Source organism: Pinus tabuliformis, chromosome 3_2 (assembly GCF_031772625.1).
Source record: "Pinus tabuliformis cultivar Carrire ecotype Pingquan chromosome 3_2, CPIR1, whole genome shotgun sequence".
Classification (NCBI taxonomy): Eukaryota; Viridiplantae; Streptophyta; class Pinopsida; order Pinales; family Pinaceae; genus Pinus; species Pinus tabuliformis.
In genome coordinates this window covers 1,041,769,555-1,041,841,643 of record NC_142302.1, presented here as the reverse complement: position 1 = coordinate 1,041,841,643, position 72,089 = coordinate 1,041,769,555, and the positions used below count along the sequence as shown (strand labels likewise).

At 38.1% G+C, this 72,089-nt stretch overlaps 1 pseudogene; it reads right to left on the bottom strand.

Annotated features, from left to right (window-relative positions):
* Positions 1 to 17,098: 17,098 nt before the first annotated feature.
* Positions 17,099 to 53,583, bottom strand: LOC149184155 (glutamate synthase 1 [NADH], chloroplastic-like; annotated as a pseudogene).
* Positions 53,584 to 72,089: the final 18,506 nt, after the last annotated feature.

Genomic DNA, 72,089 nt, shown 5'->3' with positions numbered 1-72,089 from the left:
ATCAAAAGTGCATCATCAACAAATTCAGAGTGATTGATGCTCTTGCTAGCTATGACAGACTTGATTCCTGGGAGGTGCTCACATCTTCTTTAAAAATCCAATATGTGACTAAGGGAATCTTCCATAATGATATGCAAGGATGGAGATGAGGGGAAACCTTGGTGAAGGCCTCGCAAGGCACGAAAAAACCCAACCACTCTCCCACTAACAAGGGGGAAATTTAGTGCAATTTTATTCAAAGAGAAACCCAATGAATCAATTTAGCATCAAGACAAATTTTGTCATCACCTTATATAGGAATTCATGACTCACTCTATTAAAGTCAGTTTCCAAGTTTGACAATCATGCCTTTGTCTCCCTGATTTTAACTAGAATTGATAGCCTTTTGAACAAGAATGATTTATCATTTTCCTCTCATCCACAAAAGCTCCTTGATTTTTCGATATTATTTCTGGAAGAAAGGGCTTAAGTCTTCTGGAAAAACTATTAGAAATCACTTTATATGAAACATTACAAAGCAAAAATGGGTCTGAATATTGAAAAAAAGCAGGGCTTAATTATTTTGGATTCAAGAAAGAAAGAGTTAATTTCAACACCTATGTAATTATTCTTAAAAGTGTAACCCACCATTCTGAAAAAAATCAAGTCTTATTATCTCCCAAAACTAATGTTTGTAGTGGGTAAAAAATGCTTTGGTCTTGGAGCTTTATCTGAATTGAAAGGAGAATACTTCTTGATATATTTCCTCTTCTGTGGGCTCTTTTATCAAAGCAAGGTTATTCTCCTAAGAAACAGATTCTAGATTTTTTTCCAACATTGATAATCCTACTCTAGAGTTGCCTAGGGATTTGGTGCTATACAAATCACTAAAGTGATGGACCACCTCCTCCTTGATTTGAGAAAAGTCTAATATTTTAGTATCTATTTTTGTTATCTCTTTGATGTTATTTTTCTAGACTAGGTTCTTTGCCTGTTAATGAAAGTATTTTGTATTTATATCTCCTTACTTTAACTAAATACTTTGGGACTTTAAAGACCAAATTTCCTCTTCCTCTTTTACTGCTTTATGATAATTTGGAATTTCTTCCCTTTCTTCCTTAGGCAGGTCATTTGTCAGAGGGCCATCCTCTATATTGGATTGTATAATTTCCATTCTCTTTTCATGTGCATATATCTCTTATTGTTTATCTATCTAGTTTTCTTGATCCTTCTTTTTTAATGTGATTTTTAATCACTTGATCTTTTGTTCCTGAGACATCACTCGGTTTCCCATGATCCATTCACTTCGGAGTTTCTTTACCAGATTGTTGAAACCCATTGTTCATCCCCATACTAGATAATAACATAAGGGAAGGGGCCTAAAATCAATATTTTCACTGATTTCAAGAAAAAGTGGTATGTGATTTGAAATATTTCAAGGAAGGATTAAAAAACAGAGCAATATATTTTGAAACAAGATTGAGTGTGCTATTAAGAATCTATATAAACGAGTAGCAATATAACACAGTCCATAATTTTTTTTCTCAAAGTAAATTTGTTGGAGGAATGTTTTATGTCCAACCATCTTTAGCAACCATCTTTAGCAACATGTATTGCTCTATCAAGTACATAGGCTTCAACCAAGTTTTAGTGGCCTAAGAGCCTGTGCATGTCAACTTGTTTGTCTCCCACCCGCAGACTGCCATTTCAGACTTAGGCATTTTTCTAGATGAGATGCTCCCCTTGAAAATTGCACAATTCTGTAGGGGTACCAGCTTTCCCTCCAAAAATTGCGCAATCCTATTGGGCTCCATAAATGCGCAATCCAGCCAAGCAAGTCCCCCTCCAAAAATTGCGCAATCCATCCCAACACTCGACTTTAGCTTAGAAATTGCACAACTCTAGGAGGCCACTCCCTGCTTACCCTAGAAATTGCGCAATGCATGAGGGAAAACCAGTCTTGCTCAGCCCAAAAATTGCACAAATTTCATCCCCAGGCTTGCAGACTGCTGCATGTGCTGTTAGGTTGACCACATCCCTCCAGGACTGAGAAATACTGATTTGCATGCATGGCCTATTTTTCCTGACAAAGCAAAAATTAAAGGCATCCCTAGATTTTAGGGATCTATTTTTAGCAACTAGAGGTTACATTCAAAGATCATTTTAGAAACCTCGCACCAAGTGTTGCTTTTTCCTAGATTTGTGGCATGCACGTCATAACCTCGATCTTATAAAAACTCATTTTCCGGACGCTGCAGAGCTCATTCCTCACATCGATCTTGTAACTCTGACATCCCACATCGCATCTAGGTGTCTTCATCACATTTAGCTCAGCTGCATTACATGTCTTTTGCTATGTTTCTGTCGCTTTTTGCATTTCACTTTATGTAAGTGTTGTATGTTTGGTTTCGATGAACGTTTGCTATTGTTTTGATGCATGTTAGTTTGTAGAAGCACTATTTCAGTTTTTCATTGCATCTCATTGTTGTCGCATGCATGAGACTGTTTTTGCACTCATGGTTTTTGTTGTGGTGACTCGCTTCACACACATGCTTGTTTTCCCATTTTCTGAATCATGCACTCACTGTTTGCATGCATGATCATTCGCTCTTGTTTGCATTCAGCTTCGCCATGCATTTAGACTTCTCATGTTTTAGGCGCCCATCGGCAAGTCCAGGCTGCCTTGGCCCATACCCTGCCTTACCCAATGTTATCACCAAAAAATTGATCATCTAGCCTAATTTACTAGATGGATCGAAGTACACCATGTAAATCCAATTTTACCATAGTAAAATTTCTTTCACTGTCAGAAATTACTTAATAACCACCTTTGTTAAGTAATTTATAGTTAAACCCATGAAGACTAATTAAATAAATCACTATTTATTTGATTTTCTTATAGGAATAATTAATTAAACCATTGTTCAATTATTATTCCTTGTCATATTTGACCCAATCACGAAAAATACATAGATAAATTATTAATTATCTTATTTTTCTCTAAGAATAATTAATCAATCACTAATCAATTATTATTATTTGTCAAATTTGACTAAATCCCTTAGGAATAATTAAATAAATCCTTATTTATTTATTATTCCTTAACCAATCCCTTCAGATGATAAATAAATAAATTATTTATTTATTATTTCTAAATAAAAGTTTAACTACTTTTTCCCTTCTAACCAAATATAATAAAATATTCCAAGTGGTTATTCCAAGAATGGGGTTAATAATATTTTATTATTACTCATTATTCGAGGATAACTCAATATTTTGTTATAAATAGAAGGGTTTTCCATTCATTATTCACTTTTGATTATTTTCATTGCTGCAGTCACTATTGTAACTCAGATTATTTTCATTGTCACACATCATTTTTGTTGGGTTTACACATTATGGAGGAGAGAGACTCTACACAAGCTGAAGACATTTGAGGATAGCCAAGAACCATCCCATAGAGGGGGACTGGTAACATCTATTTGTTCCCTTCAAAGGTTTTATAATAAAATCTATTCTTTATTTATCTGGTTTCCATTGGATGATTGGAGTTATTACTCTTTCTTTTTGTTGTTTAACTATGATTGTAGCATGAGAACGCTTCCGATAGTATGAATTTGTGGGTATAGCCCAAGGTAATAAGATTTTTATGAGGGTTTTTCGAACTGGAGCTCCCGCGCGCCCTAGCTCAGCCTCAGTTCCCGCTGCCTTCTGCAGGCCCTTCGCCTGGCAGCCCCTGCTGCTGGGCCCCCTGGTTGCGCCCCTGGTATCCCCGCATCTGGGCTCTGCCTTCCCTTCAGTGCCAGATCCATTGCTGGCCTCCTTCTTCGTCCCTCGCCCCTCATGGCAGGGTGCGACTCCCCCCACCTGCACGACACTGATGAACAAGCCGCGATTTTTGCTTCATTAATCTCTGAAAATGGTGCCCCAAGAATCAAGCCTATAGCAACCAAGTTTGTTAAAAAACTGGCTGATATCCCAGAAATTTCTTTACCTCCTAGTCTTCCAAGGAAAGCAGCTATTTCTCTAGCTGAAAGAGGATTGGTTGGTCAATTTACTGGACTGTGGCCCTCCCCCAGAGCTGTTCAGAAATGGGTGGAGTGCAACTGGAGCGCTAATATCCAAGGGAAAATAGCAATAAGATTTTGTGGTAGGGGATACTATACGTTCCTCTTTGAAACCAAAGAAGATCAGAACCTTATTTTCAGAAGCGGCCCTTACTTCATGGATTCAAGAGGCCTTTACTTGAACAGATGGTCCCCAGATTTCGATCCAGAAATGGATGTCCCTAATGCAGTTCCGGTCTGGGTTCATTTGCCTCACCTCCCTCTCCATTGTTGGGGAGACGAATCGGTCAAAGCAATAGGAAATGCTGTTGGAAAATACATTGACAGATGCGAACCAAAGGACAATATGCATGCCTGCGCCAGGATTTGTGTAGAAGTAGACTTGGGGAAGGGCCTTCTGGAAGCAATCAAGATCAAAGTGGACTAGTGGACTCACATTCAACAACTGGACTACGAGCAAATCCCGTTCAAATGTAAGGTATGCCATGAATACGGTCATTTTGCTAATAGATGTAGCAAATTAAAAGAAACTGAAACAATTGAGAATGTAGAAGCAAATGAAGGCACATGGGAACAAGTCAAGAGAAAGAAAACAAACACCAAACAGTTAGGTCCAAACCCCAAACAACCCCTAGAAAACCCGTATGCTACCTCCACTCCTCCTCTCATCATGGCCCAGCCAATACCTTCATCATCAAACCCTTTCGAATCCTTGGAAGAAGAAGAACCTTCATCCCCTCGTTATCCTTCTCAAGACAAATCTCTAGTAGTCATACACTCTCCCATTCAGGACTTTCCATCCCCTCCTCCCACTATAGACTGAATCCTCACAAGAAACAAAGTCGAAGAATCAAACAACACCTCAGAGCAACCAAAAAAAGCAGGGAAGAAGTCGAATAAAGAAATAAGAGATGAAACAACAACTAAAGAAATGGCCACAGGTACTCAACAACCAATGGATTCCTTTTTGGCCAAACAAAGAGGAAGTGGGGAAAGCAGAAAGAGAAGAGCGGGACCTACCAAAAATCAAGTAATGATTTTGGTCTCTTGGAACAACAGGGGTTTTGGCTCCTCTCTAAAATCCAATGCAGCCCGAGATATCATCAGACAAGAAAAGCCAGATATCTTTTTGATCCAAGAGACCAAAATGTCTAATCAAGATTTCCAAAAATTAATGAAAAAACAAAAAAGTTTTGAAGGAACAGCGACAGATTCAATTGGTGCTTCAAGAGGCATAGGCTCAATATGGAATAAAAGGAAATGGGAGCTCACTAGTCAAAAATTAAATAACTGGTGGGTCAGAACATATCACAAAAATAAAATTACAAATGAAGAATTTACAGTGTTAAATATTTATGCTCCAAACCATTACAGGGACAAAGCATTATTTTTGGACTCCGTCAAAACAAAGGTGCGAGAGTGCCAAAGAAGTAAGCTGGTCTTGGGAGGTGATTTGAATTTAATAAGGAACATTGAAGAAAAGATGGGAGGAAAATATCACAATGACCCATCAAGAGCTGCTCTAGAAGAAATTATAGAAGCCCATAAACTCATTGACATCCCTCCATGTAATGGGAAATTTACTTGGAGCAATAAAAGACAGAACTCAAAATATCAAAGAAAGATTGGATAGGATCTTAATCCATGAGAGTATAGCTGCAGGATTCTCATCCATGAAAAGCAAGATTGTTCATGCCACAACCTCTGACCACAAGCCAGTGGTTCTGATTTTAGACAGACTCGAAAACTTTGGGTCAATCCCCTTTAAATACAATAAAAATTGGGACAACAAGGAGGATTTTAGCAAGCTCATAAAGGACAGCTGGGAAATCGAAGTTTTTTGTTCTCCTCATTTTGTATGGGAATTCAAATTAAAAAATCTAAGAATAGCAATTAAAAAGTGGGCAAGAGAGAATGCACTAACAGAGAAAAACAAAAAAACTGAGTTGCATAGAAAGCTGGAAAACTGGAGCCAGGAAAAGGAAAACCAACAAATAACAGAGGAAGAACAAGTCCATGAAAAACAAATTTTAATGGAATTGTACAGGCAGAACAGACAAGAGGAGGAGGAGCTGAGACAAAAATCTAGGTGCCTCTGGCTGAAAGCTGGAGATAAAAATACTTCCTTCTTCCATAACAATCTCAAGCTTAGAAGAGCTGGCAACCAAATAGATAGAATTCTTGCTTAAGGGAAAGAAATAAATGAGCGAGAGGAAATCAAAGAAGTAGCTCACAATCATTTTAAATCCCTCTTATCAGCTGATGTTCATCCTCTGGACAACGCTGATTTCCTTAAACTTCTTGACAGTAAAATCAGTGGACAGCAGTACAGTGAGCTGGAGAAGGAGGTGACTAAGGAATAAATTAGAGAAGCAATGTGGAGCATGCATCCGGACCAAGCTCCCGGTCTAGATGGCTTCACCATAGCTTTCTACAAGACACATTAGGACATAATAAAGAAATATTTTGTCAGAATGATTAAAAATGTTTAAAAAAAAAACAAGATGGGAGAAACCACAAAAACTTCTCATTTGGCGCTCATCCCCAAGGAGCCAAACCCCCTCTCTTTTGATCATTTTAGACCCATCTCTCTTTGTAACGCTTCCTATAAAATTGTTACAAAAATCTTGGCAAATAGGCTGAAAAAGATCTTGCCCAGTCTCATTTCAGAGAACCAAGGAGGGTTCATCACAAAAAGATAGATAACAGATAATGTAATTCTTGTACAGGAAGCCATACATAGCAGTATACAAAGAAAAAAAAAAGGCATGGTCATCAAATTAGATATGGCTAATGCTTTTGACAGGGTCAGTCATCAATTTCTAGTGCCAGTACTTCAAAAGTTTGGAATCTCTAACAAGTTCATCAACATTATAATGGAATGTATTTCAAATTCATGGACAACCCCCCTGATCAATGGAAGGCCCAGCCGCTACTTTACAGTACCAGAGGTTTGAGACAAGGTTGTCCTCTCTCCCCTTTCCTATTTATCATTATGGCAGAAACTTTAAGTATACATCTTGAAAATCAAAGGAAAAAAAGGGAGATAACTCGCATCAACATGGTGCGAGGGATAAAATAAATCAGTCATTCTCTCTTTGCCGATGATACACTCCTAATTGGAGGAGCCTCAAGTATAATAGCTAGGAGATTCAATAAAATTTTAGAAGCCTTTCTGGTTGTCTCAGGGGGTTTGTTCAACAATAAGAAGTGCAGAATCTATACTTGGAATGTCTCGCCCAAAGTAATGCAAAGGATTTCCCAAATTATGGACATCCCGGTCCAAAGGAACTGGAGCCATTTTTCCTACCTCGGTTTACCTCTAGCAAAGGAAGGGGTCAAATCTGAGACATGGAACAAACAAATAGAAAAGATGAGAGGGAAACTTCAAAGCTGGGGGCTGATGTGGTTAAATTTAGCGGGCATAACCATCCTCATAAAAGCTCTTCTATCAGTTCTACCCATCTATCAGTATGTTGTAATATTGGCTCCTGCCAGCATCCATAAACAAATGGAGCTAATGATGAGAGGATTCCTCTGGCAAGGAGGGAAGCAAGACACAAAAAAATTCAGTTTGGTTTGCTGGGAACAGGTGACCCTTCCCTTTGAAAAAGGAGGCATCTCCATTAGGATTCTCAGTCTAACAAACAAAGCCATGGGCTTTAAGCTTGTTTGGCGTATGTTAATCGAGAAAGGTAGTTGTTGGGTCGAGGCTCTTCTAAAGAAATATCTCAATGGACAGAACTCAAAGATTCTCTCTGATCTGATCTCGGAAATACCATGCACTCAAGCGTGGAAACTCATTAAAAATGTCATCCCTCAAATTAAAAATTACATTTCAAAGAGCCCTGGAAATGGAAAAGATACAGATATATGGATTGACAGAATAATGGGATCAGAGCCTCGAATTCAATGCTAGCAGTATAGATCCTTGAAAAATTAGATGGATGCAAAAAGTATAACTTCTCTCCATGACATTTTTGTCTGGGATCAAAACAGCTGGTCCGCATGGAAGGACCTTCCTCTCCCAAATAATTTAAAAATCAGTGGGCTGAACTGAAGACAACGCTCACTGGAGCTGCCCCAATAAATAAAACAACCCAAGACAACTTTGTTTGGGACCCAAGCGGAGGAAAGTTTACAGTGAAATGCAGGTATAAGTTCCCCCAACCTAGCAACAACCTTGAAAATTGGAACCTTAGAACAATAGTTTGGAAGAATGAGTGTCTTCCAAAAATAATTTTTTTTGCTTGGACCCTTTTGAAGGGTAAAATCCTCACTGCTGAAAATCTCAGGAAAAAAGGGATTCAAGGGCCATCTATGTGATGTTTATGTCGAAAGGAGGAAGAAAGTAGCCAACATCTCTTTTTAGATTGTGCCATTGCTTGGCATTGTTGGCAGCAAATTATAAGTCCTCTAAAGTTGGCCACGGAAAATTTTGACCAGCTCACAACTTTAAATAGGAATTGGGAGAAATGCTACCCATATACAAAACAAAGTAAATATGCTATTATTCAAATTTGGAAATGTCTACCATCTGCTCTCTACCTTCAAATATGGCTCTCTAGAAATAGTTGTATCTTCAAAAACCAAAAGCCAAACCCAAGACTTATTCTGGCTAAAACTTAGGGGTTAGTAGCATAAATGATCAGTGCTAACTCAGTGTTCAAAGTCAACCAAAATAACTGGTAGAAAGAAGAAAAGAAATGGTACAATAAATTTCCTTTGGTGTGTTCAGTGAATAAGCAAGTGTCAGCTAAGACAGGGGGAAGAAATAAAGGCTGGAAGCTCAGGGGAATCCAAAATGAAATTGAAAAATGGATCCAAAACCAAAAGACATACACTCTTCATTTCGATGGGGCCTCCAAAAACAACCCTAGTAAAGTAGGAGCTGGGGGAATTATCCTTGATCAGGAAGGAAAAGTCATCTCTACTTACGAGTGGGGGCTTGGTAATATGACAAACAATAAAGCGGAGGCATACAATTTGTTTCTTGGCACCTTCATTCTCAAAAATCTCCAAGCCAAAGACCCAGTGATAATCGGTGATTTAGTAATAATCATTGATGCTATGGAAACAGGGGGAGATTTTAAAAATCAAGCCCTTAATAGAATTAAACAAAGGATTTTGGAAAACACCAAGCAGTTGGGAAACATCAAGTATAAACATGTCCTGAGAATCTATAATCACGAGGCCGATTCCCTTGCCAACAATGCAGTGAATCAGTCGATTGGGCAGGTTAAAGACATCCATAATATTTATGAAAAATCAATCCCCTGATTTTCCATTCCCCTTGGATGGGTTTGAGTCACATAGTACCACCAGTCATTTCAGCCAAATGGATACAACTCCCCATAGTCAAAAGAATTGGAGGACCTATCATCTCAGGACTGACAAAATCTTTGATCATCCCCTTAGACCAGCGAGGAGAATCTGTAGATCAAGCAATGATCTGCATTGGATGTTGGAGTCAGAAAAATCCTGCTCAAAGGACATGCAAAAGTTTGGTTCCAGTCATTTAAAAATCAGTAGAGTCTATGCAGGAAAAATAAGAAATGATTCCCATGACAGGTGCAATCTCGAGAAGGGTGATCGGAATCATGAGAAAACGGTGATTGAGCTGGCTTATAAGCAGTTTGGGGCTCGCTGGATTCACCCGAGAATTAGTGGTTGTGATAACAAGTTCGGGGATCGCTCTCTGCTCGTCAAAGTTTTAGGAACAGTTTCTTGCTGCTTCCTTATCGAGCAACTCGCAGTGATCAGAAAGTGTTGCAGTGGTTTCGGTTAGAGGTGGAGCATCTTTTCTTCTCCTCCGCCAACCAAGAGAGGTATTGCCTTTGTCTGTAACTACCTTAAACATTTTTTCGCTAACTCTTGGCATGTAATTGTGGATCAGATTGCTTCAAGTTTCATGGTGATCATATTTCTCTGGCTGGTTCATTCTTTGCCCTGTCTCCATTATACCATTCACTCTGCCCCCTTCTTATTCACTGCAGTGCCTTCTGTCTTTGTCCCCTTTTTTTCTTGGTCTAATTCCTGCTATTTCTCCTCCCTCTTCGCCAACCTTCTCCCCTTCAGTTTCTTACTCTAGCCAGTTTTCGGTGCTCTTTAGTATTACAAGATTTCCCATGATTGCAATAGAGTCTTGAACAGTTGGAATCGCCTGATAACTACCCTCAGAATCTCTGCCTCCCACCCTTCTCCCTCCAGGAGACCGCAGATCAAGCTTCGAATCAAGCACAAGGAGTCAATCAATCTCGCTTCAACAATGTCTGATAATCCCTTGGACCGTATTGAGACCAATAGTAGCTACGCTCTCTGCAAGGCGCACTGCTTTATGATAGCACGATTCATAAAATACTTCAACGAACTCAAAGCTGAAGCCGAGTCCAAGAACAAGTCAAAGAAAGAGAAATTTGAGAAACAGAAAGCTGAAATAGAAGGGCTTAAAGAGAAGTGGCACCACTTAGAAGAAGCAGTCAGCTATATAAGGACACTGAACCAAAGTGTGCAAGGTGAAGCATCCACCAAGCATAGTGACAAGAAAGATAAGCCCCCAGATGACTCTGTTAACCAATTCTGGTGTTAACTCTCCATGCATTGTAAATATTGTTTTCTTTTAGGTCAGTTCCTTCGGCAATATAGCCGGTATGTCTTTCAAAATTCAAGAAACAAGAACAGTGATTTGGAAATCGGGACTGCGAGCCCATTTTGCACCAATTCTACTATGTTACCTCAGGCATATGTAATGGTACTTTGTCCCTCTTTTGATGTTTTTTAATATATAAGTACCCGATCTTGTTAAAAAAAAAAAAAAACTACGATTGTAGCATAGATGAGGACTTTGGCAGGTTTTGTTTCTATCAGTTGTTGCATATATACAATGTTTAGCAACCATTTATATTGTTCAGACTGTTTGTCATCCACAGTCTTAAGTGGGTTCTTTTTGTACATCTTTGAGAAGAAAACACTACAACAAAATTGGTGACTCCACTGGTTTTATACTTCAGATCCAGAAACGTGCATGACCTTCGGTTTTCAGCTTAGGGTTTCTTCTTTTTTTCAGTATCTTAATTTTTCCTAGATTTTTAACCCTTGATTTGTTAAATTTCTAACTTCCGTAAGTTTTTTGGTCTTTTCTGCAGGTCACAGGAACCAGCTGTGATAGAGATGATAGTTTTTTCTGAGATTTTCTGATCAAGAATCAAGGAGTAGAAATCACATTTTTTGGCCCAAAAAAGCACGATCTGGAGTCCAGAGCGCACCTTTCAGTCCAAAAAGTACGTTCTCACCTAAAAATGTCAGTACTTGTGATTTTAGGGTTTCCAGGTTTTTATCAGATTTGTTTCTGTGTTTTTCAGAGAGTTTTTTACTAGGTTTTTTAACCTCTCTCTCATCTCTCTTAGGCCTTGTTCTACTCTGATTTACTCGTCGAAGTGAAATTTAGCCCCCTAGGGCTTCTAGTACACTTTCACCTTTATAGGAGGATTTTAGTTGAGTGAGTAGTCTAAGTTTTTGCAACACTTTCAGCCATATTTTCCAGATCCGTACCCTTCTGTTTCAGATCTATGAAGATAGGTTGTCACCATCCATAGTTTCATATAAAACTTGTTTGGTCATTGACCTTAGGGTCCCATCGGTTTCCCTAGGTTTTTCACCCATCTCCCTATCTTTTCACAACGATCTTCCTCTCTGGTTTTTTGTTGTTGTTGCACCACTTTCTAACAACCTAGTGTCACTTGATCCCAGTCACACTGTTCACTAGATCTCTTGACATTTTTAGTGTGTTTTCCGTTGATTTAGCCACCAACCAACACAATGTTTGCAAACCCAGTTTGGGTGGGGTTTAGTGAATTGTTTTGATGTTCATTTTCTTTTGTTAATTTCAGTTTATTTTCAGCAAACTTTTTTCTTTTTTACAAACACGATCTTGGCTTAATCAATAAATACACTCACACACACAAGCACACCTTAAGTGAAGGGTGCTTGGTTTACACCGGCAAGCCAAGACTTAACATAATAAATTTATCTCCCCTCATCGAGACAAAGGCATATATTTGATCTCCCTTCACCATTTATGTGTCACGTTTGTCATACCACCATTGCGCTAGCAAGGCATTTGTCGCAGAGACTATTAGGCCTTCACCCTCAGTTTCTTCTTGGTCATATTACCCTCCCCGTCGGGTTCGAGTTCATAGACCTCCGAGTCCCCATAACAACTCTTCTCCTGGTTCATCCGATTCCTCATCTGATTCTGAGCCTCCTTCACCACATATCATCACCATGTCTGGACCCACAGCTGGTGCAAGAACCCAACCTGGTGTTGGCTCTGGTTCTATCCCCGTAGTCACATCAAGTGTAATAGTCTCAGGAACCGTTCCGACAGCCCCCATGCTCCCTTTTATGGCTGGGTTATGTCTACAAGATTTTAGCTAGTTGATAAACGACCCATACACCACGATGCTAGTTGGCCTTCTATGCCAACTAAGCTTCTCTCAGATTTCCCAAAGTTTGAGGGTAATGATGGAGAGTACCCTACCAATCACGTCCGCTCCTTCCACATGTGGTGTTCGTCCAACTCTGTTACCGATGACTCCATTCGTCTTCGGCTGCTCCAATGCACACTCATTGGAGACGTTACTAAATGGTATGTAGACCAGCCTACCACATCTCATTCCATTTTTGCAATGCTTGCTAAAGCGTTCCTTTCATATTTCCAGTTACCTCTCTAGTACAACACTGGTATGGAGTTATTGACCTCATTCTGTCAGTCGTCCGCCATTCACCTTCTCGACCATGTTCAAGAGTGGCGTAGAAGGAGGAGCACATGTCATGCGCCACCCTTTGAAGACCATGTCTATCTAGATTGGTTTCTTAGGAGCCTTTTAGCACCCTTGGAAAATATGTTGCGTCCCATTTTCCTCAGACCAAGGAAGAAGCTCTTCAAACCACTCTAAGATACACTAGTACAAAATGGCTAATTAATTACTAAACAAATGACTAAAATTTGAATATAAATGACCATTTTTTAGTCGATGACCAATAGTGGTTAATTTACAGTAACTTATAACCCGACCAAATTTTAGTCATATTTATCTTAGTCATTAATAGATCTTCTCAATTTTATCATCTAGTAGTATATTTAGATATAAATTTTGTCATTAATTTAGTCATTAATTGTCACAATTAATGACCAAATACACAACAAAATATACTACCACATGATTACCCAAGAAAACAAATTAATGACCAAAGAAATATGACCAAAATATTGGTCACGTTATAAGATACTGTAAATTAACTACTAATAGTGACATATATGCAAATTTTAGTCATTGTTTGAAACCAATTAATGACCAAAAAAATATGACTAAATTTCAGTTGTGTTATAAGATGTTGTAAATTAGCTACTAATAGTCGTATGTATGCAAAATTTAGTCGTCATTTGTAATCACAAATTTATTGTTTACAATAGTCATTTATCTTTTTTTGGTAGTTTTATATTCATTATATAAACAATTGATTTAGTAATTTATATTTATTTCATTTACCTTCATTAATAATCATTATAAACGACTAATTTAGTCATTGTATAATTTTATTTGTGTTCATCATTAATCAATATAAACTACTAATTTAGTAGTCTTAGTTCTATTTTATGTGTTCATTATTAATCAAAATAAATTAATTAGTATAATTTTGCTACTAAATTAAAAAAATGTCATATAATGTGCACGTTCATCTGATATGAAAACACAAAGTTACATATGTTAATTACAATGCTAAATAATATCAAGTACAACAATAAATAATTTCAACCACAATTTATATTATATGAAATGTCAAGTATTACAATATCAATTTCCAACTTAAAATTGGTTGGACTACAATTTACACATGAAATATTGTTTCATCACTTCAAAACATTATTATTGTATTTCCAAGGCATTGCAGGTGAATCCACCAAATCTAAAGACTTGACCATCAGTTTGTATGTGTGTGTTTCATGAAAGATATTGGCTTCAAGGGTATCACTAGACCAATTCTCTTCTCTCTCTCTTTCTGCATTTGTCGCTCCAGTGTTATTGTTCTCCTCTTTCTTGACTTCCTGCTTCTTACCATCAATACTGAGCTCTTCTTCTGAAAATGAAATAAGATACAAGGCATAGTATAAGACATGAAAGATGATGAACACTAGAATATAAACTAAAGTAGACTATACAAAAATTATGTAACATATACCTCAACATCAGCTATATCAATGTCATTTTTCCCCAGAAAAGCAAGAAACTCGAACAAGTTTTCTTCAATTTGGCAATAATGGTCATTATGTGGCTAGATGACCTGTATAAACAAAACAATTAAAACATCACCATAAAAAAGAACACCTTAAGAACTTAGTGTTCAACCTTCAGGAAAAGCTTAGGCACAATCATGCCAACTAAGTTACATGCTAAAAAGTTAAAACTATTGATAACTTGTGAAAACAAATGGAAAGAAAAAGACAACATATAATAAACCAGAGCAACGTGGTGGCAATGTCACTGCTTTTTTTTTGGCACATTTCCACCACCTGGATCTTGTTATAATAGGTTTAATAAAAATATAAAAACAATTAATATAATATCTTAGAAGAATAAAATATGAAGTAAGCAATTTAATTAATTAAATAAAAATATAAGTAACTTGAAAATCAATTGGTTCTACATAGATAATTTTGATAAAAATATTATTTTAAAAGTTGTATAACAATTTCTTTTTATTAATATATTGAAAAATATATATAAATACAAACAGAGTTTAAAGTGGAACCTGTTGCAATGATCAAAGTAGTGTATTTGAAAGTTGTACGTTTTAGTGGAAATTTCAATTTTCACTACCTCAATGCTAAGAATCATCTCTATACCTATAATGTCAAAATCCATAGGCAAACTATGTAGTCAATAATCTATTAATTAGACCAACTACAATGATGACTTCAAATGTACAAATACATTAAATTCATTTGCAAATATAATTGATTATAAGAGGACCCCGAACTACTACAAACTTAAAAGATCCAATCTTTTCCATTTTCACAAGGTAAGCATAACCTTGAAACTGATATGGCACAAAAATAATAGAAAAGGATTGAGATGCACACCTTTCTCAAAATATCACTCTGGGAGTTACCTCTCTCCTCCACTCCCAATGTAGACATGGAAGCTCGGTAGTCGTGCAGCTCCTGAAAGCAACAAATACCAAGGTCTCTCTCTCTCTCTCTCTCTCTCTCTCTCTCTCTCTCTCATATGCAATCAAACATACATAAGCATGCATGAATGCATCATAAATCCTTTGACAAAACTATCATGGAGGAGAAAGTTGATGATCACATGGGATCAATGCTTGTTTGCATCAAAGGTGAAAATAGAAAAAATCAATATAGGGTTGGAGAATGGAGAATGCCTCATATATTTTACATCTACAAGATACACACATACTGATAAGATGCAAATCATATGAGTCCATAAGGGATAAACATAATTTATACAAAGGAAGGTAATGGAGATATGATGTAGTGGACTCTTAAAAAAGGGTATGTTAGGATCACTTCCAAGCATAAGCACCAACTTCTAAGTAAATTCAACAATGAATGTAACCCTTGAGACATTAGAGTCTACTTGTGACTTCGCATGGTAGTGAAAAACCATATACATCTCCTTAGTACAACAAACCATTGTCACATTGACATAAGAAGAAAATCCAGATAGTGACATCTTTTTGTTATTTGTAATCATTTGTATAGTTAATTTACATCCATCGATCCTATGAAAATGGGTGACTTTCTATCTCTCCATTTTATGGATAGAAAGGAAAGGCCTTGTACGAGCAATATGTCACTAACTAGATTTTTTATCCACATCTTAAATATTTTCAACAATAAGTAGAGCATACATTCCCTCTAGTCTTTGTGCAAGCTTAGAAGCACCTATTTTACAAAGTTGTATCAATGGCTCCACCAAAGGTATCATCTGGTTGATAAATACAATGCAATTAATTCAATTAATACCATCTTCAAAAGAAATTTCAAGATGGGCATATTTCATTTAAAACAAAATATTTAAAGCTAATATAAGATCATTTATAACTTTGAACATTTGAACCATTAGAGCTAGGCAACAATATTTACCTGTATCAAAATATTTGAGTTATGGTGTGCTAATTTCAGACTACGAAGGTGTGCTCTTTGCAAATTTTCCTTCTCTTTAAATCCCATAGCAAAGAAAGAAGCAAAATCTTATACAAAGCCATCTGCTGAGTTTTCAATCCAAGAACCCAACGACAACAATATTGCAATATGTGCCTCCTCATCCCTGTGTTTTTTTTCCAAGAAATTTATTAAAAAACAAATCAAATAGTATACTAGAAAAGAACCTATCCAAAAAAAAAAAACCAAACTTGTGCAATGGTTGTAGGACCAGGAGTTATGTTCACATCTTGAGCCCTTCTTGGACCTGTCATTCAAACAGAGAAGTTGTACATTGTTTAAATATTTTTTTATAAATTTTTCCTATCAACGACCTTCATAGACTCAAAGATTAATTTCTCCTTCTGCACCACTAAACATCTATCACCGTGTAGAATCCTAAGAGAAAATAAGGTGCCATATCAAGAAAAAGGACTAGGAAACCACATTTGCACTCCTCCAAGGGAATAGTTATGGATTTCAAACATCAACATCATAGATAGTGTACACAGAAAAAACATAGAATATAAATGCAAATGATGAAATGTCCATTGGGTCTGAAATGTCTCGTATAGACCATTTTTCCATCTCAAATGCCTTGGACCAGGCAGTTAATTCTTCCAAAATTTCCTCCTTGTTAGTATTAATGAATAGCAATGTGAGACACTCAAAGCAAATAAATCAACCTTTGATTCCTTTCACAACTTCAATAAGAAGGCATGTGAGTGCCATGTTCAGCATGTTATTTCCATTTTTCCTAGGATTATGACTTTCTACAACAAGTATCCCAAGGGGCACTTATGTTTTGAAAGTGAACATTGGGTGTTTATCCTTGCCCTCCACTATCTTCACAAGTTTTGATCAACTGGTCTTCCTTCATCACAAATTTATTTATCTAGGTAGCTGTTGGTCTTGCTTCAGCAATGGCCCAAACACTAGTGAGTATCCACATCTACAATCACCAGCAACAAAATCACCATCGACACTCGTTACAAAATCACCAAAGTTGGCTTTGAAACTTGACCTGTTATCCCTTTCCATATCAAGCTTCTCTGCGATAATTTGTCAAACCAAATAAAAACTGAAATTAGAGTGAGGAGGTAAATGGAGAAATTCTAGAAAATATGGTGTGTACGTCAAGTATATTTTAGACACATAATATAAATGTTAAAAATATGTGTATTGAAGGTTATGGATTTGGAAAGTTGTAATATCACTGAATTACTCAATTTTCCAAAGAAAAAAACATAGTCCAACAATGAATGTTGTCAACTAGATTCAGATTGGACCTGAATCGTTACATTGTGCATATCATTAAAAAAATCAAATTTTTATATGACCTTAGCAGAAACTTTGATGCTTAAAAAAACATAGCTTACATGTTCTAGTCCAAGAAATCCTATTGCTAAGAAAACAAGTTTTTCTTCTATGATTTCCTTTGTGACCTCCATCTCTTTCGACTAGAACTTTCCACTCATTTTTTTTCCCATTTGACCTTAATCAATTCAAGCCCTTTATCATTTCCATTTTCATTATCTATAAACCTTTTTGTCAACACTTCACATGACATGGGATCTTTACCAAACTTGGGAATAACTTCATGGTGGACATAATCTACTTGGAAAACCTTATGTCACTACCAAAAAGTGAACAAAGACAGATAATCATGGAATTATTCTAGGATACAACATGTTAGAACTAATAGATAACTAATTTTTATTTAGATGAAAATGAATAAAGATAAACCTGAGCCCAAAGATTCTGAGGAGCACGAGAATTTGGGGTTGTGGAAGGATCTCCAAATTCACAACATTACTACATCAATGTCTTATGGTTTTTGATATACAATCAATTCCAATGTCTCCTCCTCTAATGACAACAAGCCTTTTCCTTTTTGTAGAAATAAACTTTTCATCTCGAAATCCATTGTCCCACAAAATCTTAGTATTTGAATGAAGAAACTCCATAGAAACATGTATTCTTGTTAATTCACGACCAGGCATAGGGAGACCCCTGGAATTTATATATATAAAATAATTTGACACTATACAGCAAGGGCCTCGACTCCTATGGGAAAAATGTGAATTGAAATCAAATATAGAAAGTGTAGCTTGGTTTTGTTGCACCATATGCCAAAAGAAAAACACTATTTTGAGTGTGAATCTTCTCCACAAAGAAAAGAGAGTCAACTCCAACATTTGCATTCATAACAAAATTAACACCTTCCTCTACCATCAGATCAACATGTCGTTGGATAACATCAAGTTTGTTTTTCATATTAGGAACTCCATACACCGTCAAACCTCCAAGTTGATTAGCACGTTCATAAACAATGACAGAGTGCCCATGAGCTTTATTAAGTTGATTATCAACAACCAAACTAGCTTGCCCAATGCCCACTATAACAAGTTTCTTCCTACATCCAATGACCCATCCATATCAGGATCTACTTCACCACATCATAGAAAACAGACAGATTACTTTCAAGATGATAAGCATCATAAGAATGACATTAAGAATTATAAAGGAAAGACACATACCTTGTCCTCTTCTTGGGTGGATTTGGAACCATATAACCTTCTTCGAAAGTTTTATCAATGATGGCACATTGAATACTTTTAATAGATACTATATTTTCAATTATTTCTAGTACACACAAACCTTCACAAGGGGTAGGGCAAGGCATACACATTCAGTGAATTCTTGAAAATTATTTGTTTCCAGCAGTTGGTCCAATGCTTCTCGCCAATGCCCTTGGTGCACTAATTATCCTGCATGGAGGAAAAAGTTTCACACATGTAGAATACAATCAATTGTACAATATAAGAAAACAAAAAATATACATGAACAAGGAATGTAATTAAGAAGCTTTGCAATATACAAAAAGGAAAACATTCAAACAATGAATATAAGTTATAACATATGAAGTTTGAATTGTATTACATTATGTTTCACTTGCTATTTTAGTAAATAATTAGGGGCAAATAAATGATGTATGGACTTTAACTTGATGACAAAAGCAGGGTCCACAATTCATACATCTACCTGATTGCGTCTTCAGTAGTGGCCCTGGCTTGTTTTCCTCAACCAATTCTTTCTAATCATTCATTTTTGTTGCAACATCTGTATATGTAAGACTCTCGCTCTCATACATAAGAAAACCATGGTGCTTGACAACATTATCTATTTTTTTAGGTCTCTGTGCCACCAATTTCTGTTCACTTTGTTGCAAACTAGATAGAAATGTTAGCCCCATGACGAAGCCATCACACTCAACATTTATACAACTTAATATTTGATGACATTGTCAAATCAATTGAATGAGTCAAGGATTTTATACTGTGGAGTTAATACTTTATGATGATAATATATATACATGTTATACAATTGAAATTAAAATAAGCAAAAAATGATTTGAACTACATGAAAATGTACCTTGTAAGCCCTATGATTTTTTTTATGTTGATTTGAAGCAATTTTTTCCATCCTCTTCAATTCCTTAAAGGAATTTTTCTTCATCTACTTAGCCTCCTCTGCTTCCTTCACAATATTCCTAACCTTAATTTCTTGGAACACTCTATTGCACTATTTTGGGATGACCCATTTTCTAGTTGACAAGTCTGGCTTTCTCACATAATTTCATCTGCTCACCCTTCACCTTATTGTCTCGTGAATTAGAAATAAAAGAAACATCCCCGTCATGATATAGAACTAATCATATCTCTTCAATTTGGTCTGCGACTCCAAAAACTAAATGAAAAATGTCACTTCTATTATTTTCACTTGCAAGTCCTTAAGCCTTATCTTCAAGAGAAACCAATGTCCCAAACTCATTTATCCTTCTGTCGTCTACATCCAAGTTTCACGTTTTGGGGGCAGCTACAGATTTGGTTTTCTTTGTCCTTATGCTCTTTTCTGCTCCTTGTTGTGACTGTAGTGGGTTCTTCACTATAGACTTAAGCACATAACATGGTTACAGTGAGTTTTCTTAACATTTAATGATCTCAACGCTCTCAATTCTACGGATAACTACATAATCACCTAGACTATTGATAATCCTCCTGCCTACTTATATGTAAACTATTCCTTCTTTTCATAACTCTAATGGACAAATAAAAGAATTGAATTGCAACATAAGATAAACAAGTAAAATTATGCTTTGATGAACACACTCAAATCAACTATTGTAATAAATAGTATTACCTGGGCTCTGTATTCTTATCATTTGCACGTGAAAGCCAACCTCTCTTCTGAAAACCAAGACCATTGACCAACAAGGGAAAGATAATCCAAACATAAATACATAAGATATAATTATTGGAAAATGTCAATTTCAATTCAAGTCAAAGTTCTTGGAATCTAATGTAAAATGTCTAAGAGAATTACCTAAAATGATAAAATCAATTTCAAAGTACAAGGGTTTTCAAAACCAACCATACGAGAACCAACCAATTCAACCAATTTAACCCTAAAAGAGGATGGTTTGGCCCTTGAACTGGTTCAGTGACTAGTTCCATATCAAATTGGATGGTTCGGTACATAACCAATTCGACAAGCCAATTCAATTGGTTTATATATATATAATCAATATTTCAAGTAGTTTCTGGTAAACTAGTTCATAAATTGATTCTGAGGCAGATGCTTGCCTGGACTTGAAGTAAGAGGTCGGTTAGTTGCACTATTATCGTTTTCTAACCCTAGTTGAGAAAACTCACTACCTTTTTTCCCTAATGAACAATTGATCTTTGTTCCATCCATGTAGGATTCCTATTGCTTTTTATAGATTCCCTCCCTCTTTGACTCACTTACCAACAATTTAACAATTCCCATGTGTTCAACTAGCTTTAGAATGTTCCATAAGTCTTGATTCCTTGTGGGTTTTTTCTCAAACACTTAGATATGGGTCCAGAATTGGGTGTTCCAGCCATGGGAAACCTCAAATTACCCACTGTGTTGTGCATCTATGTTCAGGTCATCCCAACAATTTGGATTCCATTCTACCCATTTTCTCTACGAAGATTAGGGACTCCATAATAGATTCAGTTTCTAGAGCCATGATTATGTTTGAAAATTTTGGGTTCACTCACACAGGGCATGTTGAAATCTTTGTAAAATATTTGGCATGGGTGAGCACACTGCAAGGCCCTGATTTGGATCTCTCCATGATGGGTATTTTCTTATTATTAGATGAGAATTTGGTGTAGGTTCTGGTAGAATTGGAGGAGAACCCCAATTATTGTGTCCTTGACAGTCATTACATCACACCATTGTTCAACTTCAAGGAGCTGCATGCAGACAATACATATAATAACTCATACCGTGTTGTAGATGTCAATGAGTATAGTCTTTTCTTTTTTTCAAATTGTCATACTTAGTATAGAGTTTTAACTAATGTCCACACCAAAATGTACAACTTGGAGGGCAATTTGAAGGATTTCCTTCCTGCAGGTCATACCCAATTTCCCTCACTTTAGTTTTGTTTCTTTGTTTTGTATGTAGTTTTCCTTGGGGTTTGGATTTATGTCTGTGGAAAACGGAAGCCCACGGTGCATAGAATACATGTTATTATGTGTACATTGCTCCTGTTCGAAGCACTGAATCTGACCTGTGTAGCTGAGGATAAATTGTATGTTAAGAGGACAAGGACTGCCCACGGATGGGATATTGACTTCTATGTCTTTGGGTTTTTTAGGGGCATCCTGCTCTTCACTGTAATATTTCTCATAGGTAGAGGGTGGTGAAGAAAGAAGAAAATGGGTTGCTGAAGAAAGAAGAAACAGACAACTAAATTTTGAGCATTAAGGTTGCAAAGTGGCATTCTATTCTTCCCATGAAACAAAAAGCTAACAATGTCTAAAATGAGAAATCATGTGATCTTCAAAATTAGATCACCAGCTAATTCCCATTTGTGTACCAATAAGATTGCTTTAAAAATAAAACAACAGTAAAAAAGCTAAAAGCACATGCACAATAGTAAAAAGATGTTGCAAATATTGTTTGGGGCATATATCACCAAAGGTTTGGAAAGATACCTTTTATAAATAAAATAAAAAAAGATCAAGAAAAAAATAAGAAATTATCACCAAACTTAAAAAGACAAAAATATTCCATTTTTTTCCTTTTTTAATCTAAAACACCAACAGTATAAAAAATTCACATTACCACATAAATATGAAAAGAAAACTCATATTGGCCAAAAACCAAATTGTATCCAAAAAAATAAGCAAAAGAATTAAAATTTTCACACTTTAACAGTATATTGTCTCACCCTCAGTAATATTTTTACTCAAGTCACGATATATTACAGATATATCACAATCTTTTCAAAATATCACAATATATTCAAATACCTCAAAAATCATGTATCTTTAAGCAGAGCATATCAGCAATGTGAAAAAATCATGAAAAATAACCAATTTCAGCAATTTTTTCAACACTGGAGGAAAAATAAAAAACAAAAAGGAACATGAAAAGCAATAGAAATTCCATGCCACATATAGATTGCTTAGTTTGTAGAGGCCAATATATTATAAGAAGATACTTTAAATTTTATCTGGAAGACTTCAAAGAAAATGTAATCTTTGAGTGCTCGTCTTCGACATTGATTTTTATATACATCCTATTAAGCACAAGAGACCATTGTTAAAGGAGACAATACCATGAAACTAACATTTCAAGATTTTCCATTATTTACCTTTAATATGTTATCTTAACTGAAAAGACAATGCATTTGCCAAGAAAATTGGAACATTTTGAGGAGGAACATCAACAAAAGTGGTGTTGGTTGTAACTTGTGATATTTATACCCATGACAGGGGATGCATTCATGTTCTATCATAGCATATATAGTCTCAAATTAGAATTTATTTGCAACATGACAAAAAGAGAAATGCATTTGGTTCATATGGTCATGTATATGATTTTAATTACATTATGTGAAATAATCATAAGGGATAAGAACCCATGATAGTTGTTGCACTCTTTGAACACCAGTTGATTTGGGACATGAGAATGTATTGTTGGAATTCCTTTTCATTCGAATTGAAGAAAATCATTGCCCAAAAGTATTTGATTGAAAATATGCTTGATGTAATGTCAGAGAAATTGTCAAAGTTAAAACCTATTAAAATGATAAATTGTGGACAAGATGGTAATGCTTCTTGGAAAAGACAAATATTACTACAGTAGAATTCTTTCAGTTGGTTAGGAGCTAAATGACTCTATTGAGGGGTTGTAGATACTCCTAGACATTCCAACACAAAAATTTTAAACATTAAATAAAATAATCTGACCCATAAAAAGGCTCTCCTACATGATCTGGCCAAAAATAAGATAAAGCAAGTCCTTGGTTGTATCAAAGTTGTTAGACTCAGATTTGAACTTGGAAAAGACTTGGCTCACCTGGAACTTGGGAAGAATCAGTGACCTAGAAAAACTCTGGTCAAGAATGGGCAAGCATCGGCAACTACCAAAAAACTCACATATTGGGAACAATACATAGTAATTGTGCACAAAAAATATGACATTCCTAATGCGTATAAAGTTATAAAAGAACATCTTGTGCAAAAATTCATAAGATCATCTCATATTATATGATAATACAACATTTGATACTTGATATTTATCTGCAAAGCGTGATTGACCCTCCAAAATGTGTTTAACCATTCGTACTTCCATAGAGGATCTTCATTTGCACACTTAGTTGGATCACAATTCTAGCCTCTAGACTCTCAAGTCTTGAGCCGGATCACAAGTCTAGCCTCTAAACTCTGAAGTCTTGAAAAGTGAGCCAAAGTTTAACAAGTTCAGACAAGTCTCAAGCTAAGTATGATCCAAGTAACATGGCTCAGCGGAGACTTGGGAAGACCCATGGGGACTCATGGGTTTCCCATGAGTCAAACCTATATAGATTTATTTGTACTCAATTGTAATATTGGAGAACTTGTCAAGGATAAAAGTTGAAACCTGTGAAAATGATGCAATAGGAAGAAATCATGGAGGTAGAGTTTCTCGGAGAAATCAAAGAACTCTTCCAATTGGATGAGAGACAAATCATTATGTTATAGGGGTTGCAAATATTCTAAGGTTTGTGAGCTTCAAGCAATTAATCATTAAATAGAAAAAGGTTACACAATGCAAAGGCACTATTGCAAGATTGGGCAAGAAACAAAATAAAATAAAATTATACTAATGTCCACAAATGAGCTAAATAAGTCAATTGAAATGAAGAATAGCAATTAACAACAAAATGGAATACCTAGAGCACCTACAAAAACAAGAAACCAAGAACTGTCCATGTTCTCTGTGCCCCAATTGTGTATGAAGGGTTAAACACATTTTGAAGGGACCTAAGAACCTTTAATGGTTTGATAGAGTTTGATAGAGGTTCCCTTCATGCTCCGCCTCTTATGGTCTTTGGATTCCAACCCTCCAGTCCTCTCACTACTGTATAGCCGTCCCGACACATCCAGAGTACTCACTAACCTATTGCAACAATCACCCTCTTCGACCTGTCAATTAACCCCCGCTCATTCCTTTGCGCAGCCTTCAACGGTTGTCACTACCCATTACCCTTGTAATCAGCTTGAACCTCTCTACCATCCATCAGAGCATCACTCTACCTCAGAAGTCGACTGCCTGAACCATGACTTAGTCTCCAACGTATCCAGCATCAATCGGTCAAACCTCATCTCTGCCTTATCAATCGAATTCCCCCCAAGATCCCCATCTGATCCTCTCGATTAAGATCTGATATTTATCACTTTCGCCTCCATTTTGACTTCTCACGACTCTCCCTCACCCAACTCAACATTCAGCCCTATCACCTCATGAAACGCCACTCTTCCTAATTATGTTCCTGATCCATTCAATTCTAATAAATAAAAAAATTATGCGTCTTCCTCCACTTCCTATTCTCCCTCCATTCATGTGATCAGCGTGGCAGCTAGCCCTAACCCTCGATCTCTATCAATCGACTCCCCCCCAAGCTCTCCATTTGATCCTCTTGATTCATATTTTTTATTTATTACTCCCGCCTCCATTTCGACTTCTCATGACTCTCCCTCGATCAACTCAGTAGTATAACCTCTCACCTTGTGAAATGCCACTCTCCCTAATTATGTTCCTGATCCATTTGATTCTAATAAAAGAAAAATTATGTGTCTTCCTCCAGTTCTTATTCTCCCTTCATTCTTGCGATCGGCACGGAAGACAACCCTAACTCTCCATCTCCTACCTAATCTTTACCTAACCCCTCTCCCTCTTACTTCAATCTAGCGCTGCCCAATTTGATTCACTCTTGGGTCTCTAAATACCCCCACACTTTTATATATATATATTTTTTTCCTTCCCCCACTATCCTCTCTCTTTATTACTAACTCAAACTACAATTTGCCTCACACTAATTCATCCTTCTCTATAAAGTCTGATTTCCCCCATGGTCCTGCTATCAACATCTCAAGTTTGAACTGTAATTCTAATTCGAACCATATTAATGCAGATTGATCTAATATCACCCATAATCCCTCTCTAAATCAATTAAATTTTAATTTGGATCATGCTAACTCAAATCATTCAAATTCTAAGTCGGTTAATAATTTAACCAATCTGATTTCTAAAAATTCATCTCCTCTTAATGTAGATATTTCTAGTTCAATCAATAATAATCTTAATAATTCTTTATTAATGGCTAATTCTTCTTCTACTCCCTTAGTCTCCTCTTCCCCCAATTCTAGACCTTCGTATGTGGTGAACCTCTCCTCACTCTTCATCGATCCCCATACCGTCAACCCCTAGAAAAAGGCTTCAAATTTTCTCTTGATCCTCACAAGATTCTCATTGAAGAGATCCTTTGTTCCATAGATATTATTGCCCAACACCTCCCTCCTCACATTGTGGAAGAAATTAAGTGGAATTGTGGTAGAATTTTGTGTCATGTTAAACCGCCTAGCCCTAACTTATATAAAGAAGAGTTCCAGGCCATCAAGTGCCTCAATGATAACCCTCATGTCCTTATCCTCAAGGTAGACAAAGGTAAGGCAGATAGATCAATGGAACCTTTATCTTTAAAAAATAAATTTCAAGAGTATTGCAAGGATTAGAAGCAGTTTCCAACCTGCAATATTGAATTTCTAGTAATTCAATAGGAGGAATAGAAAAATATGTCTAGATCTGAAAAAATTTCAGATCCCTTTTAACAATAGCATTTAAAGTATCATCCCCCTTCTAAGAGGACATTTGTTCACCTTTGAGAACCCAACAAAACTCACCATTTCATGAGTTTGAAGATCTTGCTCCTGACCAAGAAAGATGACTTTGAGTCACATATATTGGCATTTAAGTTAAGGGTGTTGTAAGGCTGTTACTTGTCTTAAAGGAGTTGTTGGAGATGAAATCAAGATATGATGCAAATCCCTTTGAAGACAGGAATTGGCAAAATTATCCCCATTCTAACAAGCGATTATTTCACCAGTTTGAGACCTTCAATATTTAACGTGTGATCATGATGAGTTAAAATATTTTTCCTGACAAGAAATTTATGCTTCCAGTAACATGGATTGACATTGAAGTGTGTCATAAGACTGTTATTGTCTCAACCTTGTTCATTTAGAGGTGTTGTTGGAGACAAGAAAAATAAATAATTAGAAACTACAAGACAATGGATGCTAGAAAGCTTAACTATGTGTTTTTGTGCCTTTAACTAGCCTACTTTTGCATCAATTGGCATTAAAAAACCAGAAATCCTGGGAGTTTAGAAATTTTTGTATCATTTCACATTTTTAATGAAATGTTGAAGTATGTTTAAGAATGAATAATGCCGAGTAGGTAAGTAAGTAAGTAAATTTATTAATATCTAGCTGATGACCAGAGAAGTCAATGGGACTAACGAAAGGTAGAGTCATTATGACTATAATGTGGGAGTGCAAGTGCGTCTCCAAAAAAAGGCTAAAAAAAACATATAGAGAGAAAGAAACTAGTGGTAGTGTTGTTGCAACACATATATAAGAGACCATGGTATAATACAAAATACTCAATAGTCTATGGCAAGATACAGAACAATAATATCCTTCTAGAAAATAATGAGTGAGTGAGATGGTAAGGTCTAGAAATGGAGCTAAAGATGTCAAGGGAAACTTCAAAATATATATACTAAATGTAGCACAAATTTTGGAATATAAGTTTGATCACTGAAAAAGGTATATAGAAAACCTATGTTAAATGTATTGAAAAACATATTTGAGAGCTTTATTAACGATGAGAAATGTCAAAAAGTGCAACTTCAAAACATCCATCTTAAGCCAGGTCAAATTTTTAAATAATCATTTAATCATTAAAAAAGGTATACGAAAAAGTTAAAAACTATCTAGTTTACTAAAAACAGATTTTAATTTCATATTTTGTAAGAGATTATGTAAATTTCAAAGTCAAATACCTCTCCTTCATTAGTTCTTCCTTTTAGACTATCTATATTTGTAGATATACTACACACACCCCACCCATGAGTTGGATGGTGGTATATCTATGAGACAAAATGAACAAATTTCCTCTCACATGGCTAGCAGACATGTGACTTCTAAAAAACCTCAAAACATTTCTGCTCACTACATCATATGACCACCTGATTCATCTCAAGCAAAAAATCACCATCCTGAGTTTCTTCACCTCAACCTAATGTTAGGAGAGACAAGTCTTCTTGCTCTTCTCCCTTCTCTTCTTGCTCCACAAATCCTCCGAGGATTGTACAGCCAGACCCCCTCAACCGTAGGTACTCTCCAAATGGCATCATTAAGATTTACATCAAGCCCTTCACAATGATTGATGAAGACAATTAGGAGGCCTATTCTCCCTCCTCTTCCTCTACTTTTATTTCCACTAATGGTGTCAAAATGGAGCTAGGGCCTTGCACCTCATAGTTTTTTACTAGCTCCAGTGGTTTGTCATGTGGTTTGACAACTCATGATCTGTATATATTATTCATTATGAAAATACAACACTTCAAGAGTAGGCTGGATGCATTGATATAAAATCTCACTAATCAGGAATAGGATTGAGTTGTGAAAAAAAATTAAAGAAAGTGAGAAGAATAATGAACTGAACACCCATTAGGTGGTTATTAGAAAACTAGAAAGAAATTAGTTTAGTCAGGACTATTGAAGATTAATGGGGGAATGGTAATCCCCATTTGCAACAACTCATTTGCTATGTTTTTATTCTAGCTAATATCTTATTTAGGACTAGGTATAGGCATTTAGTTCAAATTCGCAACACTAGAAACGAAGTATTTTTTAGCAGATCCAGATGACTAAGTGTTTACCATGTTTCCTCTAGTAGTCTCCATCTACTTTATATCTTCATTGCTTGTGCTCAATTCTGTCAAGATCGATGTTGTTATGCTAAGCTAATTTTTTTCTAGTCTACTCATTCCATTAAGTTATTAAACTATTTCATACTTCGTTAAGTGACTACTCCATCTCTTTATTGACCACCAATTACATAATGTACATAACATTGTGCTAGAAATGAAAAAGTAATACCTAGTACTTACTGGAAATTGTAGGAAACAAATGTTACAATTTTGAAATCATACAAGTCCATGACTAATGCTCATATAGATAGCCATTACTAGCAGTCGGCACAAGAACACAATCCATCCTTAGAATGATGAAACTGGTTTGCATCCCTTACAATAATTTATTGCTTCAAAATCTTGGAGATGAACTTCGTTGCATTGTGATAGTCATCACAAACAAGAAGGTTTTTTTGTTATTTGTATAGTGCTTCCAAGGATTATATTTGTTATGTTCCTATACAAATAGGTGTCATAATTTTTGAATGGCTGAGGTTAAATCTGTAATATGTACATACCTTTGCTTTCTGCAAATGTTTCCATATTTGTAAAAAAATAAAAAAAATAAAAAAATATAAAGAGGGTATGTCCTAAAAAAAAATCAAAGGACAAAAAGAATGAAAAAGGTCAAAAAAGATGAAAAATGAACCCTAAAGAAAAAGAAAAAGAAAAAGACCATGAAAGTGTGCAAGTCCAAATGCCACTGCTATTTTAATTTTTTGTATAATAATGATTGTGTGCAACTTGTTACTTATGCCACAATCCATTGTAACTAAATAGTTTAATCTTGGTTGTTCCATGTTTTGAATTTCACGCTTAGAGATAGAGAATAAAATCTGACCAAACTGTTTAATCTTAGTAGATAAGTAGATAGGTAGAGTAAATAAAAGGAGCTCAACTGTTTAATCTGAGCCCTTGGATGTAATAAGGTTAGACTTAGTTAGAATACCATTGTAAAAGAAAAGAAAAGGTTTTGATAAGGGTTTGCCAGCTTAAGTGCACCCTAATAAAGAGAAGTAAAAATGGTAGGATGAGTAGGTGGGTAAGTAGAAGAATGGTTGCAGAATTGTGATGATCATTAGATAAAAGCATGTCGATCACCTTCATCATCAAAGTTCCAAGTATGAATAATAATTGGGCATGTATCAAACCCATAAAGTCAAATTAATTAACCTCCCTTACTCATTACACTTTTCACTTAACTAATTTCCCATGAAAAATGTCAAAAGTACCTAAAACCTTAAGTTAAAGGGGCTCATAGCATTTCTCTGACTTCTGGAGGGACTGGACCCTCGGCCCAATAACTTATAGGGTCTAAGTATTAAAAACCCCCTTACCAACATTCACTCCCTCCATAATACATTCATTTCATCTAAAAATCCCTTTCCCTAAGGTGAAATCACCATTTACCTAGGGAAAGTAATTAACTTTACCTAAAACCCCTTTTTCTGCAAAAAACCCACAAAAAGAATTTAGCCTAGGTTATGATGTGTAGATGTGGATATAAAAATAAATATCAATACATTATACTTAGCGTGTTTTCTTTCCAGCTTTCACTTTATATTAACTTTAATTTTTATTATATTTATTTAACTCCCAAAAAGAAAACCCCCTTTCCCGTATGTTTTATTAAAATCCCATATGGTAATATCCCGCCTCGATGGTTTGAAATATAAAACTTATTAGTAAATTAATTAAATGGATTAATTAGTCGATCCGCAACTAATTAAGAGCCGTAATCCTCCTCCAAACAAAAAGGGGTTAATTAATCAATCAATGATTAATTAATAACATGTTCCTCCAATCATGTCGCCCCTGGCATCATTAAGCCTCCCTAATCTAAATTTAATTAACCTTTCCGCTCATTACTACCCCATCGGGCCCCTCCGTTAACCCTTCGATCAAATCATACCCCCGACCACCATGCGATCTGACCCCTTCATATCCAAAGGTTGACGCTCATATCGGGCAGCTTCCAAAGGCCGACATTTACCCGCTTGATGTGAGCGGTTTCACTGTTCACCCCACCGCACCGTGATGCCCGATGAATGGCATCCGGCGGCCTCCCCCCAAAACCACTTATCCCGAAAAGCAATGCGATGGATTCCGCTTACCGCCTTCCGCTACACGACAAAACATCACATCCTCTATTGGCACCAACTGTTGTTTTCCCATTATACCCGCCAAAATCATTGACTTTACACATAAAACCACAAAACTCATAGTTTTTCGTTTTTTATTGTGAAAAGGACATTCTGACTCCATGCAAAGCACATAGTGCATTCAACTACCAACCTGCTACCAACCGTCAACTTTCTGAAGCCACTAAACTCTAGACCACCTTCCAGACCCGTGCGCTTCCTGCAAATAGTGCACCAGCACCATTAATCAATTCAAATAGTCGAAACCAGGTATTTACCCCATTTCCACTAAGAAACCCTGTTTTCTTGCCAAACCTGAGCTAAATTTATTTAAATACTAAGTAATTTAGTGAATTAAGCCACCTGGTAGTCCTGAAATACTCTGAAATAGACCAATTGTTCCCAATTTCCCTAAAACCCTTTGCTTCGTCCTTGAATACACAAGAACCAAGGATGGACACCCCAATTGCACTAAATGTCATGTTATGACTCCCCACAGGGATTTGGACCACCTCCCACTTGCAGACAAAGACTTCCAGATTAAAGACACCTCTGTCAACAAATCCCCTTTAAAACTCTTTTGCAAGTATAGAGACCAATACCTAAACCAAGGTGACTCCATTGGACTTTGGGAATCAGGTTTGCCTAAGTACCAGTTCCCCAGAGTGCATGTATTCCCAGAGATTGTACATTACTGCCATATGAACTATGACCCTATCCAGAGGGCAGTAAGGACCCTAGACCAGTCTGTTCTATTTACTATCACTGCTGAATCCATTAACCAGATGCTTTAATTTCAACCAAGCCAAATCCTAACCCCTCTTTCCGTTGGAGATATGTTGAATAGATACCCTACCCTCACATTAATCAATATGGCTCAGTTATTCCAGATTTTCATCAGAGAAGAATAGTTTATCCCAAAGGACCCTCCTCCTTATCTATGGAATATATTCACCAGCCTTGGCCGAGACATTATAGATATGATATGCAGTGTGCTAGGCTACACCACAAGTGAATTTATGGATGAAATCTTAATATCCTTCATGTCAATCTACTCTCTTGGACAACCACTAGCTATCATATTTGATTATGCCAAGTTTGTTGCTGACAAAATGCATGATCAGTTCATGAGATTAGAAATTGAAAGAGTGTTCAAGTATTCTTCAGTCCTGTATCATTTATTCTTGTATTACCAAGCTGATAGGTTTCCAATTTCCCTCCAAAAGCTTGATACTAGAGGTAACCCCAAATCAGTGATCTTCTGGACTTCTTTAATTCACCAATATGATTCTCAATACTCCTATATAGATTTCATAGACCTCTTTGTTTATCCTGTGACAACAATGCTGCTAGGAAGCCCTCCACCCAGAATCAGTGCAGACATTAGGAGAGTCCTGCAGTTGTCCAAGCAATACAAAGTAGGGGATTGGTACTTGTACCAAAACTATACTGAAATCCGAATTTATGGATGTGAATTGCCACCTTACAAATTTCCTAGATACCTCCCCATGAGATTGTTTTCTCTGGAGTACTACAGGCAAATGATCAACTCAGATGAGGTGCACTTTGTAAAGCTAAGACGAAGGCCCAACTTAGAATAAAGGATCAGCTAGGCCCATTCATTTGTAATAGTAGGGAAGTAGGAAAGGAGGCAGAGGAAATCCTCCAAAGGTTGAAACTGAAATAGAGTTTCATGTGGACCTATGACCCCTACAAATTCATTTGTAATAGGAGACAAAAGAATAAGCTATGTCCTTACATCCACCACAGAATCCCTGAAATTGAACAATATGCTAATCAATCTGAATGGGTGGAAGGAACTTTGATAGATCGAGATAGTACATAAGTTGTTGTTAATAATGTATTAATGGACTTAGACAGAAGTCTTGATGAGGATTGTTTTGTATAGGTGCCAGGAGAGTCTCAGTCTCAGAGAGCATCACAGGGACAGAGTGGACATTCAACAGAGGCAGGACCATCAGGACAACTAGAGTCTTCAGAACAAGCAAGGCCATCAAAGCAACCAGAGCTTTCAGAATAGCCAGAATAGTCTGAACAACCTCAAATTTCAGAGGAACTTGCTCAACCTGAAAAAATCATGATCAATCCTCTTGTTTTGAAGACTCCTCTAAATGAGGTGAGGAACCTTAAGAGAGACAAAGAGGAGGCCACTCCTTCTAGTAGGCTTGTTGCTCAAACCTTTGCTAAGAGGCGGAGGTTAAACCCATATGCAGAGCCAGAATACTCTGAGGAAACAACAGGGATTTCAAGAGCAGAGAGAACAGAAAGTGGGCATACCATTCCTTCAGGAGGGACACAAGAACCTTCCACCTATCAAACTCAAATGTTAGAAAGACAACAGAGTGTGGAAGTATCATCCTTCAGGGCTCCCACAGGATAGAGCCAAGACATCAAAGAAAAATACAAGGAAATTAAAGCAAGGAATGAAAGGTTGAAGGTGAAAAACTATGCACATTACCTGAGGATGGCTCCAACGAACCAGACAAGGTTATTGTCAGCCTTTGACATAAAGGAAGGAAAAATGCAGATGAGCTTTCTGAAGCCAACCATACAACAACCAAAATCAATGGCAGACTACCTAAAAATATATTTTGAGGTATTGGCAAAGGATATCCATCCTATTGACCAAATTAAGTTGCACAAACAAATTGGAGAAATGGTATATTCCACCTTGACTAGCAAGGCCATAGTAGCCCACCAACTTCAAAATTCACTGAATAACATCTCGACACAATTCCAGTTGGAAAAGGCCTCTTCTCAGGCCAAAGACACTAGAATAAAGTCCCTAGAGGACTTAGTCATAGAGCTGGGACATGATCCCATGGATGTTAAAGCAACAGAACAGATAATAAAGAAGAAAAACGATGACATAGCTGCACTGAAGAAGCAACTCAAGATTCCTCCTCTTCATCATCCTTAAACAGTTGAAGTTTTAGAAACACAGAAGGAGGAAGAACTTATGGACCTAGTCCTTAAGTTAAATGACCAATTGAAGGAAACTAAGAAAGAATTGGATAATTTGATACAGTCCAAACAGAGTGAGATGGCCACCACTCATCATATTGTAATTCCTACAGTTTCCACAGTAGTACCCTCCACCTTGGCTACTGCATTAGCACCAACAATTCCATCAGCAACTGCTTTTCTAGTGACAGGTACTTCAGTGGGCACATCTACATCGACAGCCACAAAGACACCCACAGAGAAGACTGCAGAGTTGATCAAGGCCATGGAAGAAATGAGTATCCAGGTCACTGAGCTTAAGAAGCTCAGAGAACAAGTGTCAAGTTTAGAAACCAACTGTAAACTTACACAAATACAACATAAAGAGGAAACTCAGAGGAATCTAAGGATCGTCAAAAGGATAAAAGCCCTTGAAAAGGATTTAACACTGCAAGAACCATTAGGAGACATGAAAGAAATCCTTTGGGACAACATCATTGATTCCATCAATGATGTTTGGCCTTCTATTTAGATTATTTTTTAGCAAACAGAATTGGTTAAGACAGTTACAGAAGCAATCCACAAAACAATGGAGGAACTGGGAAATAAACCAGAAGAAGCTAATCAAATGATTACCTTTTTGAACAACAAAAACATATATGAACTTGATGAATTAGATATAGAGGATAGAACAACAACAATCATAGAGATCAAAAAAGTTCTCACTAAAAGGAATTTAATGCTAAATTTGGAGAAAATATGTCAGAGCATTCAAGTAGACATTGACAGCTTCATGCTATAGTATGGCATCTTAAGAGAAAAGGGACTTCCAAGTCCCCTGATAATAAATGACAAGTTGATGACCCAGGAAGATTATGTTGACAAGTTAAACAAGCTGGCCAAAAGCCAAGCTAGTACTTCAGGGGTGAAATCTTTACCCATTGGAAAAGTGCTTTATGATGGCCTCGAGAATCTGTTCTACATAGAACATGAAGTCAAGTACTTATTCACAAGCAAAATTTTTTTGCTAAGTATATAGAAGCCGATGAAATCTATAGGAAAATGATCAGGATGAAGTTACCTAACAGTGAATGGTGGACCAGTTTGACTGATTTACTATAAGTTATTATAGTAAATCTAAAAGGTAAAAATATCACTGCCAGGTTAAACAGGTGAGACAGAATTAAACAACATGGGTAAAGAGTATCAGTAGGTAGAAGATAAAAGTGGTTCCAGCACGTAATTACAAATAAACTGCAAGAGCCAAATCTGAGTTGCAACAACCAGCACAGTGACAATAAAAGGGATACCTAGAAGACAGTTCTCCATCTGTCTCTATCTTCATGTTGAAGATATTTTCTGTTTCCTAGAATAATTCTCATGTAGTTATGAGATATTTTGCATCAATTTTTGTATAAATACTTCACAAATTGAAGTAATTAGGGTGGATTAAAATACATTTCTATAGACATATTATTTTTGAGCCAAGGAGCTTTTGTACTCAAGATTGGACTGGTTTGTTGGGAATCAAATAAAGCTGAGGACATTTCACTGGATTCTTGTGCACAGATGGTGTTAGCTCTGCTACAATTTTGAACAGTTGTGGTCAATGATAGCTTGGCAGTATTGTTGGTGCTAAAGGGAGCTTGCAGCAGTCTTTTCTCCTTATCCTTCTTCAACTTTTCTTTAAGATCTTGGTTCTCGGTTTCTCTGATTCTTCTATAAAAACCTTCATTCACTGTTTTCTGCTATGTTCCTGCAAAACCCTTCGAAATCCCATGTTTCCCCTATTCCCGTGGTAAAGCTTTAGCCACCTTTTCATCTGCGCTCGTGTAGCCCTGTCTCTTAACTCCTAACCGTTTTCCCTATCATAACAGTGGGAAAACTGTGTAAATAACCCCCTCTTCGATCTCCACCATTAATCATATCCGATCTAACGGTCTCTGTTCCCAGCAAGTGCGATAATCCTCGCGCTTGTCCTCTTTCATCTGACCATCCGTCGTTAGATCTGACGGCAGTCACGCCGTCTCCCGCCGCAACTTTCCCGCTGATTAATGTGCGGGGAGCGTGGTTTCCCGCCGGTCGCAGAAGCCATGCGGTACCCTTTTGTTGCATCGCTGTCCGCTATACGGAAACCGCCCACAACCCAAAGGCGGTGCGGGGAAACCGCCCGCCCGCGAAACCGCCGTCCTCCCGCTTGTTAACTGTTGCGCATCTCTCGCCCCCGATCACCATCGGATCTGCCCGATGGTGCATATTCACTCCGCCCCATCTTCCCATTGCCTTTCACCAGCATATTTTGATTGTCCATGCAATCCATCCGACGGCCAGTATTTCATCTCGGCTCCTGTTCGTTTTCAAAGTGTTTTTACTGTATTCTTCAGTGTTTTTGGGCCCATTCTACGCACGTAAAGGAGAAAGCAAGCGATCAGCTACCCTGTACCTGCACAGTTAATGGCTTCAACAACTGCATTGAATAACAGAATGGCCCAAGGACAAAAAGGACACTCTCGAGTAGTTCAACCATTTATCAGGCGTGGAATTTCATCTATCATTCATTCTAGCTGCCAAAAAAGGACATCAGACAATCTAGACAGGCCGATTTGTCCATTAAAACAGTCAAAATGTATCAGCGATCCTTATCTAGATTGGAAATGTGGTTGGTGGTCAATTATGACCCCTCCACGCTTGGTAGCAGAGATATTTGGTAAACAGATTCTATATATACCCAGAACAACAATGTAACCAATTGATGAGTGTTAGATGAGAGTTAGTATGTTGTAAGGCTCAACTTCTGGAGACTGTAACTATTATGTAACTTGCAGCGTCTGGTCTTCATTTCTAACTAATACAAGCTTCTTTTGCTGTCAATTGCTCATTTTCCACTTCTTTTTCTTGTTCTAGGCTGTTCCTGTTTTGCAGTTGTTGATGCGCTGTTGATTTTTAGCAGTAGAGGGGCTGTCATCCCACCTCTATGTTAGAATTTAGCTGTTTCATTTAAATTGCTTGCAGGTTTCTATTGTTTTAATGCATAGAGAGCTGTCATCCTGTCTGTGTATTAACTAATAGATTTACAGACCTTTAGCTGGTTGCAGCCGGCCATCACAAGGTCCTGTGCATCTGCTGGTGTGGTCAGTCTTCTTCATCATCCCCTTATCCTCAAACTGTGAGTAATTGGTGGTTGAAAGCCTTGTAGTCTGGGGGTGTTCACCCATGTCTGGGGTCAATCATAGTAGGAGTGGTTATCTGGCTTGAGTATGCAGCATTTATTTCATTCATCCACCATTTATCCAACATTTTGTTGAGTTTGTAATGTTCCCAAGCATCACTGATATACAACCTAGGTGAGTTTCTTGGCGTGATAACATTAATTGGCACCGTTGCCGGGGAAAGGAGAATCGAAGCTCAGCTTCCCTGGGAGAATGACACAACTTCAAGCTTTGATGACAGACAAGGTTTGAACACAGTATCTGGTTGTAATCATCTGTCTGGCGACTCCATTGGTGGAAGACCATCTTTCTGCGGCTCCACATTGCAGTTCTGGCGCAGTTGGTGAGGCATCCTCGCAGAAATCTTTAGAAATCATCAGCTGAACCATTGCATGATCCTGAGAAGATCATTCAGCAGAAGAAAATATCGCAGTAAGGAGCACTAGGATCGGGTAAGCCTTAAAAGTTCCATGTATTTCTGTTAGTGAATGTCGCCTTCAGAGATTCATTCCGCTCCTTAGTCATTCATTTCCCTTTCAAACCTCAGTTGAAAGAAGCATCCATGCTGTCCATCATATTCCTCTGTTTCTGTCATCCTTTTCATTGATTCATTCCACTCAGTCCACCAGTATCCCTTTCGTATACGACAGTCATGGCAGGACAACAAGCACCTACAAGGATTGAGAGAATTGTTGCTGCTAAATATGAACCTTTAGTGTTGCCTGTCCCTCTAAATCCTATGCCTGTTGTTGGGTGTGGAGCGTGATTATCTTCTATATTCAAAGGTATCGCCACATTGGACCCCAGTTCGAAATGGGGGCAGCAACGCCGCTCGTAAAATATTCGCTGCAGTGGGGGTCCAAGGGGGGTGGCTGCGACCTTTGGGGAGCCCCCTCCTGGTGGGGGGATTTGGGGGCAGCGCCCCCGAAGCTAAAAACGATGTAAAATTGCCTTGTAAAAGTATAGTAATTTCTAGTCAATCTGGGCCGTTCATTAGGCGGATGATCTGACGGTAGAACTTATGTTTAGTTTAGGGTTTTTTGCCCTAGAAGGCAACCCCTCTCTTTTTATGAGGGCATTGTATTTTTTGAGGTGGTGTAATATGTGTGTATTCTCTGAGTGCGAACCAGAGAGGTGAGACTGTGAGAGAAAACAGAGGATATTACAGCGGATTTGCTGTAGGTTGTGTCTCTTCATTTTGTTGGATAATAGAAAGGAAGGACTGGCTGTTCGGGGTGGACGTAGCCCAAACTGGGTGAACCACGTATATCTGTGTCTCTCTTGTTTTATGTGTTTTCTATGTTTATATTTCTGCAATATTTTATGTGTTCCATTGCTCCATAATATATGCCTAAATTTACTGGTACAGAGGGAGTAACAACAGAAGAACACCTTGAAGCTTTTTACAGTTATGCTGATAACTTAGATATAAGTGAGAATGATGTGTGGATGAGGGCTTTTGTTTAAAGCCTAGACGGGGAAGCTAGAAAATGGTTTAGTAAATTAGCCCCTAAGTCTATAGCAGATATTGAGGTTTTAGATGATGTGTTCCTAAAGCACTGGGGGGACAAAGAAGTTTTGCTCTATGATTATACTGAGTCTGGGAACTCGCAGAGGGAAGGGCTTTCATCATCCTCAGATCAGAAGATCGACAAAATGGCCAGGATGATAGAGCTATTGGCCTTTGAATTTTCCAGGTTAAAAATGGAGCAACATGCAGGGATGGAGCAGTCGCAAATTTTGCAGAGAAATAGAACTGCAAACGATGATCAAAGGGTGAAGACCCTTTGTCAGAATATAGTCATGGAGGAAGTGTATCCTGAGGAGGAGGAGGTCTCTGGTTTGGAAGGTGCTCCTTTCCTAACCAGAGCTGCCTATGAAGAGGCATTAGCCAAGGGCGTTGCTCAACAATTTTTTGTAGCTGCAGAATAACAAGTTGGCCAGCAGTGGCAGCTTGCAGCAGGCACCTACCCCTTCTAGCAATCTGAGCCCGAAGTCAGCGCACCTCCCCATGGCTATGCAGACCTGCAAATTTTCTAGCCTGTTGTCATCCCCACCCCAATGATCAGTGAGGGAGAGGAAAGCTCCCCATAATCTTTCGTCCCTCTGTCTGCTCAAATGACAATCCCTCTAAGCTGCCCCCCGAACACTGAAGCAGAACAAAATTCAAGGCTCAAGGCTGAAACTGATCAACTCAGTCTTGATAGTATGAAACCTGCTCAATTGGACTCTATGCAGCTTGAAGCGGCAGCTTATCAGATGACAGAGGAAGAGGATGCATAGTTTTGGGACTCCTCCTTGGATGAGGATTGTTCAAAGGAAGATTTAGGGGCAGGCAAAGTTTCTGTGTCCCTTGCACATGAACATATTGGTACACCATTCATTGTGCAGGCCACAGAAGACAAAAGCAGGTACACGGCAGCCATGATTATCCAATAGGTGTACAAAAGCTCCTATAAAAGATATCCAAGGAGGAGAATTCACAGAGAGGGAATGAAGTTTGGTCCCTATCTACCTACTGAGCTCAAAAGGCCTAAACTGTTTGAGGTGGAGGATCAAATAAATCCAGTCCTGCTGATATATGATGAACCGATCAGGAGCGGGAGAAACAATTTTGGTGGCCCAGCTGATGGGAAATTTTTGAAGTTTTAAGTATTCAGGCCTTAATAATTTCTTTTTCAATTTTAGTGTAGACCTAGTTCGACTCCATGCCCAATGGATACTAGGCAAGTGTTTTGAGCTGAGTTTTGTATGAAGGCATTGGTCTGCAGTTCTTGAGACCTCGCAGGGAGGATCTCATCCCCAAAAGGAGCCAGTGTTAGCTCTGCTACAATTTTAAACAGTTGTGGGTCAATGATAGCTTGGCAGTATTGTTGGTGCTAAAGGGAGCTCGCAACAGTCTTTTCTCCTTATCCTTATGTTTCCCCTATTCCCATGGTAAAGCTTTAGCCACCTTTTCATCTGCGCCCGTGTAGTCCTGTCTCTTAACTCCTAACCGTTTTCCCTGTCATAACAGTGGGAAAACTGTGTAAATAACCCCCTCTTCGATCTCCACCATTGATCGTATCCAATCTAACGGTATTTTTTCCCAGCCCGCGCGATAATCCTCGCGCTTGTCCTCTTTCATCTGACTGTCCGTCGTTAGATCCGACGGCAGTCGCGTCGTCTCCCACCACAACCTGCCCACTGATTAATGCACGGGGAGCGTGGTTTCCCACCGGTCGTGGAAGCCACGCGGTGCCCTTTTGCTAGATCGCAGTCCGCTATACGGAAACCGCCCACAGCCCAAAGGCGGTGCGGGGAAACCGCCCGCCCGCGAAACTGCCGTCCTCCCGCTTGTTAACTGTTGCACATCTCTCGCCCACGATCACCGTCGGATCTGCCCAACAGTGATCCGACAATGCATATTCACTCCGCCCCATCTTCCCATTGCCTTCCGCCAGCATATTTTGATCGTCCATGCAATCCATCCGACGGCCAGTATTTCATCTCAGCTCTTGTTCGTTTTCAAAGTGTTTTTACTGTATTCTTAAGTGTTTTTGGGCCCGTTCTGCACGCGCAAAGGAGAAAGCAAGTGATCAGCTACCCTGTACCTACACAGTTAATGGCTTCAACAACTGCATTGAATAACAAAATGGCCCAAGGACAAAAAGGACACTCTCGAGCAGTTCAACCACTTATCAGGCGTGGAATTTCGTCTATCATTCATTCCAGCTGCCAGAAAAGGACATTAGACAATCTAGACAGGCCGATCTGTCCATTAAAACAGTCAGAATGTATCAGCGATCCTTATCTAGATTGTAAATGTGGTTGGTGGTCAGTTATGACCCCTCCACGCTTGGTAGCAGAGATATTTGGTAAACAGATTCTATATATACCTAGAACAACAATGTAACCAGTTGATGAGTGTTAGATGAGATTTAGTATGTTGTAAGGCTCAACTTCTGGAGATTGTAACTATTATGTAACCTGCAGCGTCTGGTCTTTATTTCCAACGAATACAAGCTTCTTTTGCTGTCAATTGCTCATTTTCCACTTCTTTTTCTTGTTCCAGGCTGTGCCTGTTTTGCAGTTGTTGATGCGCTGTTGATTTTTAGCAGTAGAGGGGCTGTCATCCCACCTCTATGTTAGAATTTAGCTGTTTCATTTAAATTGCTTGCAGGTTTCTATTGTTTTAATGAATATAGAACTATCATCCTGTTTGTGTATTAAATAATAGATTTACAGACCTTTAGCTGGTTGCAACCGGCCATCACAAGGTCTTGTGCATCTGCTGGTGTGGTCAGTCTTCTTCATCATCCCCTTATCCTCAAACTGTGAGTAATTGGTGGTTGAAAGCCTTGTAGTCTGGGGATGTTCACCCATGTCTGGGGTCAATCATAGTAGGAGTGGTTATTTGGCTTGAGTATGCATCATTTCTTTCATTCATCCACCATTTATCCAACAATTTGTTGAGTTTGTAATGTTCCCGAGCATTACTGATATACAACCTAGGTCAGTTTCTTGGGGTGATAACAGTTGGAACAAATAAGTATCATTTTTCATTTTTAAATACTGTTTTCTCTTCATGTTATGAATATTCATATGTGTTTCTTATAAAATCTTAAAAGAAAACAAGGAATGATATCATCATAATTAGCTTAAGTGCTCTCTGTTTTAACTGTTTGCTTACTTTATGTTTTCTACTAAACTGCCTTGGTTTGGGAATTCTTAGTTGCTCCCTTACTTTCGTAGTTTATCCCCCCTTTGGCCCATAGTAAAGGATTCTTCATTGCCCTTTGCTACTGGCCATCCTTCCTTTCTTCATCTTAATCCCGGTTAAGGATTCTTCATTGCCCTTGGCCCTGGTTAGGACTTTCATCCATTTAAACCTGCAAATTTGCTTTTGTTGTGCTAGCTTGCCCTATGGACTCTTACCTTAGTGATAGATCAAATCCATTTAAGCCTTTCTTGATTGAATCCATTGCCCAATGGCCTAAATAGTTGCTCTGCCCATCTGTTTATTTAATTCCACCACCCAATCAAAACAAAACAATCCTGAACACTAAGAACTAGCTTGAAATCTTATTCAAACAAAGTTAAATTATAAAGAGAGAGTCGTCTCTAGACTTAGGTTGGATAGAACCTGAGTCTAAAAGTAGGTTTGTGGTTACCTCAGACTATTCCTTCTTTGATAACCTCCAGGGAAAAAGTCCGAGTGATAACATAGTGGCGACCATACTCGGGATTCAAAACTCTCAGTCATAATAAACCTTTGAGAAATTCAAATTTTTATTTTTAAGCATCTTAAAGGGTTATTAGAAGTCATTTCAAAAAATTTCATAAAAAACTAAAATAATCATAAAAAACTCGAAATCTGGCTTCAGGGAGAACTCACTATACCAGGCATACCGTGATCCAAATCCTCCCCCTATATTTGAAAATCCAAACCTCATTCTGAGAATAATTAGAAGACAGGAAAGTTCAATAAGCCCTAGACCTGTTTTTAGATCCAATTCATGCCCTGTTGAGTGGTTATTCATTGAAGACATCCCTTTTGACAAGTATTTTGACCTCTCTCTGTTCAGAACCAAGTCTGATAGTGAACTTTTGAACACAGTCCTAGATCTAGAATTCACCAGAGAACTTGAATTCCAACGAGCCAACTTGTCAATTGATCAGTACCTTCTGAATTCCCCTCACTCATCCCTTACCACTGATAGACTCCCTGAACTTTCTGATACAGCTTCAACATCTTTTAGCTCACCATTGTTTCCTCACCCCTCTGAAAATCATCCCTCATCTCCATTCATACTTTCACTCCCCCATTAGCCTATCACTACCCTTCAAACACCCATAACCCCTGTTACCTCAACTCCCCTTGTTGTCCCAAACCTTCTAGTCACCCCAACTCCTATTCTCAATCCTGTTCAGCTTAGAGCCATGGCACTCAGGTATGCCCCCCTTGTGATGCCTACTCCTCAAGGTGTCTTACCAGTAGATTATCAGAGTAAAATTACCTCATTTGATGGCACTGGAACTTACATAGCACAACAACACACTAAGAAAATGACGGATTATTTTGAACTCCATGAGATTGACATAGGAGATGTCCAAATGAGGATCTTTGTCCAAAGTCTAGCTGGAGAAGTGAGAACATGGTTTAGATCTTTGCCTCCTTAGAGTATAGATGGTTTAGAAGTTCTTTATAAACAATTATTAAATAGATGGGAGAAGAAAAAGAACCCCCTTCAAATTCTATCTGAGTATGAAAACCTTAAAAGGGGAACAAACGAATCTATTCAGGACTATTGCACCTAGTTTAACAATGTGTATAATGCAATCCCACTTGACCTTAGGCCTCCTCTTGGCCTAGCCTTGATTAAGTTTCCAGACAGATTTGACACAGATATGGCTTTTCAACTTAGAGAAAGGAATCCACCTACCCTTGAAGATATGCAAAGTGTAGTAGTTAGTGTAGAAGCCAATCTACTATCCAAGAGAGCGAGGGTTAGAAATGAGAGAAGAACACCTCTAAAAGATGAAACTTCACCCTTTGACTAGAAAATGGATGCTTTAGCTAAGGGAATGGAAAGGTTGATGGATAGAATAGAAGTCATTGAAAGGAAACCTCACTGGGATAACCAACAGGCTAATCCAGTAAGGAATCCAAACTTTAGGAAAAACCAGAATCAAAACACTGGTAAAAATGGGCTTGATCAGAATATTAGACCACATTATGCCGAGACTTCCCACCAAGAAGACCTCGAGATAGACACCCTGATCAACCTTATGGGCTTAGATGATGAAGAAACTGTTTTCATAACTCAAAATGATCAAGAACTATACATGCTTCAATAATTACAGGCCCAAACTAAGGAATCCTTTGACTATAAGCAAGGGTATGACTTTGTTATTTTCGAAGTACATAAACAATACAACTTGAGAAGCAAAAAGAAACCTGATATTCCTAATCAGAATAAAATAGCAGTGCCTAACCAGCCTAAGAAGGTAAAAGCTACAAATCAGAATCCTCAAGTTATAAAAACCCTGCAAATCCTTTCTAGACCACATCAAAACCCTACCAGTCCCACCATTGAAGATGTAACCGATAACCAACCTTCTAATGAGCAACCTTCCACTTCAGTTCCCCTTAAGGGAACAATGGAACAACCTCTAGAAATCACATTAGAAAATCCCATTAAGGACACTCCAAACAATGAAAAAGAAGAATAGACTACTCAAAACCCTGGTGCTAAGATTACAAATGCTTCAATAGACAAATCCCCTCTGCCTTTCAATTTGGGAGCAGAGGTGGCCAAACTCAAAATCTCAGTGCCTCTGACAGAATTGGCCAAACATGAAACTTACGGATCTAAAATTAGTAAATCTTTAAACTTCGTTGAAAACGAAGATTCACTAAACTTATTCGATGATCAACCTGATTAATTTTCGGACCTTATGTTAATGGAAAGCTAGTTGAAGGAGGGATACCACCCTTCTACATTAGCCTTAACATCCATGATAAAATCCTACATAATTCCATGCTTGACTTTGGGGCTTCACATAATCTTATGCCTAAGTCTGTAATGGAAAAGCTTAACTTGGATATCACCAGGCCTTACAAGGATCTGTTTTCCTTTGATTCAAGCTAGGTTAAGTGCTTAGGACTCATAAAATATTTGTGTGTTTCCCTAGTTAAATACCCTACCAAGACCATACTTATGGACATAGTTGTTGCTGATATACCCCCTAAGTATGGTACGCTGTTGTCTAGATCTTGGGGTGCTAAACTCCAGGGATCTCTGCAACTGGACATGTCCTATGCAACCATATCAATATTTGGACATCCCAAGAAACTGTATAGAGAGACACTATTGAAGTATGTAGTGAGTACCCAGAAGAGGCATCAAAAAATTCCCATATATTCAGTACATTCTAATATTGATTCTTTCATACTTTACAATGTTGAAACTAATCAAGAAGACACTTCAAACAACATAACAAAAGATTTAGTTTCCATGTCCCAACCATCAATACATGCTGAGGTTATGGCACCAGACCTTCAATTCCTAAGCATGCTATGAAATAACACTAGTTAGGTTTGAAATTGGTTAAAAGGTTAGGAGCCATAAGAGTCTCTATAATGGGAGATTCTAAGTTGATAATTAAACAAATTAAATTTGTTTATATGACTAAAGGCCCTAGGTTAGGATTGTATAGAGGAATAGTTGTAGAAATACTGAATACCTTTTTAGAAACTAATCTTGTTGTTATCCCATAGAAACATAACATGCAAGCTCACAGCTTAGCCATGTTTGCTAGTACTTGCAAGTTGCCATTCCAGCCCAACCATCAATACACTGCTGAGGTTAGGCACCGACCTTCAATTCCTAACAGCTTGAATAACTAGCAGGTATTTGAGAATGATCAACAAATTAACAATTTCTTGACTTTAGATAATGAATTGTGAATAATAACATAGACACAGACATAGCAGTAGATTTGGATTGCTTTGATGAAGTAGAAATTAACAAACTAGAAGATGATCAGATAGATAGACTTCACCCCACAAAGTTTATAGAATCAAACATTTGAAACCTAAAACAAATGGAAATTAATGAAATGATTGATGAAGAAACCGAAGTTATTAACCTTAAAGACAATTTTTTTGCCCAAAGGATTAACACCTTTGGAGGACTTATTCGATTCAAACGATGTTCCTAAAAAGCCCAAAATGGAACCCCTAAAATCAAACATTGAGGAATGTAATATAGGATCTGAAGAGCATCCCAAACTGATAAAATTGTCAAAATCATTACCTCCCAATAAAAAACTGAAATATATGGAGCTGCTGAAAGAATTCCAAGATGTTTTTGCCTGGAATTATGAGGACCTGAAATCCTATGATACTAGCATAATACAACACACTATTCCATCAAAAGAAGATCAAAAGCCCTTTAGACATAAGCTTAGAAGAATCAACCCTGTGCTACTGCCTTCTATTGAGAAGGAGATCAAAAGAATGTATGAAGCTGGGATTATTGCACCAATTAGGTTCTTAGAATGGGTTTCCAATTTGGTACCCACTAGAAAGAAAACTGGCGAAATCAGGTTGTGTGTTGAGCTTAGGAATTTGAATAAAGTTTCTCCTAAGGATAACTATCCTCTTCCTAAAATGGATCACATATTACAGAGGGTAGTAGGCTCCACTAGAATATCACTGATAGATGGGTTCTCTGGTTATTACCAAATCCTTGTCCACCCAGATGATCAGGCCAAGACTGCATTTACTACCCCATGGGGCACTTTCATGTATTTGAAAATTCCATTTGGGTTAAAGAATGCAGGTGCCACCTTTCAAAGAGAAATGGACATAGCTTTGCTAAAGAAATCCATGATTTCCTGGTAATATACCTTGATGACCTTACAGTGTTCTCCAAATCAGATCAATAACACTTGGATCATCTTAGGCAGGTCTTTACTAAATACAAGAAATATGGAATTTCAATGAATCCTAAAAAATCATTATTTGGGTTGGAAGAGGGGAAATTATTAGGCCACATTATCTCCAAAGATGGTATCAGGATTGACCCAACTAGAATTGAAGCCATTTTGCAGATACCACACCCCAAGAATATCAAAGAACTTCAAGCATTTTTAGGCAAAATAAACTTTTTGAGGAGATTTATCTCTAACTTAGCTGAGTTAATTAGATTACTAAACAGCATGTTAAAAAAGGATTTGACCATTAAATGGAATCTAGAGGCTAAAAAGTCATTTGAAGATATAAAGTTAGTCTTAACACAGACTCTAGTCCTCATCAGTCCAATGTTTGATAGAGAGTTCATCATTTTTTCTTTTGCCTTAGAACACACAATTGCTACAGTCCTTTTGTAGAAAAATGATTAGAGTTTTGACAACCAATAGCTTTCATCAGTAAAGCCCTGAGAGATGTACCTTTGAAATATAATATAATGGAAAAACAAGCTTTTTCTCTGGTTAAAGCTCTTAAAGATTTCAGAGTCTATATTTTGTACTCTCATATAGTAGCTTATGTCCCCAATGTTGTAGTAAAAGACATTTTAACTCAAGATGGACCTAATGGAAAGAGAGGAAAGTGGATAGCTACAATATTAGAGTATGATTTAGAGATTAAACCCACCAAATTGATCAAAGGCCAAGGTTTGGCTAAGCTAATGGCTGAATCAAACTATCAGGCCTTAGACATAAACTTCATTGTAGAACTGGATAACGAAGAGGAGATCATGACTCCACAAATCAGCCAAGCCTTTACAGATTCACCATAGTATGCTGACATAATATATGTTCTACAAAACCTTCAAGCTCCTCCAGAGCTATCCAGAACTAAAAGTAGGTTTTTAAAAATGAAATCTTTAAAGTTTTGCATAATTGACAACGCCTTATTTTGGAAAAATCATGAAGGCATCTTTTTGAATTTCTTATTAAAGGAAGAATTTGATAAAATTTTGCAAGAGTTTCATGCAGGTGGCTATGGGGGACATCTCTATTGGAAGACAACAGCTGATAAGATCTTAAGGGCTAGTTTTTACTTGTCCACTCTGTTTGTTGATGTGAAAAAGTTTGTAACCTCATGCCACAAATGTGAAATTTTTGAAGGAAAAAGAAAACTACTGCCATTACCTTTGAAACTTATATCAACTGAAACACCATTTCAACAGTGGGGTCTTGGCTTCATTGGTGAAATTCATCCCCCTTCCTCTGCCCAGCATAGATGGATATTAACTGCCACAGATTATTTTACAAAGTGGATAGAAGCCATCTCGTCAAGACAAGCCACTGATACTGTCATAATAGGTTTTCTTGAGACCAACATTCTGTCCAGATTCGTTTGCCCCACCAAAATTATCACAGACAATGCTGCAGCCTTTAAATAAAAAAGGATGATTGATTTTTGTAACAAATATCACATAACCCTCAGTCATTCCACAGCCTATTATCCCCAGGGAAATGGACTTGCAGAATCATCCAATAAGAGCTTAATGAATATTATCAAAAAATTGTTGGAAGATAATAGAAAGACTTGGAATAAGAAACTAGTAAATGCTTTGTGGGCAGATAGGCTAACCAAAAAGAAATCTATTGATACCAGTCCCTATCAGCTAGTCTATGGAATGGAGGTTGTCTTCCCATCTTCATTGGGAACTCCAGTGATGAAATTACTCCAAGAAGCACAGGTTGAGCCCAATGATATTTAGATAAGGATCAACTAGACAATTCATTTGCAGCAAACCAGGGAACAAGTATACATTAGGTCCCAAGTTGTGCAGGAGAAAATCAAGAAAGCATTCGACAAAAGAACCAAGGCAGAATATTTTTATCCAGGGGATAAAGTCTTGAAATGGGATTCAAGAAGGGAAGATAAAGGGAAACATGGGAAGTTTGACTTCCTATGGAAAGGTCCTTACATTATTTATGCTTTCAGAGGTAATAATGCTTATTTTCTCAAGGAATTGGATGGAGTAGAAATAGAAGGAGGACCAGTTAATGGTCGAATGCTAAAGCACTATATAGATCCCAGTAACTGATTCCACTAATTATTTGTACATACTATATCCTTCATAAAGTTTAGTGTGGATTGGATGGTAAATTTTGGAGTTGAAACCTGAAGAGAAGGCCCTAAGCTTCAAATGTTTCACTATCAATAAATATCAATAAAACAACAAAGTAAAAGGGAAGTTGCAGAGTAAAATCACAGTAATTTAGAAGACCATTGATCTACTAGTTATTGACATTTCACCAGGAAATTCCATCCCCAAGTGGAGCCATTGTTATGTTCCTATACCAATAGGTGTCATAATTTTTGAATGGCTGAGGTTAAATCTGTAATATGTAAATACCTTGGCTTTCTGCAAATGTTTTCCATATTTGTAAAAAAATAAAAAAAATAAAAAAATGTAAGAGGGTATGTCCTAAAAGAAAAAAGAAAGGACAAAAAGAATGAAAAAGGTAAAAAAAGATGAAAAATGAACCCCAAAGAAAAAGAAAAAGACCATGAAAGTGTGCAAGTCCAAATGCCACTACTATTCTACTTTTTGTATAATAATGATTGTGTGCAACTTGTTACTTATGCCACAATCCATGGTAACCAAATAGTTTAATCTTTGTTGTTCCATGTTTTAAATTTCATGCTTAGAGATAGAGAATAAAATCTGACCAAATTGTTTAATCTTAGCAAATAAGTAGATAGGTAGAGTAAATAAAAGGAGCTCAACTATTTAATCTGAGCCCTTGGATGTAATAAGGTTAGACTTAGTTAGAATACCATTGTAAAAGAAAATAAAAGGTTTTGATAAGGGTTTTCCAGCTTAAGTGCACCCTAATAAAGAGAAGTAAAAATGGTAGGATGAGTAGGTGGGTAAGTAGAAGAATGGTTGCAAAATTGTGATGATTGTTAGATAAAAGCATGTTGATCACCTTCATCATCAAAGTTCCAAGTATGAATAATAATTGGGCATATATAAAATCCACAAAGTCAAATTAATTAACCTCCCTCACTCATTACACTTTTCACTTAACTAATTTCCCATGAACAAAGTCAAAAGTACCTAAAACCTAAAGTTAAAGGGGCTCAGAGCATTTCTCTGACTTCTAGAGGGACCGGACCCTCGCCCAATAACTTATAGGGTCTAAGTATTAAAAACCCACTTACCAACATTCACTCCCTCCATAATACATTCATTTCATCTAAAAATCCCTTTTCCTAAGGTGAAATCACCATTTACCTAGGGAAAGTAATTAACTTTACCTAAAACCCCTTTTTCCGCAAAAAACCCACAAAAAGCATTTAGCCTAAGTTATGATGTGTTGATGTGGATATAAAAATAAATATCAATACATTATACTTAGCGCATTTTCTTTCTCGCTTTCACTTTATATTAACTTTAATTTTGATTATATTTATTTAACTCCGGAGAAGAAAACCCCCTTTCCCATATGTTTTATTAAAATCCCATATGGTAATATCCCACCCCAATGGTTTGAAATATAAACCTTATTAGTAAATTAATTAAATGGATTAATTAGTCGATCCACGACTAATTAAGAGCCATAATCCTCCACCAAACAAAAAGGAGTTAATTAATCAATCAGTGATTAATTAATAACATGTTCCTCCAATCATATCGGCCCCGATGTCATTAAGCCTCCCTAATCCGCATTTAATTAACCTTTCTGCTCAATAATACTTGGTTGGACCCCTCCATTAACCCTCCAATCAAATCATACCCTCGACCACCGTGCGATCTGACCCCTTCAGATCCAATGGTTGATGCTCATATCGGGATACTTCCGAAGGCTGACCTTTACCCGCCCGATGTGAGCGGTTTCACTGTTCACCCCACTGCTACGTGGCATCCGATGAATGGCATCAAGCGGCCTCCCCCCAAAACCACTTATCCCGAAAATCGGTGCAATGGATTCCGCTTACTGCCTTCTGCTACACGACAAAACATCACATCCTCACTTGGTTCCAACTGTCGTTTTCCCATTATACCCGCCAAAATCATTCACTTTACACATAAAACCACAAAAATCATAGTTTTTCATTTTTTATTGTGAAAAGGACATTTTGAATTGATTCAAAGCACAGAGTACGTTCAACTACCAACCGTCAACTTTCCGAAGCCGCTGAACTCCAGACCATCTTCCAGACCCGTGCGCTTCCTGCAAATAGTGCACCAACACCATTAATCCGTTCAAACAATAGAAATTAGGTATTTACCCCATTCCACTGAGAAACCCTATTTTCTTTCTAAACCTGAGCTAAATTTCTTTAAATACTAAGTAATTTAGTGAATTAAGCCACTTGGTAGTCCTGAAATATTCTGAAATAGACCAATTGTTCCCAATTTCCCTGAAACCCTTTGCCCCGTCCTTGAATCCACAAGAACCAAGGATGGACACCCCAATTGCACTAAATGTCATGCCCATTATGACTCCCCATAGGGATTAAAGACACCTTTGTCAACAAATCCCCTTTAAAAATCTTTTGCAATTATAGAGACCAGTACCTAAACCAAGCCAACTCCATTCCACTTTGAGAATCAGGTTTGCCTAAGTACCAGTTCCCCAGAGTGCATGTATTCCTAGAGATTGTACATTACTGCCATATAAACTATGACCCTATCCAGAGGGCAGTAAGGACCCCAAACCAGTCTGTTCTGTATACTATCACTGTTGAATCCATTAACCAGATGCTTCAATTGCAACTAAGCCAAAGCCTAACCCCTTTTTCCATTGCAGATATGCTAAATAGATACCCTACCCTCACATCAATCAAACTGGCTCAGTTATTCCAGATTTTCATCAAAGAAGAACAGTTTATCGCAAAGGACCCTCCTCCTTCTATATGGACTATATTCTCCGGCCTTGGCTGAGACATTATAGATATGATATCCAGTGTGCTAAGCTACACCACAAGTGAATTTGTGGATGAAATCTTAATATCCTTCATGTCAATCTACTCTCTTGGCCAACCACCAACTATCATATTTGATTATGCCAAGTTTGTTGCTCACAAAATGCATGATCAGTTCATGAGATTAGAAAATAAAAGAGTGTTCAAATATTCTTCAGTCCTGTATCATTTATTCTTGTATTAACAAGATGATAGGTTTCCAATTGCCCTCCAAAAGCTTGATACCAGAGGGAACGCCAGATCAGCAATCTTCTGGACTTCTTTAATTCACCAATATGATTCTCAATACTCCTATACAGATTTCATAGACCTCTTTGTTTATCCTATGACAACAATGCTGCTAGGAAGCACTCCACCCAGAATCAGTGTAGACATCAGGAGAGTCCTGCAGTTGTCCAAGCAATACAAAGTATGGGATTCGTACTTGTACCAAAACCATACTAAAATCTGAATTTATGGATGTGAAATGCCACCTTACAAATTGCCTAGCTACCTCCCCATGAGATTGTTTGCTCTGGAGTACTACTTGCAAATGATCAACTCAGATGAGGTGCACTTTGTAAAAGCTAAGAAGAAAGCCCAACTTAGAATAAAGGATCAGTTGGGCCCATTCATTTGTAATAGTAGGAAAGTAGGAAAGGAGGCAGAGGAAATCCTCCAAAGGTTGAAACTGAAATAGAGTTTCATGTGGACCTATGACCCCTACAGCTTCATTTGTAGTAGGAGACAAAAGAATAAGCTATCTCCTTACATCCACCATGGAATCCTTGAAATTGAACAATATGCTAATCAATCTAAATGGGTGGAAGGCACTTTGATAGATCGAGATAGTACAAAAGTTGTTGTTGATAATGTATTAATGGACTTAGATAGAAGACTTTATGAGGATTCCTTTGTATAAGTGCCAGGAGAGTCTCAGTCTCAGAGACCATCATAGGGACATAGTGGACATTCAGTAGAGGCAGGACCATCAGGACAACTAGAGTCTTCAGAACAAGCAGGGCCATCAAAGCAACCAGAGCTTTCAGTATAGCTAGAAGAGTTTGAACAACCTGAAATTTCAGAGGAACTTTCTCAACTTGAACAAATCATGAGCAATCCTCCTATTTTGCAGACTCCTCTAAATGAGGAGAGGAACCTGAAGAGACACAGAGAGGAGGCCACTCCCAGCAGGCCTGTTGCTCAAACCTTTGCTAAGAGGCAGAGGTTAAACCCATATGCAGAGCAAGAATACTCTGAGGAAACAACAGGGATTTCAAGAGCAGAGAGAACAAAAAGTGGGCATACCATTCCTTCAGGAGGGACATAAGAACCTTCCACCTCTCAAACTCAAATGCTAGAAAGAGCTCCCACAGGATAGAGCCAAGACATTAAAGAAAAATACAAGGAAATTAAAGCAAGGAATGAAAGGTTGAAGGTGAAAAGCTATGCACATTATCTGAGGATGGCTCCAATGAACCAAACAAGGCTAATGTTAGCCTTTGACATAAAGGAAGGAAAAATGTGGATGAGCTTTTTGAAGCCAACCATACAGCAACCAAAATCAATGGTAGACTACCTAAAAAGAGATTTTGAGGTATTGGCAAAGAATATCCATCCTATTGACCAAATTGAGTTGCACAAACAAACTGGAGAAATGGTATATTCCACCTTGACTAGCAAGGCCATAGCAGCCCACCAACTTTAGAATTCACTGAATAACATCTCGGCACAATTCTAGTTGGAAAGGGCCTCTTCTCAGGCCAAAGACACTAGAATAAAGTCCTTAGAGGACTTAGTCATAGAGTCGGGACATGATCCCAAGTATGTTAAAGCAGCATAATAGCTGATAAAGAAGAAAAATGATGACATAGCTGCATTGAAGAAGTAGCTCAAGATTCCTCCTCTTCATCATCCTCAAACAGTTGAAGTTTTAGAAACACGGAAGGAGGAAGAACTTATGGACCTAGTCCTTAAGTTAAATGACCAATTGGAGGAAACTGAGAAAGAATTGGATAATTTGATACAGTCCAAGCAAAGTAAGTTGGATACCACTCATCATACTATAATTCCTACAGTTTCCACAGCAGTACCCTCCACCTTGGCTGCTGCATTAGCACCAACAATTCCACCAGCAACTGCTTTGCTAGTGACAGGTACTTCATCGGGCACATCTACATCAACAGCCACAGAGACACCCACAGAGAAGACTGCAGAGTTGATCAAGGCCATGGATGAAATGAGTATCCAGGCCACTGAGCTTAAGAAGCTCAGAGAACAAGTGTCAAGTTTAGAAACCAACTATAAACTTACATAAATACAACGTAAAGAGGAAACTCAGAGGAATCTAAGGATGGCCGAAAGGATAAAATTCCTTGAAAAGGATTTAAAACTGCAAGAACCATTGGAAGACATGAAAGAAATCCTTTGGGCCAACATCATTGATTCCATCAATGATGTTTGGCCTTCTATTCAGATTATTTTTGAGCAAATAGAATTGGTCAAGACAACTACAGAAGCAATCCACAAAACAGTGGAGGAACTGGGAAATAAACTAGAAGAAGCTAATCAGTTGATTACATTTTTGAACAACAAAAACAGATATGAACTTGATGAATTAGATATAGAGGATAGAACAACAACAATCATAGAGAAGAAAAAGGTTCTCACTAAAAGGAATTTAATGCTAAATTTGGAGAAAAGATGTCAAAGCATTCAGGCAGACATTGATAGCTTCATGCTAAAGTATGGCATCTTAAGAGAAAAGGGACTTCCAAGTCCCTTGGTAATAGATGACAAGTTGATGACCTAGGAAGATTATGTTGACAAGTTAAACAAGCTGGCCAAAAGCCAAGCTAGTACTTCAGGGGTGAAATCTTTAACCATTGGAAAAGTGCTTTATGATGGCCTGGAGAATCTGTTCTACATAGAACATGAAGTCAAGCACTTATTCACAAGAAAACCAAATTTTTCTAAGTATATAGAAGCCGATCGAATCTCCAGGAAAATGATCAGGATGAAGTTACCTAACAGTGAATGGTGCACCAGTTTGACTGATTTACTATAAGTTACTATAGTAAATCTAAAAGGTAAAAAGATAGCTACCAGGTTAAACAGGTGAGACATGATCAAACAACATAGTTAAAGAGTATTAGTAGGTAGAAGATAAAAGTGGTTCCAGCACGTAATTACAAAGCAACTACAAGAGCCAAATCCGATTTGCAACAGCCAGCACAGTCACAATAAAAGCGATACCTAGGAGACAGTTCTCCATCTGTTTCTATCTTCGTGTTGAAGATATTTTCTGTTTCCTAGAATAATTCTCATGTAGTTATGAGATATTTTGTATCAAGTTTTGTATAAATACTTCACAAATTTAAGTAATTAGGTTGGACTAATACATTTCTGTAGACATATTATTTTTGATCCAAGGAGCTTTTGTACTCAAGACTGGACTGGTTTGCTGGGAATGAAATAAAGCTAAGGACATTTCACTGGATTCTTTTGCATAATTGGAACAAATAATTATCATTTTCATGTTTAAATACTGTTTTCTCTTCATGTTATGAATATTCATATGTGTTTCTTATTAAATATTAAAAGCAAACAAGGAATGATAAAGTGCTCTCTGTTTTAACTGTTTGCTTACTTTATGTTTTCTACTAAACTACCTTGGTCTGGGAATTCTTAGTTGCTCCCTTACTTCCATAGTTTATCCCCCCTTTGGCCCATAGTTAAGGATTCTTCATTGCCCTTTGCTACTGGCCATCCTTCCTTTCTTCATCTTAATCCCGGTTAAGGATTCTTCATTGCCCTTGGCCCTGGTTAGGACTTTCATCCATTTAAACCTGCAGATTTTCTTTTGTTGTGCTAGCTTGCCCTCTGGACTCTTACCTCAGTGATAGATCAAATCCAGTTAAGCCTTTCTTGATTGACTCCATTTCCCAATGGTCTAAATAGTTGCTCTACCCATCTGTTTATTTAATTCCACCACCCAATTAAAACAAAACAATCCTGAACACTAAGAACTAGCTTGAAATATTATTCAAACAAAGTTAAATTATAAATAGAGAGCCCTCTCTGGACTTAGGTTGGCTAGAACCTGAGTCTAAAAGTTGGTTTGTGGTTACCTTGGACTATTCCTTCTTTGATAACTTCTAGGGAAAAGCTCTAAGTGATAATAATATTGATAAGAGAAAAAGCTATGGCTAACTTTTCACTATGACTGCACAAAAGGTGTTCTTTCACTTTTTCCTCAACATTGTGTAGTGTAAAGGTTGTTTTAGGGACATCTCCTGACTCCTTCATCTTCCCAGCCAAAGTCTCCAACATTTCATAGATTTTATTTGTTTAAGCATGTGATCTGTCTCCTGTAAGGAAATAATGTACCTTTTTATTTAATTCAACATAACTGCATCATGGTATCTTTTTCAATCGTCGATCTTTCATTATTTTTCTCACTTTTTCTACACCATACCAATTGCCAACCATGGCATAGATGTTTGACATCAATGCATAACATCCAAAATTTTCAGGCTCTAATTCAAGGAGGCATTTGGCTACATGTTCTCCTAATTGACTATTGTAGTGAATTTTAAAAGCACCAAGCAAGGCTCCCCACACACAAGCACTAGGTTCTAATGGTATGTTTTTTATGAAGTTCTCTACCTCGTACAGACATCTAGAATGACCAATAAGGTCAACCATGCATGTATAATGCTTTGCTCTAGGCATGATAGAGTAATCTAGATCCATACAATGAAAGTATTGCCAACCCTTATGTATAAGGCCTGCATGACTGCATGCAGATAAAATACCAATAGACATAATATGGTTAGGCTTCATTCTTATTAGTTTCATTTGGGAAATACATTCCCCGACATGCTCACCATAACCACCAACTATTGAATTCCATGAAACTATGTCTCATTTAGACATCTCATCAAAAAATTGGCGTACTAGTTCTATTTTCCCACATTTGGCATACATATCTTTGAGAGTAGTCCCCACTATAATATCAGGCACAAATAATGTTCTAATATTATAACCATTGATCCACTTAGCCCATTGCACGTTAACTGGGCACAAGTTGAGAGCATGTTCACCATGGTGACAGAATCAAGTTTAATGCGACCTGCCTATTTCATTTGTCTAAGAAACATCAAAGCTTCATTTGCATTCTCATTGAACACATATCCAATAATGATGGCAATCCAAGAGATGACATCCCTTTCAAGAATTTTTTCAAGCACAACAAACACAATATCTATACACCTACACTTTGCATACATATCGACGAGTGAAGTTCCAACAAAAACATGTAATTCAATTCCACTTCTAGTTATGTAATCATGGATCCACATGCCCTTTTGTAGAGCTCCTAAATGGGTGCAAGTGTGGATGACACTCACCATCATAAACCAATCGTGCACCACATATTCCTTTCGCATTTCATCAAACAATCCTCTTTGATGCCCTCTTCCAGAAGTTGGGCCAAGCCCTTCAAACCCTCTTTCACCAGAGCTTCATGAATTCATAGGGACAAATCCTCCAATCCATCGTTTTTCTATAAAATATCCACCAAATTGTTGACGTCATGGCTACTGGACTCCGATACTAAACTCACAGGACAACCCTGAAACAAAACCCCAACAAATTCAATGGCATTTTAGTTTAGAAACCAAATACTGAGAGAAAATGGCTCCAAACCCCCCCAAACACTTGTGAATCCACGTGGAATTTTGATGGCATATATTTACATTAACATGTAAAATGTCCCCCTCCCTCTCTCTCTCTTTGGTTTCTTTCCCACTCGGTGTTGGTTTCCAATAATTTAATTGTATGGGGTGATAGCAAAAAACATTTGAAAATGTTGTATGACAAGATACTTCGCCCTCTTTTTTTTTTAAGTTTTTCTTTGATTTTTCCCTCCACCACTTTGTTTTGTGTTAAGATATTGAAGAGCCTTTATCTTTTTAAACAGTTATGAAGTTGTGAATTTGAAGAGAATTTTTTCATTTTTCTTGGAAAATAAGAAAAAAAAATTCTTTTGTAAAATAAGAAAATGGAAAAATAGATTAATTCGTCTTTTAAGATATTTTTAAGATTTATAATGCTTGTATGTTTTCTAGAAGTTTTTCAACTTTATTATAAGTGAATAATATAATTTACATAATTCCTTTATGATTACATTTTCAAACATTCATTTCATTGAAGAGATTTTTAAACATGCACTTTTATATCAAAGCAGAGTCAAATGTAACAATAAATTTATAATTAATTTGTGATTAAGTTAGTTATAATTCTTTTTAACATGTATTTACAAATGTGGAAAGGTAACTCTTTAGTATTTTCACAGGGAAAATAAGGGTTAGCTAAACAATTTGTTATCAATGTTGATGGGTATTTGGCTAGTTTTACACTATCAAATGCCTAGATCAAATCTCTTGAGTAAGGTGTGTTAGTCCACACTAACATGTTTATTGTGGATGTCATCCATGAATGTGGGGAAGCAACCCCTTATCTCTAAATTTTAACATTGCATATGGATTCAGACACCCAGTTTATCTCTGAATCCATCTGCAGTGTCAAAATTTAGTGAAATGTAACACTTCAATATCAAAATTGCAATGTTCCATTTCTAGAGTGACACAATTAAAAAATAATGGCATAAATGACTAAATCATATACTTTTTGTACTTGTTAGTTGGTCATATTTTTATTCTTGGACTATAGCAGTCATTTACGTTAACCATTTTTAATTTTCTCACTTATTATCTGGTCATATATTTTAGTCCTGGACTAAATTAGTCATTTAAGTTAGTCATTTTTAGTTGGGTCACTTATTATCTAGTCATTTATTTTATCCCTAGACTAAATTAGTCGTTTTTAGCTGCGTCACTTAAAATTGTTTAATTTTAGTAGTAATTCACTTGAAATAGTTGTGGTGACTAGCCTTTTTAGTCGTTTAGTCACTAATATCTCAATTTGTACTAGTGACGTGACCTGATTTATGCACAATATGATTATTTCTATACTGTCATTCTAGATCTCCCCCGTCCTGGAGGTGCCAATGCATAAGGTGCATCTCATGCTGCTGACGTTATCATGGGAAACCTTTCACATCCCTCACCATAAACTCAACAAATTTATTGCTATTTGTAGGGGCTCACCATTTCCTCTAACACTTATGCCCCTCCTGCTAGCAACATGTTTTCAGGGCCCCAACCTTCCTACCAAACCGTTGCTCCTCCTTATGCACAACCGAGCGCTCCAACCCCTTAAACATTAGCGCTACAACCTCCCATGCATCCTCATCCCTAGCAGCCACCACCCCCTCAGGGTCAAGTGTTTATGAAGCAGAGTGCGACCAATCCCCAAAATTCAAAGAAAAAGAATAAGGGGAAAGGTAACAAGGGTAACCAGGGTAATCAAGGTAATCAACCTAGTGAACTCCAGGGGAACCGTCCTAATACTAACAACTAGCAACAGGGTAGCCAACCAAAGAAGAACAAGGTTATTCGTATGAACAAGCCTTGTGCATGTTGTGGTGTACATGGCCATTATACACATGAGTGTCCTCTCTTACCCCAGATGTGCCAAATGTGGGAAACTCAAACATCTTCTAGAGGTCAACAATCATCTTAGAATCGTGTGCCATCTCAACTGATAATGCTTACAAATCCTTTGCCTCAGCAAGGATTTGTTGATGCTCAACCTCATCCAGGTCTATCAGCCCATTGCCCCCAACGTTCTGGTCCTGGTGACTACTAGATCCTTATGATGAATTTTGATGAGGTTAATCCCTCTGATATCAACCTGTAAACTCGATCGCATCAATATGATAAGACATCGACTTCGTCTGCCATTAGGTTCGAAACCAAAGCATATGTTGAGCCTCTTATGACACCAAATGGTCCATTAAAGATCCTTCAACCCAAAGTTGACGTCATTCCGAAGATCCCAAATGGACCATTACATTGTAACACGACTTCTAACCGAGTTGCCCATACATACAATATAGTAAATGATTTGGCACAATCACCTACTACCATGTCGATGCTGGAATTCCTCCAGTCGTGCCAATCTCAAAAGAAAGCTCTACTTACTTCTTTGGATGCAGTAGATCCTTCTGACAATCGTTTGTTTGTCTTCCCAATTGATACATCAGAACATCCCCCATTACCTTCATCCGTTGCTTTTCAGATACCAGTCCGAGTCTATAATGCCATTATCTCCCAATGCATTATTGAGGAAGGTGCGTCCACCTGTGCGATGTCTGCTACCATTTGGAAACAACTTAAGTCACCTAAGTTGTCCCCCTCCACCATCACTTTGCGTGCTTGGGACGAACACTCCTCCCAACCTCTCAACATGTACCGCAACTGTCTAGTGACCCTTGCAGGCAAGATTGTCCATGTAGACATTGAGGTTATTAATGCCCCTTTAGATTACAACATTCTCTTAGGTCATAGTTACACATATGCCATGTCAGTCGTTTCATCTGTGGTTTTCCGCAAGATGTGCTTCCCCCATGAAGGGAAGATCATTATCGTCGATCAGTTGACTTACTACGAGCTGGCATCTGTGACCTCCCCTGAGTCAATTATCTCATTGGTGTCAGATAATTAGTCTCCAACTCCCCTCACCATTGTTTCACCCGAAGTCTATAAAGTTTCCTCATTGTTGGGTGCTTTCACTGGTCCTCCCCCTCTTGTCTTAGAGCCTAACTCTTTGAGTTTTTGCATGTTGCAAGCATCATGGGTTGCTCTCAAGCAATTTGGTACATCCGATCAATAGTCAGCTCCTCATCACACTGATTTTTCCATCCCATCCGAGCCCTTCGGATCCACCCCCCAGGACCTCCTCCATTTGTGGGTGCCTCTCCTATGTTTCCACTAGGAACCGTTCCTCCAGGTCTCAACCATCCAAGAGCTATTCCGCCAGGAAATTACCATACAGGCCAGGTACCTTTCTTATTTCCACCTCCAGAAGTATTTTATGTCCATGTCATGGCTTCTCTGGTCCTTCCTAACATGACTATGGGGATCCTAGTATGGTACATCGATCCCCCTGCAAGCATTCTGCCTGGTCAGCTAAGACCTTGTCATGCTTTGACCCTAGTTCAACTGGTCCCTACAACCCTTGTCGCTGCTTTAGTTCCATCACAACCTCAACAGGAACCCACTCCTATTGGAAAAGCATCTAAACAGGGGGGCAAATCTGAAAGGAAAAAACTTAAAGACAAGGCTCCCTAAGCTCCTCCAACCCCCAAGGCCCCAAAGTTGTCACCTCCGTGCACTTTGTGTAAAGTTGTTGGGAACGCCACCAATAATTGTCCCGAGATTCCTCATCTCAAACCTTTGTTTCATGAAATGTTCCCTGAGTCAAATATCCCTAAAGTCCATGTTAACTTACCGGTTCCACCCAAAAAACTTAGAACCTTACGCATAAATCACCCTTGTTCCTTGTGCGATCATCATGGTCACTACAACCATTGTTTCCTTCATCTCGACGAATTTTGCGATTGCCTTGAGGTGCTTCGTGAATACGAGATGACTCCTAGTGGAACATCTACTCCTCTACTCATGGATTCCGGTACCACTAGTAAACCAGAACAGGGGGACTCTAGTCCCACCATCGTGATCCCTCCCCCTGATGTTGAGATGACGGAAACCACCAGCCATATCCTTTACCTGTTGTCATCCTTGAGTTCCTCGTAGGCAAACCTTTATGAGGTTTCTACGCATGCTTCTATTGAACCTCTTTTGACAGAATCCCAAGTCTCAACATCCGTAGATCCTCCATCTACTAGCTCATCGTCTATCATTCCAGATGATGCATATGTGAGCCTTCTTTCTCAGGTTCATGCACTAGGTACTGCCACTGCATCATGTAGTTAGTCTTCCTCCCGTTCGCCCATCTTCAATTCTGATGAGGACATCATGGAAGCTATGTCTACCCCTGATTACCCTTTCACTTACGCAAGGGGGCATATCATTTGGAGGATTTCGAAGGCCATTTCCTTCCTAATTCTCCCAATGCACTCTACCTCAATAAATTTCGCTCATAGCATATCCCTTTGATTTGTGTGTCTTTATTTTTGCCATGAAGTTCAGTAGGTTGCATCATCTCATCAGTTGTCTTTTGCACCTTTCAGATGGATTCATCGTCCACACCCTATATCGGTCATGCCAACGATGCAAGTCGCTTCTCTAGGAATCTAGCCTCAGCAACCTGGGCCATTTTTACCCCCTTACATACATTAGTCCTTTCGAATGACATGTGCATTGGATATGCCACCAATAACTAGGCTGAATATGATGCAGTGATAGGTTTTTTCGTCGATGCCCTCACTCATCGCATCCTTCATCTTCATGTTCGCTTAGATTCCTTACTACTTGTCATGCAATTGAATGATGTGTATAATGTGCATAACCAAGTCCTATTTAGAAAATACTTACGAGTTAAGTTGTTTGTATGTGAATTTGAAACCATTACTTTCAGTCATGTTCCTAGAGGCCAGAATAACTATGTAGATACCATTGAAAATAACATTCTAGATTGGCATTTATTACATGTATACCACAGAAGACAACCATAAACAAACACATGGTGAACCATCATCGTCATATAAAAATACATACTCATATTATGTATCACATAAAACATATAAATATTTGGAGTCCACCACTCTAAATACATCCAGTACGCCAATAGCATACTGGGGGGCACATAGGCCCCTACATCTCATTATCATCCTTTGGAGGATCTCGTGCCAAGTTGGGTCGAGATGCTTGAATCCATTTTTCGAGCACTCAGAACACAATGGCGCTCCACAAACTCCTCCTACTAGGGGGCATCATTCCCACCCTTGCATAGCAGATCAGTCCCCTCCATCACATATGTTTGCAGGAAGTATCCCATGCTTGGGGGCGTGATGGATTTCCCTTGGCCATCTTCTCAATTGATTAGCATAAGTCTCGGCCTAAATCCCACCGAATCTAGGTATGGTCGATTATCCTCCCATTCCTTGGATAGTTTGTCCTACCGGCCTCTCCGGTGAGCCATTTGCACATCGCATATCGTAGACATTTCATACCATATCTTCAAATATTCTACTTTATGTCCACATAGTCCCCATGTTTGACTTCGTGGGTGAGGATGATTCTAGACCTCCTCTAGTAGTTCATTCTCATTTTCCTCTTCCCTTCATTCTTCACTAGGAACCATCGTTCTAAGAAGCATTAAGGCCATCTTTAGACAAGTAAGGCCACTTGCCTGAAATTCGTAGATCCTGATTCCATTGGTCGGTTTGTACACTACGATCTCCACAAGATTTAGGGCCTTCTCCTCCTCTCAAGTTGGAGGGACCACACCCTTTTATAATAAAACCCACAGTTTTTATGTCACACATTGCGACCGGGCCTAGCTCCATTTAACGAACCATTAGCACCATTGGAAACCTATCACCGATTATTATAATGGGTCTTTCTTCGGTTTTGACGATTTGACACTTCACCCGGAAGCCATTTTTCCAAGAAGGGTCACTTTGTTGCCTCTCAAAATCAAATTTCTTCATATACGACACTTTCACCTTAAGTACCACCTTCCCTTAATTCTTGTCATCTCATGTGTCTATTTTTGTCATGAGTAACCATCATGTGCGCATGTCATCATGATTACCACTGAGCCTATTCTGTGTGGCAACATCATCGAGTAACCCTCATTCAGAGCATCCACAATGAGTCACCTTTGCATCCATGGAGTCTATTCCACATCCCATTATATCATGTCACAGTATTCCATCCATTTTTGCATATCCTTTATCCTGTGTTGCCCATTTTGGCCTCCAGTCATGTTGTCCCCTATCCCCTCCAGAGTTGAGTCAGTCACTGCTGGGTCAACCATGCACTTTATGCTCTAACAAGGGAAACCGTCTATTTGTTCCTCAGTCCCACATTTTCCATTGTCCCTGGTGTCAGTCCATCAATCACATTACTGTTTTCCCTCGTGCCTTAGTTGAGGATCCTCATTGCCTCACCTATCACGGGTCTTATTCTGCCAACATCGGCTCTTTTATTCCAAAAGAACAGCCTAGAGGATGGTGTATCTTGATTCCAACTTCCATTCTTGTTCGGTGCCTCGGATCAAGAAAAAAGACTCATTATTTCCCTTTGATTTGGTCGTTTCATGTTCGTGATTCATACACTTGATGGTCCAGTGACGCGGCAGATTGTACGAGTGATACCCGGGTGTGTGTGAGATGTTTCAAACTTCATGAGGGGGTGTCCCATCAGGTATCCCCCCACATGCCCGAATGTATTCCTATTATGCAGGAGCCTCAAATGTAGTTATGCAAAGGTGATGGGTTCGGTTCCTACCGATTGCAGTGTTCATAGCCTGCACCTTTCCTTCAGATGATCCATTTAGTTTTGTAGAGCCCTTCGCTGTTCAGCAGGGCTTCTCTAGTTATTCTACCCTCCCTCCCACCCATTTTTTGAGGGAAGGGCCATTATATCTCATGTACTCAGATATTATTATATTTAGTCCTGGCTCATGTTTTTCCAGGTGCATTATGCATATGGGATATATTGGATTATTTTTTGGCTCTATTATGCCAACATGTCATGTACCATTCAACATGTACTTCATTGCTCAGTTTTGTGTTTTTGGGCGCACCATTTTTTTGTACTAAGTTATCTCGGTGGGTATGGGTATGCCTCCTCTACCTCATTGAGGTCCAGTACCACAACATAAAAGGAGACTTGCATTAGTCTCGCCCCCTCTGTCCCTATCCTCTTTCACTTCAACTTTATTGGTCTCTCTCTCTCTCTAACTCCCCTGCGTTGTCTAGTGATTGTGTCTTTACAACGTACTTTGGTCATATGTTTTGCTCCTAACACTCGTACGTTGGGGAGCAATCTATTATCACAAAAAAATTGATCATCTAGCCTAATTTACTAGATCGATCGAACTACACCATGTAAAGCCAATTTTACCATAGTAAAATTGCTTTCACTGTGAGAAATTACTTAATAAACCACTTTTGTTAAGTAATTTATAGTTAAACCCATGAAGAATAATTAAATAAATCACTTTCTATTTGATTTTCTTCTAGGAATAATTAATTAAACCATTGTTCAATTATTATTCATTGTCATATTTGATCCTACCATGAAAAATAAACAGATAAATCATTAATTATCTTATTTTTCTCTAAGAATAATTAATTAATCACTAATTAATTATTATTCTTTGTCAAATTTGACCAAATCCCTTAGGAATAATTAAATAAATCCTTATTTATTTATTATTCCTTAACCAATTCCTTGAGATGATAAATAAATCATTTATTTATTTATTATTTCTAAATAAAATTTTAAATACTTTTTCCCTCCTAACTAAATATAATAAAATATTCCAAGTGGTTATTCTAAGAATGCAGTTAATAATATTTTATTATTACTCATTATTCGAGGATAACTCAATATTTTTCTATAAATAGAAGGGTTTTCCATTCATTATTCACTTTTGGTTATTTTCATTGTTGCACTCACTGTTGTAACTCTGATTATTTTCATTGTTGCACACCGTTTTTGCTCAGGTTACACATTATAGAGGAGAGAGACTCTACACAAGCTGAAGACGTTTGAGGATAGCTAAGAAGTCATCCCATAGAGGGGGACTAGTAACATCTATTTGTTCCCTTCACACGTGTTATAATAAAATCTATTCTTTGTATATCTGGTTTCCATTGGATGATTGGAGGTATTACTGTTTCTTTTTGTTGTTTAACTATGATTGTAGCATAGATTAGGACTTTGGCAAGTTTTTTTTCTATCAGTTTTTGCAGATCTACAATGTTTAAAAACCATTTATATTGTTGAGACTCTTTGTCATCCATAGTCTGAAGTGGGTTATTTTCGTACATCTTTGAGAAGAAAAAACTACAACACCCAACTAGCAAATTGATCCGAATTTAAACGGGAACGCAACAAATTATAGATATAACCATAAATATAGAGATGTAACAGAAATAATACTTCATTTCATTAATGTAAAATACTGAAATATGCTTACAAATAGAAATGGAAATAAACCAGCGAGGGCGATGGTAGCTTATCTCTAAGAAGAGATGTGGTGGCTACATGCCTCTGAATTGTGTTACAATGAGGCTCAAGGGACTTTTTATTATTGAACAATAAGAGCAAACCCTAAAAAACCAAAACCCTAACCCAAGGAGATGTAATACCAAGAGTTTATGGGCCCCGTTGGGGTTCGTTGGACAACCAACTTCCCGGGGTCATGACTTGGTCATATTATCTCCGTCTGATGTGCATGATACCCCATTGGAAAGATCTCTCTGAGGACTACGAAAAGAAAAGAAAATTATGAGAAAATGTTGGTGGCAGATTGCCAAAAAAACTTCGTTTAGGGCCTTAAAACGACTTTAGAAGTTTAGGACCTGAAAAATTGCTAACAATAGTAAATTATGCTACAATTAATGAAACTAAAAAACTAAAAGAGACAGTTGTGGGGGTCTAAGTGCGATAGGTGTGTGGCCACCAACATCCACTTGGATCATTCCTCCCCCCTTAGGAAGCAATGGTCCCCATTGCGTTGAGTTCCTCCATTAGATGAGGAAACTTCTACTGAACTTGGTCCCTGGTGAGCTGTTCTGCAATCTTTGATGTGTCCAGTAATGGTGGGAATCAGGGTCAAGGGTAGTCCACATTGAACAATCGGTGCAATCCAAGGAATGGGGGAATGTTGTGCTCCAAAGAATTGTTTCCCACATCTTTGCTAATGGTGTAAGGACCATATCGGAGTGGTCTGAGCTTCCGATGGGCTCTAGTAAGGCATTATTTCTGCAAATGCAACCAAAATTTGTTGCCCACCTGAAACTTGTGTGACACCTGATGTTGATCATGTCGCTGCTTGTACTTGGAATTTCCAAAATGGAGCGATGATATATCGGCTCGTTCGGTAGAGGTGCTCCGGGAGTCAGATTGAACGAATGCTTGACTGGACAGTGTAATGTTATCCCTGTAAGTGAGGAGAAGATGTCCCTATATCATTTCATAACTGTTCTTCTGCGTGGAGGAACCCTTCCTGGGGGCCATGGATGTTGCTACGATCTTCCCCTTACTTTGAGAGCGAACCAGAAAGAAAATAAATTTCCTAGTCTGGGAGATGATCTTACTGCCTTTCTTAGTAGAGATTAAAGAAGCAACGATAGGTGGGGCTACCTCCGGTATCCTATATAATGTATTACACAAAGAAATAATAACAGTGTGAGGCCTTGACTCATACACAACATGTCACTTACATAAGTATGGTTGGCCTAATAATACATCACAAACATCCAAGGGTGCAACATCACACAATACCTCATCTATGAAGGGCAGCTAAATGATGTAGGAAAGGTGACATTACTGGCGGACATGGAGATCTCATCCTTGGTGAAGCCACCCGATGATGTACGGTTGCGAGTGTGGTATGGTTGGTAGTCCCAACCGCTTCACGAACTTTTCTGAAATGAGGTTCTTTTGGCTTCCACTATCAACAATGAATTGCTGCAGTGAACCCTTCACCCACATCTGTGAGTGGAAAAGATGCTCTCCCTCCTCTGGATCTTCGGGCTCATTCTTCTGGATCTTGGCTGTGGCGATAATGGTGTTGGGCTCCACAAAAATGATCTGCTTCCATTTGTCATTCCTCTTGTCAGGTTCTGACTCAGGATCAGAACATGCATCTAATTTTGAAACCTTCAACTCAGCCACCAGAGACTACTTGGTCCGACACTCACTTGTGTTGTGAGTGGGGCTCTTATGGAACTCACACCACTTTCTTGTGTCCTCCTTTGACTTCGTGGTGTTTTTGTTTTCTTGCGGCTTCGACTGGTTGCCTTGGGTCACATTGCCTTGGCTTTGTCCTTGGTTCTACGGTTTGTGGAAACCTTTCCCTCGCTTCGGATTCTAGGATCCAAAGTCTTGCTTCTTCTGTTTAAACTTCTACTTGATCTTAACAGTGTATCAGTATGTCGTGCCAAGCGAGGAGATCTCCAGGAACTCCATCTCGTCCTGGATGTACCTGTGTATGAAGTTGTTGTATTTGAGTACCAAATGTCGCTCATAATCCTTAATACCCAACTTTGTGCGAAGGGTATGAAAAACATTGGTAAACTTTGGCACATCTTGGTCCCTTCCCTGCCACAGAGTGGTCCACTTTATGTATTTGTCCTCATAGCTCCCAACATGGTAGTACTTCTCCTTGATGGCATCCTAGAATGAATTCCAAGTGGGAGCAGCTGAAACCAGTGAGTTCATATTTTCATCCTTCTACTCACAGTAGGTTTCCCAACAGTCCTTGACGTGGGGGGCTGCTTTGAGAAAAGCGAAAGTAATCTTTTCCCAACTGAAAAAATTATGAAAAGAAAAATACCCTTCTAGTAGATTTAACCATTTATCTACGACATCTTCATCTATTTTACGCTCGAATATGGGGATTTCAAATTTAACTTCTACCTTAAAGGGTGTGGTGTTTCCAGGGTAGCTATTAGATGCGTCACCCCTGGGTAGCCACTGAAGGATCTGGGCTAAGTTGTCCATCATCGCGTTCCTTTTTTGTTCGAGGGATTCTTCGAGCAAGATTTTGATAGGATCTCCTGCCCCCTCATCTTTTTTTTCATCCACCATGGGAAGCCATCGAGATTTGCAAGGTCGGTCTTGCAAAGGTTCGACCAGTTGAAACCCTCACTCCTTATATCCTGACCTCGTTGGGGACATGCAAAGAAAAACAGAGAAGGAGTAGACCATTATGACACCACGGATCCGAATTTAAACAAGAACACAAAAGATTATAGGTATAACCATAAATATAGAGATGCAGCAAAAATAATACTTCATTTCATTAATGTAAAAGACTGAAATAAACGTACAAACAGAAATGGGAAATAAGCCAGCTAGGGCGATAGTAGCTTATCTCTTAGAAGATATGTGGTGGCTACATGCCTCTGAACTGCGTTACAATGAGGCTCAAGGGCCTTTTTATTATTGAATAATAAGAGAAAACCCTAAACAACCAAAACCTTAACCCGAGGAGATGTAACACCAAGAGTTTATGGGCCCCGTTGGGGTTAGTTGGATAGCCAACTTCCCGGGGTCATGAATTGGTCATATTATCTCCGTTTGACGTGCATGATACCCCATTGGAAAGATCTCTCCGAGGAATACAACGAAAAAGATGAGATTATGAGAAAACCATTGGTGGTAGATTGTCAAAAAAATGTCGTTTAGGGCCTCAAAATGGCACCGGGAGTTTAGGACCCGAAAAACTGCTAAAAATAGTAAATTGTGCTACAATTAAGGAAACTGAAAAACTGAAAGAGATAGTTGTGGGGGTCGAAGTGGGATAGGCGTGTGGCCACCAACATCCACCTGGATCAGAAATGCACATTTCAAGAGGTGAAGGCTTTACCTTCCCTCTAGAAATTGTGCAAATCTGGCCCAACACTAGCCTTCAGGCATGCATTGTGTAATTCTGGGAGGTAGTGCCTTGATGGCCCCAGAAATTGCACAATGCAGTTTGCTAGTTTTCATGTCACTACTGACTAAAATTGTGCATTGCCCAGTTCTAGCGGTCAGTCAGCCTCCTGACAACCTGGATTGTGCCTTGTGTTATTTTGGCATTTAGTCTCCCAGTTTCCCGGTGAAAATTGTGCAAGCTTCACAGTCAGTCACATAGGTATGTTGCATGTCGGTCCAACATTTTGTTTTGGTTTTCAACTAATCGATTACTTGCCATGAGTGTTGCTATGTCTCTAGATATCACAAGTGTTTGTCTACCTCTTAGTAGTACAAGTACAATGGCCTCCCATAGAGCAGGGTCAAAGGACACAGTTGAGAGTGCAAATGGAGATGTAGTTGAGCGAGTGTCTATGAGCTTTCTTATCTATGAAGACACCAAGTTGTTCATAGACAAGGATATCAAGATGAAATGGCAGTGGCATCATAGAGAGAAGCACCATCAGAAGAAGTAAAAGGTAGCAGACCTGCGCATGACCAAGGCAAGAGGAAGGTTGTTGACAGTGAAGAGGTGGACAAAATTTGTAAGTTCAAAGTAAATGCACTCGTGATGAAAGCATCTTTAGAGATTAAGGCTAAGAGGTGACAACACGACAAGAGGATCGTGAAAAGGCAAAGAGACAAATAGAGGATGTAGGAAACAGAGAAGGAGTTGCAGGAGTTGAAGCGGCAACTCAAGGAAGAACAGGATTTGCGTAGAGGAGAGAAAGGAAGCGCAACTGGAATAGGTACAATAGGAGGTGCAACATATAGAGGTTGATGAAACCACACCCATATAGGTTATAGACCCTTCTCAGTAGCTGGCACGAAGCATACAGGGTGATCAGTGCTATCAGTGACATGCACAGGTGTTCAGGCGCATGGATGTCATTGTGTGCATGCATGCGATCCCATCCATCGACACACTCATTGAGACGAAGACAACGAACCAAGTCCGACTCGAGCTGGGCATGTAATTCGACAAAGTGAGGCGCATAGCCACTAGCACAGAATTGAAGATTAGTGCAGACACTATGTGTGTTAGTATGTTGTTGGTCTGACTGCACTCAAGACTATGATGTGCATGTTATTAGACGCGTTGGACAGAGGAGCCAAACTAGTGTACCTGGATGCAACGGAGGCAAGAGTTCACTTCCGAAAGGATGTCACCACAGAGTACACATATACCATCACGGGCTACCAAGCTTGGCATTGATTCGCCACCATCGATAATCACAAGGATGTCGAAGAGTTGGTCTTCCCACAACTGTCTGAGTCTTTGTTATGTCTTGCATGGCTTACTCAAGCCTATTTTGTACATGTGCACATTGTAATGTAACATCTTGTAAAAGTGAAAGAACAAGTTTCGATAATAGAATGTAACACTCATCTAGTAGTTGAAGAGTCTTGAAAGTAGGTGAATAATTTTTAAATAAATAAATAAAAATTATTAACAAAACAATCAAAAACCCTATATATATATATATATATATATGAAAACATATCTAATGCATTTGACTTAAAATTTTTGAAAATTAAAATTCCCTTTTATATAAATAATATAACTTCCCACAAGTAAAATATCACCTTCGTCCATAATCTTTCACATATTATATAAACCATAACTCAATAAATATAAAATGAATTAGAAATTTGGGTAAAAAAAATCTTTCACATGTTATATAAACCATAACTTGACAAATATAAAATGAATAATAAATTTGGGTAAACAAATATAAGTATCGCATTTACATGTTTACGTTGTGAACTAGGTCAGTGCGATACCTCTTATGGTCTTTGATATATTATTTTTATTTATGATTAGTTAATATACATTAAATAAATACTATTAAATGTGTTACATAATTTTTTTATAATTATTTCATTTAAAATATTATGGATTTTTTTAATATTTTCATTTAATTGTATTTATAATAAAAGTAATGCAATGATTTTAATAATAAAAGATGGAATTGATGTTATGTTAATTAAAAAAATTCTTTCAATATTTGCTGAGTCAGCCATGGTTCGAGCCACTTTGGAAGCTGAGTCATCTCTTGCCAGACAGGCGCCAAAATCTGACTCGAAAGCTATGCTGGAAGCTGACGTAATTATTCCCTCTATTTTTGAACGATCTCCCCGAGGTGATGGCATGACTAATCAGCGGAGACGTAAACCTATCCGTCTTGTTAAAACCTCCCCATCTCCTACTACTATCAACTTGGATGGCACTTTACTATTGGACATAATCATTAGCTTGCAGAAGAGGGCTCTAGTGTGGAGATGGCATTTCCCGTCAATGGAGGATTCACAAATAAGATCATGGATATCTGCTAAATGGTCTCCACTCCTGGGCTATTCTCCTACCGTTGTTCGCCTCATGAACAACTGGTATAGTTTTCACTTTCTTCGGGTTAAAGACTTGGATCTCATCTTTTCTAAGCCATGGGTTCGAGATAAGAGCTTTTTAGCCCTTCACAGATGGTACATCGGATTTGATCCCCTTAGATGCACACCCCAAAACAACTAAATCTGGTTAAAACTGTTGGGTCTACCGCTAGAGCTATGGACTAAAGAATCCATGGAAAAGATTGGAAATGCCATTGGGTGCTTCATTTACGTCGACCCTAGGTGCATTGGAACTAAAGATAAGCGGTGGCCTGGATTCTCATAGAAAAGGAATTTCAGGGGGTTTTCTAGAATCTATTGACCTAATATGGGATCAATCTACTACTCACCAGCATCTAGATTACTGGGGAGTCCCATTTAGATGTTCAACCTGTCACAAGACTGGACACCTTTATTCCCAATGTCCCCGCCGTCCAATAGGAAAACAAAGGAAAAAGATACATACTGAAAAGGTTTCGAATCAGCCATGCGAACCATATTATATGGAAAAAGAATGGCCTAGCCTCGCAGAGGTATATAGGGCTTCTAATTTCACTATGGCTACTTCATCATCGCCGAATGGCTGCTCAAGGGAAAGATATGCCAGTTTGCTGCACTCTCGATCTCTATCTATGGATCATCCTCAGAGGAACCAACCGACTTCTACATATAGGCCACGGTCATCCTCCAGTTCAAAGACGCCACATACCATGCTGTTAAGTTTCTCTCCCATTCCTCCACCTATGGAACCTGATCCTGACCCTATTATTCAATTACCCCCTT